The following is a 72089-nucleotide window of genomic DNA, read 5'->3' as shown; positions in this document are numbered from 1 at the left end:
ATTTGCAGTATTTACAAGAATGAATGTTTAATTGGAAATGGACAACTTGAAAACGATCTATACAATTTAAAACTAAAAGACGTTCCAGTGAATTGTATTGACAAACCGGCAACAACAAACAAAAGGAAAATCGATAGTCAAAACCCGGCAAACCTTTGGCACGCTAGACTAGGTCATATTTCCTCAAGGAGGATGAACAAGCTAGTGGAAGAGGGCATGTTTGATATGTCTGATATTAACTCTCTACCTACTTGTGAATCCTGCCTAAAAGGGAAAATGACTAAATCTCCTTTTAAGGGGAAGCCTGAACGTAGTCAAAATCTGTTGGATTTGATCCATACAGATGTTTGTGGTCCATTTAGAGTAGGGACTCAACATGGCCACACCTACTTCATTACCTTTACTGATGATTATTCTAGGTATGGGTATTTATATTTAATGAAATATAAGTCTGAAGCATTTGAAAAGTTCAAAGAATTCAAGGCTGAAGTAGAAAACAAGCTAGGTAAAAGTATTAAAGCACTTCGATCGGATCGAGGTGGAGAATACTTGAGTACCGAGTTTTTGGACTATCTAAAAGAGAATGGGATTCTCTCTCAGTGGACTCCTCCTATGACACCACAGCTTAATGGTGTATCGGAGCGTCGTAATCGAACTTTGTTGGACATGGTTCGATCCATGATGAGCTTCACTGAGCTTCCACCTTCGTTTTGGGGCTATGCGCTTGAAACGGCGGTATTGTTGTTGAATAACGTCCACACTAAAGCAGTGGACAAAACACCATACGAGTTATGGAATGGCAAAGCTCCTAAGTATTCATACTTGAGGATTTGGGGATGTCCTGCTTACGTGAAGCGGACAGTGGGAGATAAGTTGGATAGTCGATCCAGCCTGTGTTATTTTGTGGGGTATCCGAAGAATTCAATCGGATATTATTTCTATTATCCTGCTGAAACAAAGGTGTTTGTTTCGCGGAATGCCACCTTCTTGGAGAAGGAGTTCTTATTGGATAAGAAAGGCGAGATGATGGAACTCGAAGAAGTTCGAGAAGAACCCGAAATACAAAATAACGATCCCACACCTCAGGAACCATTGCTGGACACGCCTGCACCTAGAAGATCCGAGAGGACTTCTAGACCTCCAGTTCGATATGGTCTTCTTCTTGAAGAGGGTCAAGATGAACCCGACATTGGATGTGATCCAAGAAGCTTCAAGGAAGCAATTTCTGATGCGGATTCGAATTTATGGCTTGAAGCTATGCAATCAGAATTGGATTCGATGCATACTAACCAAGTCTGGACTTTAGTGGATCCTCCCGATGGAATTGTTCCAATAGGGTGTAAATTGATCTACAAAAGAAAGCTTGGGCCTGATGGTAAGGTATTGACCTACAAGGCGCGATTGGTGGCGAAAGGTTATACTCAAAGGCAAGGAGTTGACTATGATGAAACCTTTTCACCAGTTGCTATGTTCAAGTCCATAAGAATCCTTATTGCCATAGCTGCATGGTATGACTATGAGATATGGCAAATGGATGTGAAGACTGCTTTTCTTAATGGAGACATTAAGGAAGAAATCTATATGAAGCAGCCTGAGGGGTACACATCCATGGGAAGCGAGCATAAGGTATGCAAGCTTCAGAGATCAATTTATGGTCTAAAACAAGCATCAAGAAGTTGGAACCAGAAATTTGATGAAACAATTAAAGACTTTGGTTTCATCAAGAACCCGGAGGAACCTTGCGTGTACAAGAAAGTAGTTAAGGATGCGGTGACATTCTTAGTACTTTATGTTGATGACATCCTACTCATTGGGAATGATGTAGGGATGTTGCAGTCAACAAAGATATGGTTATCAGGTAGATTTTCGATGAAGGATTTGGGTGAGGCATCCTACATTCTTGGGATACAGATCTATAGGGATAGATCTAAGAGAATGATAGGACTCACTCAATCAACCTACATCGATACCATATTGAAACGGTTTTCAATGGATGGGTCCAAGAGAGGACATCTACCCATGTGTCATGGAGTTTCTCTATCCAAGTCTATGTGTCCCAAGACTGATGCAGAGATAGAGAATATGACACATGTACCATATGCGTCAGCTATAGGTAGTATCATGTATGGGATGATATCTACCAGACCGGATGTAGCATTTGCTCTGAGTGTCACGAGCAGATATCAGTCTAATCCTGGTCAGATGCATTGGAAAGCCGTGAAGGACATTCTTAAGTACTTGCGAAGGACTAAGAATATGTTCATGGTTTATGGAGGACGAGAACTCAAACTGGAAGGCTATACCGACTCTAGCTTCCAAAGTGATGTGGATGACTCGAAGTCAACCTCTGGATTTGTGTTCATGCTCAATGGCGGTGCTGTCTCTTGGAAGAGTTCCAAGCAGGACACCACAGAGGATTCCACCACTGAGGCTGAATACATTGCAGCATCAGCTGCTGCTAAAGAGGCCGTTTGGATGAGGAATTTCGTCCAAGAGTTGGGCGTCATTCCTGAATTTGTTGGTCCAGTCCCGGTGTACTGCGACAACACGGGTGCCGTTGCTCAAGCAAAGGAACCAAGGTCTCATCAAAGATCCAAACACGTACTGAGGAAATACCACTTAATCCGGGAGATTGTGGAAAGAGGAGACATCAGTGTCGAACGAGTGGCCTCTGCAGACAATATCGCTGATCCACTTACTAAGCCTTTGCCAGGACCATTGTTTGACAAACATCGCGAAGCAATGGGTCTACGTAGTATGACTAGTTGGCTATAGGGCAAGTGGGAGATTGTAAGAGTGGGTGCCCAGTGAGCCAACTGTGTGGCTATGGGCTTTGTTGACTCTTTGTATAAACAATCTTTTGTTTAATATTATTTACACTTTTATGGCAATGACTTTATATTACTTCATATTGTTATATTGTGATATACTATTGTTGTTTTGATAAAGACCTTGAATATACTATAGTGTATGTAAGATGTGGTAGAACATGGAGATGTCTATCATGAAATACATCTTATAGTCACTGTATATTCTAAAACCGTTCCTAGTCGATTGAGCCGTCCGATAATAAGGATAAGGATCGCTCGAGTTTGAGACTAGCATTTGCGATGCGGAGTACCACGTTTCATTGGTAGGGAACATGGAGATGTTCGAAGCATGCAAATGGATATTCATAGGATGAATAGTCGAACTACCCTATCCGGACTTTCCAAGTGGTTATCACTTATCGAGTGGATAAAGTCCGCGGTTTTGGTTGTACACCATTAGTCCTTACGACTTGAAACATCATGGAGACTCTATATGCTAGTACTGTGCTTTGACTCGTTTACCGACTCTGAGGGGGTCATCAGGTGTCGAGATTGGGTACAGTTACGACACATATAGGAGTCAATGCATTGTTGTCAAGGATTCACCACATACTTGCGAGTGTGGATATCCTATGCGATCTGAGGAGATATTAGTGTGACAAATCTCTGGCCAGAGTACTTGATGTGATTTAAGAAATGGTTTCTTAGTAGCACATGCGATGTCACTAATTTGATCTTCAAGATGCATTGCATAGTTATCGAATCTTGAGCGACTCTCGATATACCAATGGTTGTTGATTCGATCGGGATATATGGATGAAGGGACCGTACTGTACGCTAACCAAAATCTACTGGTTCTTGTAGGCACTATCAGTGATACCTAGGGAATCATGGGGCGATGTTGCTAGGCGCTTTACCATGATTCGTTGGGCAAGTCGGAAAGTGTTGTTCCGAGTCACAAGGAGTTGTGAGCCCACGACTAGCTGTATCCCTGAACCATTGAGGGTCACACAGTGTAATGGAGTTTTAATCCCCGTTGAGATAGTTAAATTTAAAGAGTTAAATTTAATGAACTAAGGAGTTGGACTTCTTAAATAAGAGTAAGGGAGTAGGATTTCCTAAAATGACATAGGGATGGACATTTTTGGAAACCACTGAATTCGGATTCAGGAAAATTTATTTTGACTTTAAAACGTGCAGAAATGGTTTCTGTGCACATTGGTGAAATCGTTTCATCAATCGGAGTCACGATGAATTTTATATTAATTTCTGAACGAGCGGGCTTTGCTTGTCGGGCCCCAGCTTATGACTAATGGGCCCTAAGGTGTTAGTGGCCTGCATTATAAATAAGTTATTTCAGTACAGAAATTACACACGATAGCTCATAATTTTGAGAAGAAAAAAAAAACGAAACCCTAGCCCCTCTCTCAAGCTTGGCCGTCGCCCCCCTCCCTCTCTGTCTGAGAAATTCCGGTCTGTGATTTTGAATCGCAGTAAGGAATAACGAATCAAATTCGTGTATTCTCTTCGCAGAAAACTTCTGATAGATTTTCTAGTGCAATCTATCAGAGGGATTAAACCTCTGTTCGTGGACCTGATTGAAGGCGTTCATCGGTTCCAGGGAGAGACAACAAGAGCAGAATTGTTCTGTTGGTGTCCATTAATCTCGTTGCGAGATTTGAGGTAAAATTTATTTAATTGTTATTTAAATTTTACACACACGTAATTCAATCGATGAACGGTTGATACCCATACCATGGAAACGTTCCATGAAAAATTTTTAAACTTCCGCTGCACCGGGTATCAATCGTAATTGGTCTGGGAACTCGCCAGTTTTCCAACACATGTTGGTGTAATTACTTCTCTGGAGTTGATTTTGGTTATGCCGAGTACTGATGCTCGGTGTCTGAAGATATGTGTCCCTTGTTCTTTTTTATTGTTTTTAATCATTAGGAACAATGATTATATTAAGTTTGGGGGGGGGGGGGGGGATAAATCAGTGACTGATATTTTTTTTTTTGGTTGATAGTTGGTTGGTGGATAGTTCTTTAGTTGATTATGTGTGCTTCATAGATAAAATTTTTTGTTTGAGTTTATTTGTTGAGTTGAGTTTAAATGAAGTCGAGAAAGAATTGGATGCATGGCCAATGATGAAAAAATTTTGTGTTATAACTGAAGTCCATGACTGTCTACCTATTTGATAAATATTTTTGAAAAAAATTGAACCAAGTGAATGAACAATTTCCTATACTCTGTGATTAATACTTGAATCTGAATTTTGAGACATTCAAACATAGATATGATTGAGGCATTGTTTGGATTTTTTGGGCCTAATTTTTATTGAAAAATTTTATCTTTAGTTGCCCATTTGAGCCTACACGTATATGAGTACTTTGAGGTACGGAAAATCTGAATTTGTTGTGAAAAATCATCGTTTACTGCTGATGATTAGTTTTTCTGCACTGATTGAGATTTTATGAATTAATTGTGGATTGAGACTTGTCTAGAACTAGTTCGAACACTCTTCGAGGCGAAATACGGGCAAAACAGTGATTAGGTATGATTTAGATTTTTTTTGAATTCGTTTGAGCCTTTCCAGCTACCCATAAATTTATGTTATCCCTAGTACCTTGTTTGAGCCTTATTGAAAATCGAATGGCATGCATGTAAACATGTGATAAAGCCCCCATTCGTCATTGTTCAAGGTCCTACTTTTACTACCTGAATAGCATGTACATTATTTCCTACCTTTAAGGGAGTAATTTGAATGCTAAAATGTTTTATGCTCCTAGTTGATATTTGTGAAAAATGGAATGGTGTGGTGGATGAATTGAAGAAAAAAAAAGGATTGAAAAAGAAAGAAAAGAATTGTGAAAGAAGTTGTGAAAAAGTTAAAAAATCATTGAAGTGAAGAAGAAGTGTGAAAATGTGAATGAAAATGAGTTGAAATTAGAGTTTAAGCATTATTTACTCCTTATTTTGAATTCTAATCCTTTATTTGTATCCATGAGTCAGGCCTTACATTATAAGCCGATTAAGTCCTATTGACCGAGTCTCAGTTGCTCAATATACTAGTGGAGAAGAGTTGCGAGAATTTAGCATATGGATTGTTGATTGATGCTTTTAATGATTATGAATTTTGATCGAAACACACACACACACTATTATTCTTTGCATTTACCTATTTGTGAGTGTTTTTTTTATATCCTGTATTTGATCATATGCTACCTTGAAAAGTCCTCATGATCTATGAATGTGTGAATTAAACTTGGATAAGGGTGTTTTGAACGTGAGTTGCGGAGATTGTGAGTTTATGCGGTTATTTGGTTATGATTAAAATTTTCAAGTGTTAGTAGGTTGGATGAGATTGGATTTGATTATTTTGAAATTATTTCTAAGGTCATTGCTCCATAATATTTCTTGACTATTCTTGTTGGTTTGATAGAATGAGTTTTGGAATTTGATTTTGAATAGTTTTGCTCGAGACTAGCAAAAGTCTAAGTTTGGGGGTATTTGATAAGTGTTTTTTTACACTAAATTTATATATGATTTTAATTATTAAATGTTGGTTTCGAGCAGATTTATGTTTGGGTTTTGTTGTTTTTGTGTTCGTAGGAAATTATGGAGATTTGGTGGAAGAAAATAAGAAATAAGAAAATTGTGTGAGAAAAGAGAAAATAAAAGAAAGGAAAAAGTAAAGAAGAAAAGAAAGGAACAGACAAGAACAGTAAAGAAATCGAAATGTGCTTTGTTAATGGGATTCTTGTTGGCTCTTAAAAGAAGCGCTAAAGAGAGAAATTGAAGCGCTATCGCGCTAACTTTTCCTGAAGCGAGAGAGTTTTGACAGAGTTCTATGCGCCCCCGCGTGGATTGTTGGAGCGGGCGCGCATGGCGAGATTTCAGCGGTTTAGAGTTTTTATCGGGAAGGAAACTTTATTATTTTATGGGCTTTTATTTGGGCTTTTATTTGCCATGTATAAAAGAGAATTTGATCGTGAGAAAGAGGAGAGCCGCCACACACAAATCACACGCATAACAGAGATTTGAACGTGGGATTTTTGAGAGATTTCTGGGAAGCTTTAACATGAAGAACAAAGACGGAGATCGATAGTCCGGACACGACGTCGACGAAGGATTTGATTCTTATCTACTTTTTATTTAATTCTGAATTTATGTCTGGATTTTTTAACATGATTTTTTTTATTCAGAATTTTATTATGAACTAATTTTTTATAGTCTAGAGGTCGGATGGAACCTGGTGTAGACACTTTCATGAATTTTTGATTTTATTGAATTGAGTTTCTTCTAGATTAATTATTTTTCTAGAATTGATTGTCTTTTCAATTACCTGATCAATAATTGATTTGTTATATTTACTTGAAATCTGGCACTCGGGAGAGGAGATTTTGAATAGGACCAATAGAAAATACACTGTTAATTATTTATATTGCTCGGGAGAGTATAATTTTAACAGAGCTTTTTAAAGAGAACATAGTTTTGAATTGATCACTGCAAGTAGATTCTTAATAGGGATATTGGAATTGAATTGTAGTTGATATATTTTATTCGGCACTCGGGAGAGGGAATAATACACTTAAGTGTTCTTGGCTATTAATTCATTGAAATTCATGAAGATTAATTAATTAGGATTTATTGTTGTTGAAACCAGGTGAAATATAAACCTCTAGACTATTTTTCTCTGATTGATTTTTATCTGAAAGTTGTGGGCATGCTATCAAAAAATCATCTGCTTATTTTTATTTTTATGCAAATCTCTCAAATATTTATTTTCTAGATAAAGTTTGGACTATTTTAATTACAAGTACTAAATATTTTCAATTTACTCTCTCTGGGATCGATTCTTGATTTTATCACTATATTAAAACTTGACACTCGTACGCTTGCGAGTAATTTTCACAACATCAAACAATTACGGATTTGATATCTAATTTAGCTTTAGATTGTATGAGAAAATTATTTGATAGTCAGCCAATAATTAAACACACAAGCATATCAATCAATTCCAAACAACTCTTGATATTAAAATAAAAATTAAACAATGAAAATAAAAATATCACGAGATAAATAAACTTCAAGGATTCGTCTTCCTCTACCAAGAACTAAAACTTATAAGAAGTAAAGAAGAAATTGAATCTAAGAACAAGGAAGATAAAACCTAGCCGCCAAGACCTATTCTCTACTCTTCAGCCGTCAAAAGATGATTCCAAACTCTGATGTTTTATCTTCTATTTATATGGCTTGAAAAGCCCACGAAATAAATCCCAAAAAGTCAAAAATTTTAATTCCCAAAATTTCCTATTTCTGAGTTTGCGCAACGCCTCGCTCGAGCGGCAAAAAGTCTCCGATCGAGCGAGCAACTTTCTGCCAAATATATTTTTTTTCCGCAGCACAGTCTCGCTCGATCGGTAAAAAATTACGGATCGAGCGAGCAAGTTTCTGTCCAGCGCGCAACGATTTTTAAAAATTCAAAACTGGAGTTCGAGCCGTCGGATCGAGCTAAAATTTAGACAGAAGCTTCAAAACATCTTGAACTTTATTTTGAATGGTGGAGATTGGATTTAAAAATCTCTATCATAAAAAATAAGTTTTTGATCATTGTTTCTCCGTAATTCATTCTTGCGCCTCTTCTCCTACTCCAAATTCTTCCTTTTTATGCGCTTTTCTTCCATCCTTTGCTCCATTTATTCTCTTTACCTTCATAAAATCACATACAATGATTAGGAACTATAAAATGAATTTAATAAATCAAAACGCACCTAATCCTGATAATTTAATCCAAGTAAACATAGAAAAATGTGGACATATCAAACTCCCCCATACTTAAAACATTTACTCGCCCTCGAGCAAGTCGAGCAAAAACAATATGCAAACATAACAAAAATATAAGCAAGGACGAATCATGACATTATAGCCTCCGAATAGTTCCAACATAAAAAAACTAACTTACGAATACTCTTGATTTTCCACAATATACTTCCAGTCAAGTGTGAACGTGTGTGTGTAAGTCATTTTATTCCAGCTACATGAAACTTCAAAATACATAGTTTTAAGACTGTTCGCCGACCTATGACACATCAGTGTGAGTATTACCATCAAGAGCCCCTTCCTCCTAACAATATTTAAACACAACACAACTCTTGTGAGATATAATTACGCACCTCTGGATTTTGCACCCGATTTTTCTTAAGCCCCAATAATTACCCGCAAACTTAGCTATAACTAAGATAGGATTTGAATTTCAACCCCCTCGTCTATAGTCCGGATGGAGCTACAATCTCATTGGATCCGTATACTTAACTATGGAACAGTGAATAGAATTTCAATCACTTTCCAAGCCCGAATGGAATTGTTATTTTAAAATTTTTCAAAATTTTAACCCCATTTAATCCGCATACTTAGTCAAGAACAAGGCGATTAGGATTTCAATCCCTTATTCATAACCCGGATGGAGTTAATTTCATTTTCCCGAAATTTTCATAAAAAATTTTTTACAAGTGCGCCCAAGGTTGTATATGTCATGTCAAAAAAATCATCAAGATTAAAAAATACTATCAGGCTCCACAAGAACCTATTGCCGTGCAATAGTCCAACAGACACAAACATCATCTAATGCATCACTACAATTCACTGGTTAAACATGTGTGCTTTAAAATATTCACTACTCAACCCATAGTTTCTCATATCCAATCAAGAGTAAAAAATTTCATTTTTCCAACTTCATATCATCATCGTCTATCAATCTCCAAATGACTGACTAAGTCCTCTCCCCCATACTTAAAATTTTACATTGTCCCCAATGTAAGTTAAAATAACACTAAAGAAAAACAAATAAGAAACAAATAAAAGAAATGAAATGAAAGAAATGTAAGAGTGGGTGCCCAGTGAGCCAACTGTGTGGCTATGGGCTTTGTTGACTCTTTGTATAAACAATCTTTTGTTTAATATTATTTACACTTTTATGGCAATGACTTTATATTACTTCATATTGTTATATTGTGATATACTATTGTTGTTTTGATAAAGACCTTGAATATACTATAGTGTATGTAAGATGTGGTAGAACATGGAGATGTCTATCATGAAATACATCTTATAGTCACTGTATATTCTAAAACCGTTCCTAGTCGATTGAGCCGTCCGATAATAAGGATAAGGATCGCTCGAGTTTGAGACTAGCATTTGCGATGCGGAGTACCACGTTTCATTGGTAGGGAACATGGAGATGTTCGAAGCATGCAAATGGATATTCATAGGATGAATAGTCGAACTACCCTATCCGGACTTTCCAAGTGGTTATCACTTATCGAGTGGATAAAGTCCGCGGTTTTGGTTGTACACCATTAGTCCTTACGACTTGAAACATCATGGAGACTCTATATGCTAGTGCTGTGCTTTGACTCGTTTACCGACTCTATGGGGGTCATCAGGTGTCGAGATTGGGTACAGTTACGACACATATAGGAGTCAATGCATTGTTGTCAAGGATTCACCACATACTTGCGAGTGTGGATATCCTATGCGATCTGAGGAGATATTAGTGTGACAAATCTCTGGCCAGAGTACTTGATGTGATTTAAGAAATGGTTTCTTAGTAGCACATGCGATGTCACTAATTTGATCTTCAAGATGTATTGCATAGTTATCGAATCTTGAGCGACTCTCGATATACCAATGGTTGTTGATTCGATCGGGATATATGGATGAAGGGACCGTACTGTACGCTAACCAAAATCTACTGGTTCTTGTAGGCACTATCAGTGATACCTAGGGAATCATGGGGCGATGTTGCTAGGCGCTTTACCATGATTCGTTGGGCAAGTCGGAAAGTGTTGTTCCGAGTCACAAGGAGTTGTGAGCCCACGGCTAGCTGTATCCCTGAACCATTGAGGGTCACACAGTGTAATGGAGTTTTAATCCCCGTTGAGATAGTTAAATTTAAAGAGTTAAATTTAATGAACTAAGGAGTTGGACTTCTTAAATAAGAGTAAGGGAGTAGGATTTCCTAAAATGACATAGGGATGGACATTTTTGGAAACCACTGAATTCGGATTCAGGAAAATTTATTTTGACTTTAAAACGTGCAGAAATGGTTTCTGTGCACATTGGTGAAATCGTTTCATCAATCGGAGTCACGATGAATTTTATATTAATTTCTGAACGAGTGGGCTTTGCTTGTCGGGCCCCAGCTTATGACTAATGGGCCCTAAGGTGTTAGTGGCCTGCATTATAAATAAGTTATTTCAGTACAGAAATTACACACAACAGGTCATTATTTTGAGAGAGAAAAATCGAAACCCTAGCCTCTCCTCTAGAATAATCGGCCGAACCCCTGCCTTGCTCTGCCCGAGAAAATTCCGGTCTGTGATTTTGAATCGCAGTAAGGAATAGCGAATCAGATTCGTTTATTCTCTTCGCAGAAAACTTCTGATAGATTTTCTAGTGCAATCTATCAGAGGGATTAAACCTCTGTTCGTGGACCTGATTGAAGGCGTTCATCGGTTCCAGGGAGAGACAACAAGAGCAGAATTGTTCTGTTGGTGTCCATTAATCTCGTTGCGAGATTTGAGGTAAAATTTATTTAATTGTTATTTAAATTTTACACACACACGTAATTCAATCGATGAACGGTTGATACCCATACCATGGAAACGTTCCATGAAAAATTTTTAAACTTCCGCTGCACCGGGTATCAATCGTAATTGGTCTGGGAACTCGCCAGTAATCCAACAGTGGTATCAGAGCCAGGTTGCTCAAATCAATCGATTGAATTAATCAATTGTACAAAATTTTTGAGTCTCGGTTTTTGAAACAAAATAAATATTTTTAATAAAAAAAAAAAATTTTTTTTTTCCGGGGGCGAAACCCGGGCAGCGATTGGATCGCTGCCCGGAGGGGGCAGCGATGGTCGCTGCCCCCAGGGGCGGCGCACGGCGCCGCCCAAAGGGGGCGCACGGCGCCGCCCAGGGCAGCGCTGTGCGCTGCCCAGCGCAGCGCTGGGCGCTGCGCAGGGCAGCGCTCGGCGCCGCCCAGCGGCGGCGCCAGGCGCCGCCAGGGCAGCAAGCGTTGCTGCCCTAAGGGGGCAGCCGGGCTGCCCCGGCCCGCGCCCCGGGTGCGGGCCAACCCGGGAGTGTCCCGGGTGGCCCGCGGGAAAAATTAATATTTTATTAAAAATTAATTTTAATATGTTAAAATTTTATTTTTGGTCCGGTCAAAAATTGTTTTTGATTGGTTCACGAGATTTCGGATCGAATTGTTCGAGTCCGTAAATTTTAAAATTGATTTTGGATAAATTTGAATTTTTGGAAAATTTTAATATTTTATCCGTAAATTGAATTTTGAAATCAATTATTTTGGTACAATTGATGATAAGATATGATCTTATGATATATTGAGTAAAATATGATTTTATTTGTAAAATTGGATTTTATAGATAAAATATGATTTTATTTGATATGGAGATAAAATATGATTTTATATGTGAAATGTGATTTTATATATAAAATATGATTTTATCTTGTTTAAATTTGAATTGCCACAGCATGTTATCCAATAAATTAATTTTGAATTAAATGTTATTGGATAAGGATGATCGATTGCCATGACCAATTTTGTAGGTGTATGTTAGGAATTTACATTTTGTCTTTATTGTTGTTGGTTTTATTAATGGGCCTGGTTTATGGCCCGATATGAATGTCATATGTAATAAAAGTGGGCTTGGTTTATAGCCCGTTCCCACCCCTAAAAATGTATCCCCTACTTGTCATTGTTATTTATTGTAAATACATTAGATTTAGTGGGAGATCAAGATTTGAAGATGGTGGGCCCAGCAGACAATGAAGAACTGAAGAAATGTAAATTGGAAGCATATGTAATAGGATTGCATTTGCATACTGCATATTACCTAGGATTGGACTAAGACCTGTGATTGGCAACCACGGGTCAATTAGAAATGGAATCGATCATCCTATATAATATGTGATATTATGATTGTATGCATGTTTAGACATAAATTGCGTGAATCCGGCAATGCATGCAATAAATTAAATATGATGAGACAAATATTTTTATAAATAAAATCCCTCATTTTAAATATGATTTAAAATTTATATCAAGATAAATAAAGGAAATTTAAATATTGTTTAAATGTTCCTACCTTCCATCAACGGTCAATGTATGTGATGCTACCCGCGGATACGGTCCGGCTCATATTATTGGGGGGGCCCGTCCGTCGGAAAGCTGTACATTGGATCGACAAATGTTGTAAGTTGGGTGGAACTCCCATGGGATCGGCTCATATTATTGGGGGATCCACATGGCGACCGTCCATCACAACTTAATATTGATGGGTCATCTTGACATGTCACTTTAAACGGCGTCATATTATTGGGCCCTTATTGGACATGAGGTAAATACATGGGGGTTGCTTTGGAAGCAATTGGGCTCTACCTTTTGAGAATTATGGTTGGCTGATATTATTCGGGACCATAAGTTTGTCAATTGGACTCCATGTTCTCACTAAGGAAAAGTTTCCCGTTTTCACTAGAGGGTGGTGAAATCGTTAAAATAGTGGGAGTGAGATTCATAAAATTAAATTCGCCTATTTTATGTCTTAGTAAATTGTTAAACAATCATTGATATATGTCTGTTTTTCCTTTTCAGTATTTCATACAATGAATTCGCGAAATCCTTTATTCTCGATCCTCGAACAAAACAAGCTGACTGGCGCCAACTATACGGAATGGTTCCGGAAGTTGAAGATTGTCTTAACTTCGGAGAAAATGCTCTACGTGTTAGAGAAAGCACCTCCGAAGGAAGCACCAGCTGACATAAGTCCGGAGGAATTGGCCAAACTTGATGCATGGTGTGACCATGACATCAAGACCAAATGCTATATGCAAGCCTCGATGTCTGATGAACTCCAGAGGCGATTTGAGGACACGGTGAATGCTGCTGACATTCACACGCAACTCAAGGAACTTTTTGGGGCTCAGTCGAGGGCTGAAAGGTTCTCTACTGTTAAGGAGTTGATGACGTGCCGCATGCGTGAAGGGACTTCGGTCCGTGATCATGGGGTACGAGTGATTTGGCTCATACAGAAGTTAGCGACCCTTGATTTGGTGTTGGAGCATGAACTCAATGTGGACTTGCTGCTTCTATCTCTTCCTTCTTCATTTGATGGATTCGTGATAAATTTTAATATGAACAAGATAGAGGCCACCCTTGAAGAGATGGTCAATATGCTCGTTACATATGAATCCACACTTAAGAAGGATAAGCCAGCTTTCTTGGTGGGCTCCTCATCTTCTGCTAAGAAGGGGCCAAGTATGAAGGGCAAGAAACGTTCTGCCCCACCCAAGAAAGTGGAACCCGAGAAGAAGCAAAAGACAAAGGCTTCAAACAATGGAAAATCCAAGGATGTTTGCCATTACTGCAAGAAGCCGGGTCATTGGAAGCGCAACTGCAAGGAGTATCTTGAGCAGTTGGGAACTGCAAAGGGTATGTTCTATATCGAAATAAACATGTCACTTAATACAACTTCTTGGGTATTGGATACCGGATGTGGATCTCACATTTGCAATGATTTGCAGGTGATGACAAGAAGTCGCAGGCTTAGAATGGGTGAGACCCAGCTGAGGCTCGGGAATGGTTCCAGAGTTGAAGCTACGGCCATTGGAGATGTTTGTTTGATTTTGCAGAATGGTTTTAAATTATTGTTGAGAGATGTTTTATTTGTGCCAGATTTAATTAAAAACATTATTTCTATTTCTATGCTTGATAGAGATGGTTATTCTTGTAATTTTGTGAATGGGATTTGCAATATTTACAAGAATGAATGTTTAATTGGAAATGGACAACTTGAAAACGATCTATACAATTTAAAACTAAAAGACGTTCCAGTAAATTGTATTGACAAACCGGCGACAACAAACAAAAGGAAAATCGATAGTCAAAACCCGGCAAACCTTTGGCACGCTAGACTAGGTCATATTTCCTCAAGGAGGATGAACAAGCTAGTGGGAGAGGGCATGTTTGATATGTCTGATATTAACTCTCTACCTACTTGTGAATCCTGCCTAAAAGGGAAAATGACTAAATCTCCTTTTAAGGGGAAGCCTGAACGTAGTCAAAATCTGTTGGATTTGATCCATACAGATGTTTGTGGTCCATTTAGAGTAGGGACTCAACATGGCCACACCTACTTCATTACCTTTACTGATGATTATTCTAGGTATGGGTATTTATATTTAATGAAATATAAGTCTGAAGCATTTGAAAAGTTCAAAGAATTCAAGGCTGAAGTAGAAAACAAGCTAGGTAAAAGTATTAAAGCACTTCGATCGGATCGAGGTGGAGAATACTTGAGTACCGAGTTTTTGGACTATCTAAAAGAGAATGGGATTCTCTCTCAGTGGACTCCTCCTATGACACCACAGCTTAATGGTGTATCGGAGCGTCGTAATCGAACTTTGTTGGACATGGTTCGATCCATGATGAGCTTCACTGAGCTTCCACCTTCGTTTTGGGGCTATGCGCTTGAAACGGCGGTATTGTTGTTGAATAACGTCCACACTAAAGCAGTGGACAAAACACCATACGAGTTATGGAATGGCAAAGCTCCTAAGTATTCATACTTGAGGATTTGGGGATGTCCTGCTTACGTGAAGCGGACAGTGGGAGATAAGTTGGATAGTCGATCCAGCTTGTGTTATTTTGTAGGGTATCCGAAGAATTCAATCGGATATTATTTCTATTATCCTGCTGAAACAAAGGTGTTTGTTTCTAGGAATGCCACCTTCTTGGAGAAGGAGTTCTTATTGGATAAGAAAGGCGAGATGATGGAACTCGAAGAAGTTCGAGAAGAACCCAAAATACAAAATAACGATCCTACACCTCAGGAACCATTGCTGGACACGCCTGCACCTAGAAGATCCGAAAGGACTTCTAGACCTCCAGTTCGATATGGTCTTCTTCTTGAAGGGGATCAAGATGAACCCGACATTGGATGTGATCCAAGAAACTTCAAGGAAGCAATTTCTGATGCGGATTCGAATTTATGGCTTGAAGCTATGCAGTCAGAATTGGATTCGATGCATACAAACCAAGTTTGGTCTTTAGTAGATCCTCCCAATGGAATTGTTCCGATAGGGTGTAAATGGATCTACAAAAGAAAGCTTGGGCCTGATGGTAAGGTATTGACCTACAAGGCGCGATTGGTGGCTAAAGGTTATACTCAAAGGCAAGGAGTTGACTATGACGAAACCTTTTCACCAGTTGCAATGTTCAAGTCCATAAGAATCCTAATTGCCATAGCTGCATGGTATGACTATGAGATATGGCAGATGGATGTGAAGACTGCTTTTCTTAATGGAGACATTAAAGAAGAAATCTATATGAGGCAGCCTGAGGGGTTCACATCCATGGGAAGCGAGCATAAGGTATGCAAGCTTCAGAGATCAATTTATGGTCTAAAACAAGCATCAAGAAGTTGGAACCAGAAATTTGATGAAACAATAAAAGATTTTGGTTTCATCAAGAACCCGGAGGAACCTTGCGTGTACAAGAAAGTAGTTAAGGATGCGGTAACATTCTTAGTACTTTATGTTGATGACATCCTACTCATTGGGAATGATGTAGGGATGTTGCAGTCAACAAAGATATGGTTATCAGGTAGATTTTCGATGAAGGATTTGGGTGAGGCATCCTACATTCTTGGGATACAGATCTATAGGGATAGATCTAAGAGAATGATAGGACTCACTCAATCAACCTACATCGATACCATATTGAAATGGTTTTCAATGGATGGGTCCAAGAGAGGACATCTACCCATGTGTCATGGAGTTTCTCTATCCAAGTCTATGTGTCCCAAGACTGATGCAGAGATAGAGAATATGACACATGTACCATATGCGTCAGCTATAGGTAGTATCATGTATGGGATGATATCTACCAGACCGGATGTAGCATTTGCTCTGAGTGTCACGAGCAGATATCAGTCTAATCCTGGTCAGATGAATTGGAAAGCCGTGAAGGACATTCTTAAGTACTTGCGAAGGACTAAGAATATGTTCATGGTTTATGGAGGACGAGAACTCAAACTGGAAGGCTATACCGACTCTAGCTTCCAAAGTGATGTGGATGACTCGAAGTCAACCTCTGGATTTGTGTTCATGCTCAATGGCGGTGCTGTCTCTTGGAAGAGTTCCAAGCAGGACACCACAGCGGATTCCACCACTGAGGCTGAATACATTGCAGCATCAGCTGCTGCTAAAGAGGCCGTTTGGATGAGGAATTTCGTCCAAGAGTTGGGCGTCATTCCTGAATTTGTTGGTCCAGTCCCGGTGTACTGCGACAACACGGGTGCCGTTGCTCAAGCAAAGGAACCAAGGTCTCATCAAAGATCCAAACACGTACTGAGGAAATACCACATAATCCTGGAGATTGTGGAAAGAGGAGACATCAGTGTCGAACGAGTGGCCTCTGCAGACAATATCGCTGATCCACTTACTAAGCCTTTGCCAGGACCATTGTTTGACAAACATCGCGAAGCAATGGGTCTACGTAGTATGACTAGTTGGCTATAGGGCAAGTGGGAGATTGTAAGAGTGGGTGCCCAGTGAGCCAACTGTGTGGCTATGGGCTTTGTTGACTCTTTGTATAAACAATCTTTTGTTTAATATTATTTACACTTTTATGGCAATGACTTTATATTACTTCATATTGTTATATTGTGATATACTATTGTTGTTTTGATAAAGACCTTGAATATACTATAGTGTATGTAAGATGTGGTAGAACATGGAGATGTCTATCATGAAATACATCTTATAGTCACTGTATATTCTAAAACCGTTCCTAGTCGATTGAGCCGTCCGATAATAAGGATAAGGATCGCTCGAGTTTGAGACTAGCATTTGCGATGCGGAGTACCACGTTTCATTGGTAGGGAACATGGAGATGTTCGAAGCATGCAAATGGATATTCATAGGATGAATAGTCGAACTACCCTATCCGGACTTTCCAAGTGGTTATCACTTATCGAGTGGATAAAGTCCGCGGTTTTGGTTGTACACCATTAGTCCTTACGACTTGAAACATCATGGAGACTCTATATGCTAGTGCTGTGCTTTGACTCGTTTACCGACTCTATGGGGGTCATCAGGTGTCGAGATTGGGTACAGTTACGACACATATAGGAGTCAATGCATTGTTGTCAAGGATTCACCACATACTTGCGAGTGTGGATATCCTATGCGATCTGAGGAGATATTAGTGTGACAAATCTCTGGCCAGAGTACTTGATGTGATTTAAGAAATGGTTTCTTAGTAGCACATGCGATGTCACTAATTTGATCTTCAAGATGTATTGCATAGTTATCGAATCTTGAGCGACTCTCGATATACCAATGGTTGTTGATTCGATCGGGATATATGGATGAAGGGACCGTACTGTACGCTAACCAAAATCTACTGGTTCTTGTAGGCACTATCAGTGATACCTAGGGAATCATGGGGCGATGTTGCTAGGCGCTTTACCATGATTCGTTGGGCAAGTCGGAAAGTGTTGTTCCGAGTCACAAGGAGTTGTGAGCCCACGGCTAGCTGTATCCCTGAACCATTGAGGGTCACACAGTGTAATGGAGTTTTAATCCCCGTTGAGATAGTTAAATTTAAAGAGTTAAATTTAATGAACTAAGGAGTTGGACTTCTTAAATAAGAGTAAGGGAGTAGGATTTCCTAAAATGACATAGGGATGGACATTTTTGGAAACCACTGAATTCGGATTCAGGAAAATTTATTTTGACTTTAAAACGTGCAGAAATGGTTTCTGTGCACATTGGTGAAATCGTTTCATCAATCGGAGTCACGATGAATTTTATATTAATTTCTGAACGAGTGGGCTTTGCTTGTCGGGCCCCAGCTTATGACTAATGGGCCCTAAGGTGTTAGTGGCCTGCATTATAAATAAGTTATTTCAGTACAGAAATTACACACAACAGGTCATTATTTTGAGAGAGAAAAATCGAAACCCTAGCCTCTCCTCTAGAATAATCGGCCGAACCCCTGCCTTGCTCTGCCCGAGAAAATTCCGGTCTGTGATTTTGAATCGCAGTAAGGAATAGCGAATCAGATTCGTTTATTCTCTTCGCAGAAAACTTCTGATAGATTTTCTAGTGCAATCTATCAGAGGGATTAAACCTCTGTTCGTGGACCTGATTGAAGGCGTTCATCGGTTCCAGGGAGAGACAACAAGAGCAGAATTGTTCTGTTGGTGTCCATTAATCTCGTTGCGAGATTTGAGGTAAAATTTATTTAATTGTTATTTAAATTTTACACACACACGTAATTCAATCGATGAACGGTTGATACCCATACCATGGAAACGTTCCATGAAAAATTTTTAAACTTCCGCTGCACCGGGTATCAATCGTAATTGGTCTGGGAACTCGCCAGTAATCCAACAGGAAACTACTTCCCTTGGGTTGCCTCCCAAGCAGCGCCTGATTTTCAGTCTTCAGCTTGACCCTCAGAAGCACTCCTATAAGAGTGGGTGACGCCCAAAATAAGTGTCATATGACACCACAAATGAGTTTTTGTTCCATGTGCCCTCAAGATTGGTTAGATGTACATAGTTTAAGCACGTCACCTCAACAACACTCCATAGCAACTGGTAAACATGGGAAGAGAACATCTCTGTGGGCTCTCGGAAGCCAAAATATTTTGAAACTGGTACTAATGGATAAGAAGGATCTTGGGGATGTGTATATGATAATACTATCCATGAGCTCAAATCGATAGACTCTTGAATTTTGTCATCCTTACACTTGAGTGGCAACATATTTCCATCTTACCCTATTTTTTCCAGAACATCATCCGACTGAGGTTCTGTAGCAACCCAGATTCTATTTTAAGATAACAATATGTTAAACATGATTAAGGGTTAGTAATTAACCAATTCCAGTGTTCAATCGGACTTCGGAACTAAGAATTGGATTTTCATTATTTGAGCCAGTTCGAACGGTCCGAAGAGGACTTCAGACGATCCAAACTCAGCACCCGGAGGCTCCGAATTAGGGCTTGTTGACTTTGGATTTAAGGCACGTTCGGACGGTCTGAACCAGGATTGGACGGCCCGAACTTCTCCTGGGCCAAGCTGGCAGGATTAATCAGCCATGGTTTTTGACAAGTGTCGGATTTAGGACACTTCGAACAGCCCGAAGTGGCAATCGGACGGTCCGAACTCGATGTGTCTCGCATGCAGGCAGTGAGTTGGATCGGACGACCCGAACCCGAGTTTGGAGGGTCCGAATTTCTCCGGAAATTTTCCTATAAATAGGGCTCATTCGGATTCATTTTGAATTACGAATTCCCGATTTTCCTTCTTCAGTTATATAGTGTGAGATATACACTTGAGGGCCCTATCGGTTATTATAGAGGTTCTGGAATAACCAAGGTGTGGTTATAGTCATCCGGTACTAGGGACTACAAAGGGCTATCTACGGACGAAAGTATGGTTCGGGAATCTATTTAAGTTTTGGGATTACTTATTAACTTAGTTAAGGCTTATAGAACTTGTGTAGTGATACGGTGAACTTTTGAATATAGGCTTGGAACCTAGGATCTTACTAGACTTGAACTAGCCTAGAGGTACGTACACATTGACTGAGATTTCCAGCGAGTATACATGTTTATATGTTGCATTTATTTGGCATTATTATGTGGCATGATGTATGTTTTATCATTTTCTATATTCATATATCATATGCACATACACGTTGAGCCTAATGCCTGATTATAGAGCCGCTAAGCTCTATACTCAATAGTCTGTCACTGAGAGTACCGCGACGGCAGGGACATGTATGTATGACTAATCTGGTGTACTAGACGAGTGTGGTTGCACCCAAAGGTTGATCCGTGCGGTGGCAGAACTCATGTGGAGCCGGTACTGAGCATGACTTTTTAGATGACCCTTTACCAGTCATCATGTTGCATGCATTATATACATATGTTTACTCATGTATATGTACTGGGCGTTAGCGCTCACGTCCTAGTTGTTATCTTGGACACCCTATCCACAGGGCAGGTCGCATGATGGACGGAGCCGGTAGTTCGAGGAAGGACTAGGGAGCCGGAGCTTTTTCAGGATATTTTATACAGCAAGATTTGTTTAGCTGTATAAATGTTTTAGACAGTTTATTTTTAAGCTTTTCGATTTGGTTGTATCGCTACAGTATTAATCCTGGACTTGTTTTGCTAAGCTGATATGTAAATTATGGATTATGTTTCTGCACGTTTTTACTCTGTTAAGTATTTTGCTGTATTAAGTTTAATGCATGCTATTAGTTGCCAGTTAGTAGGTGATCCAATGCAGGGTCACTACATTTTTGGTATCAGAGCATGCATAGATTTTGGGATTAGTACTTGGGATTTAGTCTAGTCTTGAATTTTGCGCGTTTGGGATTTTTAATGTGCAATTCTTTTCTGGATATGGCTGACAAAAGTCATGATAGTGTTGGCCAGGTAGGTGGTCATCATCGTCATCATCACCATCATCAAAAGGATCGACATCGTCCTCATGAAGGTAGACGTCGCTACTTTATTAATAAGTTTATGCAAGTAAGACCAAAGCCTTTATTAGGTGGCGAGAATCCTGAACAAGCAAGAGGTTGGATGTATAAACTTGAGAGTGCTTTTCGAGCTTTCGATTGCACTGAAGAGCAGAAATTGGAAGTTCTAGAATTTGTTCTAGAGGATCGAGCATGCTTATGGTGGGATTCCAAGGCTACTGAGGCACGTACGGAGAAAGGACATGTGACTTGGAGGGATTCTATCAGCAGTTTAAGAAACTGTATTTTCCTCCAGCAGTTTTACAGGCACGATCTATGGAGTTGCTGACTCTGAGGCAAGGATCAATGACTATTGATCAATATCAGCAACGATTTCTTGATATGTTACCTTTCAGTTCTCATATCAATGACAGTGATGCGTCCAAGTATGATATCTTTCTACAAGGCTTGAATCAAGATATCTATTCACAAGTTGTCGTCTGTGATGATCCGACATCTTATGAGACTTTGGTGAACCGTTGCCGTCAAGTGGAGAACAGCAACAGGCGGGCACAGTTGATGATGCCAGGACAGCCTAGTGGATCTATTGGGCCTATGGCTCAATCTGTTGTGCAATCTGGACCTATGTCTTTTTCTACTACTAATACTTAGTCTGGTTCTTGTGGCTCACGAGGTACATGTTGGAAAACGGTGTTCAGATCAATCAGAATTGATACCCGATGCAGCGAAAGTTTAAAAATTTTATATGGAACGATTCCATATCATGGGTATCAAAACTTTACGATTAAATTGTGCGTGTAAAAATTAAATAACAATTAAATTTTTACCTTGAATCTCGAAACGAGATTATGGACACCAACAGATAACTCTGCTCTTGTTGTATATCCCAGGAACTGATGGACGGACAATTCTTCAATCAGGTCCACGAACAGAAGTTTAATCCCTCTGATAGATTGCACTAAAAAATCTATCAGAAGTTTCTACGATGAGAATTAACGAATTTGATCCGTTAAACCAGACTGCAAATTCAAAATTCACAGGCTGGAATTTTTCGAGCAGAGAGGGGAGAGGGGGCGGCGGCCACTAGGTCTCAAAAACCCTAGTGTTCGAAATTATGAGCCTCTATTGTGTAATTTCTGTACTGCAATAACTTATTTATAATATGGGCTGCTAACAGCTTAGGGCCTATTAGTCATAAGTTCAAGCCTGACAAGCAAAGCCCGCATGTTCAAAAATTAATATAAAATTCATCGTGACTCAGATTGATAAACCAATTTCACCAATGTGCACAGAAACCATTTCTGCACCTTTTAAAGTCAAGATAAATTTTCTGAATCCGAATTCAGTGATTTTAAAAAATGCACATCCCTATGTCATTTTAGGAAATCTTACTCTTCTACTCTGATATAAGAAGTCCCACTTCTTTATTCACTAAATTTAACTCTTTAAATTTAATTATCTCAACGGGGATTAAAAATTCATTACTTGTGTGACCCTCAATGGTTCAGGGATACAGCTAGCCGTGGGCTCACAACTCCTTGTGACTCGGAACAACAATTTCCGACTTGCCCATCGAATCATGGTAAGAGCGCCTAGCAACATAGCCCCATGATTCCCTAGGTATCACTGATAGTGCCTGCAAGAACCAATAGATTTTGGTTAGGGTACAGTACGGTCCCTTCATCCATATATCCCGATCGAATCAACAACCATTGGTAAATCGAGAGTCGTTCGAGATTCGATAACTATGCAATACATCTTGAAGATCAAATAGTGACATCGCATGTGCTACTAAGAAACCATTTCTTAAAACACATCATGTACTCTGGCCAGAGATTCGTCACACTAATATCTCCTCAGATTGCATAGGATATCCACACTAGCAAGTATGTGGTGAATCCTTGACAACAAAGCATCGACTCCTATATGTGTCGTAACTATACCCAATCCCGACACCTGATGACCCCAATAGAGTCGGTAAACGAGTCAAAGCACAGTACTAGCATATAGAGTCTCAATGATGTTTCAAGTAGTAAGGACTAATGGTGTACAACCAAAACCGCGGACTTTATCCACTCGATAAGTGATAACCACTTGGAAAGTCCGGATAGGGTAGTTCGATCATTCATCGTATGAATATCCATTTGCATGCTTTGAACATCTCTATGTTCCATACCAATGAAACGTGATACTCGGCATCGCAAATTCTAGTCTCAATCTCGAGCGATCCTTATCCTTATTAACGGACGGCTCAATCGACTAGGAACTGTTTAGAATATACAGTGACTATAAGATGTGTTTCATGATAGCCATCCCCATGTGCCACCACATCTTACATACACTATAATATATTCAAGGTCTTCATCTAAACATCTTATAGTATGTCACAACATAATAATATGATAAAAGATAAAGTAAACGCCATTATAAAAGTGTAAATTATATTAAACAAAAGATTGTTTATACATAGAGTCATAAAAGCCCTTAGCCACAAGTTGGCTCACCGGGCACCCACTCTTTCAATCTCCCACTTGCCCTAAAGCCAACTAGTCATACTACGTAGACCCATTGCTTCGCGATGTTTGTCAAATAATGGTCCTGGCAAGGGCTTAGTAAGTGGATCAGCGATATTGTCTGCAGAGGCCACTCTCTCGACAGTGATGTCTCCTTTTTCCACGATCTCCCGGATGATGTGGTATTTCCTCAGTACGTGTTTGGATCTTTGATGAGACCTTGGTTCCTTTGCCTGAGCAACGGCACCCGTGTTGTCACAGTACACCGGGACTGGACCAACAACTTCAGGAATGACGCCCAACTCTTGGACGAAATTCCTCATCCAAGCGGCCTCTTTAGCAGCAGCTGATGCCTCAATGTATTCTGCCTCAGTGGTGGAATCCATTGTGGTGTCCTGCTTGGAACTCTTCCAAGAGACAGCACCGCCATTGAGCATGAACACAAATCCAGAGGTTGACTTCGAGTCATCCACGTCACTTTGGAAGCTAGAGTCGGTATAGCCTTCCAATTTCAGTTCTCTTCCTCCATATACCATGAACATATTCTTAGTCCTTTGTAAGTACTTAAGAATGTCCTTCACGGCTTTCCAATGCATTTGACCGGGATTAGCTTAATATCTGCTCGTGACACTCAGAGCAAATGCTACATCCGGTCTGGTAGATATCATCCCATACATGATACTACCTATGGCTAACGCATATGGTACATGTGTTATTTTCTCTATCTCTTCATCAGTCTTGGGACACATGGACTTGGATAGAGAAACTCCATGACACATAGGTAGATGTCCTCTCTTGGACCCATCCATTGAAAACCTTTTCAATATGGTTTCGATGTAAGTAGCTTGAGTAAGTCCTATCATTCTCTTAGATCTATCTCTATAGATCTGTATCCCTAGAATATAGGATGCCTCACCCAAATCCTTCATCGAGAATCTACCTGATAACCATATCTTTGTTGACTGCAACATCCCTACATCATTCCCAATGAGTAAGATGTCATCAACATAAAGTACTAAGAATGTCACAACATCCTTAACTACTTTCTTGTACACGCACGGTTCCTCCGGGTTCTTGATGAAACCAAAATCCTTTATTGTTTCATCAAATTTCTGGTTCCAACTTCTTGATGCTTGTTTGAGACCATAGATCGATCTCTGAAGCTTGCATACCTTATGCTCGCTTCCCATGGATGTGTATCCCTCAGGCTGCATCATATAGATCTCTTCCTTAATGTTTCCATTAAGAAATGCAGTCTTCACATCCATTTGCCATATCTCATAGTCATACCAAGCAGCTATGGCAATAAGGATTCTTATGGACTTGAACATTGCAACTGGTGAAAAGGTTTCATCATAGTCAACTCCTTGTCTTTGAGTAAAACCTTTCGCCACCAATCGTGCCTTGTAGGTCAATACCTTACCATCAGGCCCAAGCTTTCTCTTGTAGATCCATTTACACCCTATTGGAACAATTCCATCGGGAGGATCTACTAAAGACCAAACTTGGTTTGTATGCATCGAATCTATTTCCGACTGCATAGCTTCAAGCCATAAATTTGAATCCGCATCAGAAATTGCTTCCTTGAAGTTTCTTGGATCACATCCAACGTCGGGTTCATCTTGATCCCCTTCAAGAAGAAGACCATATCGAATAGGAGGTCTAGAAGTCCTCTCGGATCTTCTAAGTATAGGCGTGTCCTCTGAAGATTCTTGAGGTATGGGATCATTATTTTGTATTTCGGGTTCTTCTCGAATTTCTTCGAGTTCCATCATCTCGCCTTTCTTATCCAATAAGAACTCCTTCTCCAAGAAGGTGACATTCCTTGAAACAAACACTTTTGTTTCAGTAGGATGATAGAAATAATATCCGATTGAATTCTTCGGATACCCTACAAAATAACATAAGGTGGATCGACTATCCAACTTATCTCCCACTGTCTGCTTCACGTAAGCTGGACATCCCCAAATCCTCAAGTACGAATACTTAGGAGCTTTTCCATTCCATAACTCGTATGGTGTTTTGTCCACTGCTTTGGTGTGGACGTTGTTCAACAACAACACCGCCGTTTCAAGCGCGTAGCCCCAAAACGAAGGTGGAAGCTCAGTGAAGCTCATCATGGATCGAACCATGTCCAACAAAGTTCGATTACGACGCTCCGATACACCATTCAGCTGAGGTGTCATAGGAGGAGTCCACTGAGAGAGAATCCCATTCTCTTTCAGATAGTCCAAAAACTCGGTACTTAAGTATTCTCCACCTCGATCCGATCGAAGTGCTTTAATACTTTTACCTTGCTTGTTTTCTACTTCAGCCTTGAATTCTTTGAACCTTTCAAATGCTTCAGACTTATATTTCATTAAATATAAATACCCATACCTAGAATAATCATCTGTAAAGGTAATGAAGTAGGTGTGGCCAAATTGAGTACCAATTCTAAATGGACCACAAACATCTGTATGGATCAAATCCAACAGATTTTGACTACGCTCAGGTTTCCCCTTGAATGGAGATTTAGTCATTTTTTCTTTCAGGCAGGATTCACAAGTAGGTAGAGAGTTAATATCAGACATATCAAACATGCCCTCTCCCACTAGCTTGTTCATCCTCCTTGAGGAAATATGACCTAGCCTAGCATGCCAAAGGTTTGCCGGGTTTTGACTATCGATTTTCCTTTTGTTCGTTGTTACCGGTTTATCAACATAATTTATTGGAACGTCTTTTAATTTTAAGTTATATAGATTGTTTTCAAGTTGTCCATTTCCAATCAAACATTCATTCTTGTAAATATTGCAAATCTCATTCACAAAATTGCAAGAAAAACCATCTCTATCAAGCATAGAAATAGAAATAATGTTTTTAATCAAATCTGGAACAAATAAAACATCTCTCAAAAGTAACTTAAAATCGTTCTGCAATATTAAATAAACGTCTCCCACAGCTTTGGCTTCAACTCTGGAACCATTTCCGAGCCTCAGCTGGGTCTCACCCATTCTAAGCTTGCGACTTCTTGTCATCACCTGCAAATCATTGCAAATGTGAGATCCATATCCGGTATCCAATACCCAAGAAGTAGTATTAAGTGAAACATTTATTTCAATATAAAACATACCCTTCGCAGTTCGCAACTGCTCTAGATATTCCTTGCAGTTACGTTTCCAATGACCGGATTTCTTGCAGTGATGGCAAACATCCTTGGACTTTTCCATGTTTGAAGCCTTTGTCTTGTTCTTCTTCTCGGGTCCGGTTTTCTTGGGTGGGGCAGAACGTTTCTTACCCTTTGTACTTGGCCCCTTCTTAGCAGAAGAAGAGGAGCCTACCAAGAGAACTGGTTTATCCTTCTTTAAAGTGGCTTCATATGTTACAAGCATATTGACCATCTCTTCAAGGGAGGCCTCTATCTTGTTCATATTGAAATTCACCACAAAACCGTCAAACGATGAAGGAAGAGAGAGAAGTAATAAGTCCACATTGAGTTCATGCTCCAACACCAAATCAAGCGTTACCAACTTCTGAATGAGCCAAATCACTCGTACCCCATGATCACGGACCGAAGTCCCTTCACGCATGCGACACGTCATTAGCTCTTTTACAGTAGCGAACCTTTCAGCTCTCGATTGAGCCCCAAAAAGTTCCTTGAGTTGTACGTGAATGTCAGCAGCATTCACGGTATCCTCAAATCGCCTTTGGAGTTCATCAGACATCGAAGCTTGCATATAGCATTTGGCCTTGATATCATGGTCCCACCATTTATCAAGTTTTGCCAACTCTTCCGGACTTATATCAGCTGGTGCTTCCTTCGGAGGAGATTTTTATAACACGTAGAGCATCTTCTCCGAGGTCAAGACAATCTTCAACTTACGGAACCATTCCGTATAGTTTGCGCCAGTCAGTTTATTTTGTTCGAGAATAGAGAATAGTGGATTGCGCGAATTCATCTTAATGAAATACTGAAAAGAAACAGACAATAATCAGTGATTGTTTAATTAATTTACTAAGACATAAAATAGGCGAAATTTATTTTATGAATCTCACTCCCACTATTTTAACGATTTCACTACCCTCTAGTGAAAACGAGAAACTGTTTTCCTTAGTGGGAACATGGAGTCCAATTGACAAACTATGGTCCCGAATAATATCAGCCAACCATAATTTTCAAAAGGTAGAGCCCAATTGCTTCCAAAGCAACCTCCACGTTTTTACCTCATGTCCAATAAGGGCCCAATAATATGACGCCGTTTATTGTGACACGTCAAGATGACCCATCAATATTAAGTTGTGATGGACGGTCGCTATGTGGATCCCCCAATAATATGAGCCGATCCCATGGGAGTTCCACCCAACTTACAACATGTGTCGATCCAATGTACAGCTTTCCGACGAACGGGCCCCCCCAATAATATGAGCCGGACCGTATCCGCGGGTAGCATCTCATACATTGATCGTTGATGGAAGGTAGGAACATTTAAACAATATTTAAATTTACTTTTAATCTTGATATCAATTTTAAATCATATTTAAAATGAGGGATTTTAATTTTGAAAATTTGTCTCATCATTTAAAATTTGTATGCTTGCGGGATTCATACAATTTAGTCTAAACATGCATACAACGATAATATCATATATTATATAGGATGATCGATTCCATTTCTAATCGACCCGTGGTTGCCAATCACGAGTCTAAGTCCAATCCTAGGTAATATGCAAGTATGCAATGCAATCCTATTACATTGTGCTTCCAATTTATATTTCTTCAGTCTTTATTGTCTGCTGGGCACACCTTTGTCTTCAAATCTTCATCTCCCACTAAGTATAATGTATTTACAATAAATAACTATGACAAGTAGGGGATACATTTTAAGGGGTGGGAACGGGCCATAAACCAGGCCCATTTTATTACATATGACAATTCATATTGGGCCATAAACCAAGCCCATTAATAAATCCAACAACAATAAAAACAAATGTAAATTCCTTAACATACACCTACAAAATTGGTCATGACAATCGATCATCCTTATCCAATAATATTTAATTCAAAATTAATTTATTGGATAACATGCAATGACAATTAAATTAAAAAAGATAAAATTATATTCCATATATAAAATCTTATTTTACATACAAAATCATATTTTATCTTTTTATCAAATAAAATCATAATTTACATATAAAATCCAATTTTATGCATAAAATCATATTTTACTCAATATTTCCATAAGATCATATCTTATCATCAATTATACCAAAAATAATTAATTTCATAAAATCTGATTTAACGGATAAAATCTTTAAATTTTCCAAAAATTCAAATTTATCCAAAAATCAATTTTAAAATTTTCGAACTCGAACAATTCGATCCGACGCCTCGTGGACCAATCAAAAACAATTTTCGATCGGACCAAAAATAGAATTTTAACATATTAAAATTTTAATTAAAAAATTAAAAATAAATTTTCCCGGGCCGCCCGGGACGATCCCGGGCAGCGATCCAATCGCTGCCCGTGTTTTTGCCCGTCAAAAAATTTAATTTTAAAATTTGTTTTGTTTCAAAAATCGAGGCTTAAAAATTTTTGTACAATCGATTAATTTAATCGCTTGATCTGAGCAACCTGGCTCTGATACCACTGTTGGAAAACGGTGTTCAGATCAATCAGAATTGATATCCGGTGCAGCGGAAGTTTAAAAATTTTATATGGAACGATTCCATATCATGGGTATCAAAACTTTACGATTAAATTATGCGTGTAAAAATTAAATAACAATTAAATTTTTACCTTGAATCTCGAAACGAGATTATGGACACCAACAGATAACTCTGCTCTTGTTGTATATCCCAGGAACTGATGGACGAACAATTCTTCAATCAGGTCCACGAACAAAAGTTTAATCCCTCTGATAGATTGCACTAGAAAATCTATCAGAAGTTTCTACGATGAGAAGTAACGAATTTGATCCGTTAAACCAGACTGCAAATTCAAAATTCACAGGCTGGAATTTTTCGAGCAGAGAGGGGAGAGGGGGTGGCGGCCACTAGGTCTCAAAAACCCTAGTGTTCGAAATTATGAGCCTCTATTGTGTAATTTCTGTACTGCAATAACTTATTTATAATGTGGGCTGCTAACAGCTTAGGGCTCATTAGTCATAAGTTCAAGCCTGACAAACAAAGCTCGCATGTTCAGAAATTAATATAAAATTCATCGTGACTCAGATTGATAAACCAATTTCACCAATGTGCACAGAAACCATTTCTGCACCTTTTAAAGTCAAGATAAATTTTATAAATCCGAATTCAGTGATTTTCAAAAATTCTCATCCCTATGTCATTTTAGGAAATCTTACTCTTCTACTCTGATATAAGAAGTCCCACTTCTTTATTCACTAAATTTAACTCTTTAAATTTAATTATCTCAACGGGGATTAAAAATCCATTACTTGTGTGACCCTCAATGGTTCAGGGATACAGCTAGCCGTGGGATCACAACTCCTTGTGACTCGGAACAACAATTTCCGACTTGCCCATCGAATCATGGTAAGAGCGCCTAGCAACATCGCCCCATGATTCTCTAGGTATCACTGATAGTGCCTGCAAGAACCAATAGATTTTGGTTAGGGTACAGTACGGTCCCTTCATCCATATATCCCGATCGAATCAACAACCATTGGTAAATCGAGAGTCGTTCGAGATTCGATAACTATGCAATACATCTTGAAGATCAAATAGTGACATCGCATGTGCTACTAAGAAACCATTTCTTAAAACACATCATGTACTCTGGCCAGAGATTCTTCACACTAATATCTCCTCAGATTTCATAGGATATCCACACTAGCAAGTATGTGGTGAATCCTTGACAACAAAGCATCGACTCCTATATGTGTCGTAACTGTACCCAATCCCGACACCTGATGACCCCAATAGAGTCGGTAAACGAGTCAAAGCACAGTACTAGCATATAGAGTCTCAATGATGTTTCAAGTAGTAAGGACTAATGGTGTACAACCAAAACCGCGGACTTTATCCACTCGATAAGTGATAACCACTTGGAAAGTCCGGATAGGGTAGTTCGATCATTCATCGTATGAATATCCATTTGCATGCTTTGAACATCTCTATGTTCCATACCAATGAAATGTGGTACTCGGCATCGCAAATGCTAGTCTCAATCTCGAGCGATCCTTATCCTTATTAACGGACGGCTCAATCGACTAGGAACTGTTTAGAATATACAGTGACTATAAGATGTGTTTCATGATAGCCATCCCCATGTGCCACCACATCTTACATACACTATAATATATTCAAGGTCTTCATCTAAACATCTTATAGTATGTCACAACATAATAATATGGTAAAAGATAAAGTAAACGCCATTATAAAAGTGTAAATTATATTAAACAAAAGATTGTTTATACAAAGAGTCATAAAAGCCCTTAGCCACAAGTTGGCTCACCGGGCACCCACTCTTTCAGTACATTCCATTTTGGGAAGAAGAAGAAGAAGGAGGAGTTTTGCAGTCACTGTGGTGGGAAGAATCCTGCAGCTTCATGTCGGAAGGCTACTGGTGCTTGTTATATTTGTGGTGAGCAGGGACATCTGCGGAGAGATTGTCCTCAGTATATGGGTTTTCTAGTGGATCGGGATCACAAGTTGGATCTCAGGCTTCTACTTTTCCACGTCAATAGCCAGCACAACAGAGTTCTTCTGGTTACCGTCCACAGACTCAAGGGCAGGTATTTTCTCTGTCTTAGGAACAGGCTACTGAGGGAAGCGATCGCATATTGGCAGGTACCTTTTTGTTATGCGGTATTCCTACACTTGTTTTAATTGATACTGGAGCATCGCATTCCTTTATTTCTAGTCGCTTTGTTAAGAGACATAGATTACCATTTGTATCATTAGATATGGATTTAGTTGTATCTACTCCGCTGGAGCAGGAGGTAGTAACTAAGCGTCTAGTGATGGGTTGCCTTCTGGTGTTTGAGGGTCATGTGTTATCGGCTAATCTAATGATTTTAGCGATGGCATATTTTAACTGTATTTTGGGAATATATATGCTGACATTGTATCATGCTAATGTGGATTGTTATTAGCGTCTGGTATAGTTTCATCCTGTTGAGGGTGATAGCTGGTACTTTTATGGTGAGGGTGCACGACCTCCGATGCCACTTGTTTCGGCTCTGAAGGCATGTCATGTCTTAGAGTCAGGGGGGGAGGGATACCTCATTTTTGCAGTTGATATGTCCACGAGTAGTCCGGGTATCGATCAGTTAACAGTTGTTAGCGAATTTCCTGATGTATTCCCTGATGAGATTCCTAGTTTTCCTCCGGTTCGAGAGGTTGAATTTTGTATTGATCTAGTACCAGGAACTACGCCTATATCACGAGCACCTTATCGTCTGCCACCGTCAGAGATGAGGGAATTGAAACAGAATTTGCAGGATCTGCTTGATAAGGGATATATTCGTCCGAGTGTTTCTCCGTGGGGAGCACCTGTGTTGTTTGTCAAGAAGAAGGATGGATCGATGCGATTGTGTATTGATTACAGGCAGCTGAATCGTGTCACAATCAAGAATAAGTATCCTTTGCCACGAATTGATGATCTGTTCGATGAACTTTAGGGTAATTCTGTCTACTCCAAGATAGATCTGAGATCTGGATACCACAAGATGCGGGTACGAAACTCAGATATTTCTACGACTGCCTTTAGGACCAGATACGAGCATTATGAATTTATGGTGATGCCATTAGGTTTGACGAATGTACCGGCAGTCTTTATGATTTGATGAACCAAGTACTTGGAGAATATCTGGATAGATTTGTCATCGTCTTCATTGATTATATTCTTGTCTACTCTCATGACAAGAATGAGCATGCACAACATCTGATGATTGTTTTACAGATGTTACGAGATAAGTAGTTGTATGCGAAATTGAGCAAGTGTGAATTCTTGCTTGATCGGGTAGTATTTCTCGGTCATGTAATTTCTAGTGAAGGAATATATGTTGATCGCAGTAAGATAGAGGTAGTGCTGAACTGGTCTCGTCCGACGACGGTTACTGAGATTCGTAGTTTCTTGGGTCTAGCGGGTTATTACCGTCGGTTCATCGAGAATTTTTCACAGCTGGCCAGGCCTTTGACTCAGCTTACACGGAAAGATTTTGCCTTCATATGGTCCTCAGATTTTGAGGAGTCATTTCACGAGCTGCGTAGACGTCTTACTACTGCACCTGTGCTAGCTCTACCTTCTGGATCAGGAGGTTATGTTGTCTACACTGATGCCTCTGTTCAGGCGTTAGGATGTGTTCTGACACAGCATGGACATGTTATTGTCTATGCTTCTCAACATTTGAAGACACATGAGGTGAATTATCCAGTGCATGATCTTGAGTTAGCCGCCATTGTATTTGCGCTCAAGATTTGGAGACATTATCTTTATGGAGAGAAATTTGAGATATTTACGGATCACAAGAGTTTGAAATATTTATTCACTCAGGAAGAGTTGAATATGCGACAGAGACGTTGGATGGATCTCCTGAAAGATTATGATTGTGAAATCAAGTATCATTCAGGTTCTGCTAATTTTACTGCTGATGTCTTGAGTCGGCAGGTGAGACTTTCTGCACTTTAGACTAGTGAAATATCTCATATGGTTCAAGAGTGTTGTTCACTGAGTTTTACGCTCAAGCATAAGAAAGGAAGAAATGGGATTCGTTTGTATACTATTTTGTCTGAGCCAGCATTGTACTCTCGAATTAGAGACACTCAGATATCTGATGTTAAGACTCAACGTTTGGCACATCTAGCCAATGGAGTTAATACATCTGGATTCCATTATCAGACTGATGATTTATTGTGCTTATCGAATCGAGTGGTTGTACCTGATGTTGCGGAGCTCGGGAATGATATTCTTTCTCAAGCTCACAGGAGTCGATAGTCAATTCATCCTGGAAGCATGAAAATGTATAAGGACTTGCGAACTAGATTCTGGTGGAAAGGGATGAAGCGGAGTGTATATCAGTTTGTTTCTAGATGTTTGGTTTGTCAACAGGTCAAGGTTGAACATCGACGACCAGGTGGATTACTGCAGAATCTTGAGATTCCCAAATGGAAGTAGGAACACGTGACTATGGATTTTGTCACCCACTTGCCTATGACTTCACGTCAGTGTGATGCTATCTGGGTCGTTTTTGAGCGTTTGACGAAATTAGCACACTTTATTCCTTACAACCGAGAATATTATTATGATCGCATGGCACGCTTATATATCCAGGAGATAGTGCGATTGCATGGAATTCCAGTTAGCATAGTCAGTGATAGAGACCTGCGATTTACCTCACATTTCTGGGGTAGTTTTCAGTAGGCATTGGGTACCACTCTGAGTTTGAGAACTGCATATCATCTGAAGACTGATGGGCAGTCAGAGCGCACTATTCGTACTCTAGAGGATATGCTACGTTCTTCTGTCATGAACTTTGGCTTATCTTGGCAGGATCAATTACCTTTGATAGAATTTTCTTATAATAACAGTTATCATCGCAGTATTGATATGGCACCTTTCGAGGCATTGTATGGTCGACGGTGTCGTACTCCGTTATTCTGGGATGAGATAGGAGAACGACAAGTCGAGGGTCCTGCGTTGGTGCAGCAGATTGTAGACAAGGTAGATTTGATCAAGCGGAGGATCAAAGCTGCTCAAGATCGGCAAGCCAGTTATGCTAATATTCACTGCCGGCCACTTCAGTTTGAGCTTGGTGAATATGTGTTTTTGCGAGTATGACCTTTCAGGAAGGTGATGAGATTCGGTGTGAAAGGCAAGTTTTCACCTCGTTTCATTGGGCCTTTCCAGATACTGGAGAAGATTGGAGATTTTTCTTATCGTTTGGCGTTACCGCCATATCTTTCCAGTATACATGATGTTTTCCATGTGTCGTTACTTCGACAGTACATAGCTGATGAATCTCATATTATCCAGCCTACTGATGTACAGCTAGAGTCAGATCTATCGTATGTTGAACGACCACTCCGTATCCTAGATAGGAAGGAGAAAGTTCTTCGGAACAAGACTATACCACTTGTGATGGTACAGTGGCAGCGCCGAGGCATTAAAGAAGCAACTTGGGAAATAGAGAGCCGTATGCGAGCAGAATATCTTGAGTTGTTTGCTTTATACTTTTGATTACCATATAAATATGTAATTACAGTTTTTGTAATAAACATGGTTTGATGTTTCATATTGTTATCTTGATTTGTCTTTAGATTTTATTTCGCGGACAAAATATCTAAAGGTGGGGAGAATGTAGTAACTCAGATTTCATTTTAAGATAATAATATGTTAAATATGATTAAGGGTTAGTAATTAAACAATTCCAGTGTTCAATCGGACTTCAGAACTAAAAATTGGATTGTCATTATTTGAGCCATTTCGGACGGTCCGAAGAGGACTTCGGACGATCCGAACTCAGCACCCGAAGGCTCCGAAGTATGGCTTGTTGACTTCGGAGTTAAGGCATGTTCAGACGGTCCGAATCAGGATCGGACAGCCCGAACTTCTCCTGTGCCAACCAGGCAGGATTACTCAGCCATGGTTTTTGACAAGTGTCAGATTTACGACACTTTGGACGGCCTGAAGTGGTGATCGGACGGTCCGAACTTGACTTGTCTCGCATGCAGGCAGTGAGTTGGATCGGACGACCCGAACCCGAGTTTGGAGGGTCCGAACTTGTACGGAAATTTTCCTTTAAATAGGGCTCATTCGGATTCATTTTGAAATACGAATTCCCGAGTTTCATTCTTCAGTTATATAGTGTGAGATACACACTTGAGGGCCCTATCGGTTATTGTAGAGGTTCTGGAATAACCAAGATGTGGTTATAGTCATCCAGGACTAGCGACTACAAAGGGCTATCTACGGACGAAGGTATGGTCCGAGAATCTATTTAAGTTTTGGGAGTACTTATTAGCTTAGTTGAGGCTTATAGAACTTGTGTAGTGATACGGTGAACTTTTGAATATAGGCTTGGAACCTAGGATCTTACTAGACTTGAACTATCCTAGAGGTACGTACACATTGACTGAGATTGCCAGTGAGTATACATGTTTATATGTTGCATTTATTTGGCATTATTATGTGGCATGATGTATGTTTTACCGTTTTCTATATTCATATATCATGTGCACATACACGTTGAGCCTATACCTTGTTATACCTGATTATAGAGCCGCTCAGCTCTATACTCAATAGTCTGTCACTGAGAGTACCACGACGGCGGGGACATGTATGTCTGACTACTCTGGTGTACTAGACGAGTGTGGTTGCACCCAGAGGTTGATCCGTGCAGTGGCAGCACTCATGTGGCACCGGTACTGAGCATGACTTTTCAGATGACCCTTTACCAGTCATCATGTTGCATGCATTATATACATATGTTTACTCATGTCTATGTACTGGGCGTTAGCGCTCACGTCCTAGTTGTTATCTTGGACACCATATTCCACGGGGCAGGTCGCAGGATGGACGGAGCCGGTAGTTCGAAGCAGGACTAGGGAGCCGGAGCTTTTTCAGGAGATTTTATACAGCAAGATTTTTTTAGCTGTATAAATGTTTTAGACAGTTTATTTTTAAGCTTTTCGATTTGGTTGTATCGCTACAGTATTAAGCCTGGACTTGTTTTGCTAAGCTGATATGTAAATTATGGATTATGTTTCCGCACGTTTTTACTATGTTAAGTATTTTGCTGTATTAAGTTTAATGCATGCTATTAGTTTTCAGTTAGTAGGTGATCCAATGCAGGGTCACTACAGGTTCAATAATAAGAGAAAACTCAAACACCTAAATTTTCAGCATGATTTGATTTGCTCTCTCAATCCTGCTTCTTCGAGTCATCATCATTGAACCAAATTGGGTTGGTCACTGCTTGAGTATCTTGCTTCACTTCATGTTCTTGGTGTTCATGGAGAATTGATCTCTTGATATTCTCTATGTGCTCCACAATGTGGCTTCTAGAATTGATTAGATCTTCTATAGCTGCCTCAGTCGATGCCACAAACTTGCTCATTATATCCTCTAGCGGATGTAAGACAAATTGAGAACAAATTCCCTTCTCCTTTTGAAGCTCGAATGGTTGGTCTGTAAAATCCGGGTATTGAGTATCTTATGGGTATTGGTGGCTCCAAACTTGTGGTGTAAGATCCCAATACCGGTAATAGTCAAATTCTATCATATCATCAAACAGGTGTATCATACTATCATCCTCTTGGCGAAATAGTGGACTACCGGTTGTGAAAGCTCCATCAATTACCATCTTCTTGTCACTGCATCCAAACCATCAAAAAAAAATGTAAGGAGAGAATAGTTAGAAAAATCATGATATCGAAAGATGGTTGCCAAATCTTTGAATCTTTCCCATGCTGCGTAGAATGGCTCTTCGTGTTGCTGGATAAAATTTGTGAATACTTGTCGATTTGACATCTCAAAGTATTGCACCATAAGAATTCTTGCAAAAACCGATTAAAAAAAACGGTGAATAAAATAAAAACAGAACACAAATAAATTAAACGCCTTCCCCGGCAACGGCACCAAAATTTGGTAGCGCTTAGTCGTATCATGCCCAAATTAACCCAACTGAGTTCAACTAAATAAACATGTAGTACCGAGAGTAGAGATCATTCCCACGAGGAAAGCGAAATTTATTGTGTTATTAAAAATAACTAAAAATAAATAAAAGGGGATTTTTGATTTTGAAATTAACTAACTTAAATAAAAAGCAATTTAAAACAAATTTTATTAACTAGCATGCAAGAATTAAAATTATGGAAAATCAATTAATTAACGAGTCTTGGTATCGGTCGACTACACCCTTGAAGTTATTCAATCGATCATCGATTCTCTAAAAATAATTAATTCTCATTGAATATTCATCATTGGAAATTTAATTCCTATCTCATCTTAATTTTAGTTAACTAGATACAAGCGTTCTAAATCAACCCTTACCAATGAATTAACCCAAATACAAGCGATTAAGGTTTAAACCCAAGGTAGCACTCAAACTAGTGAAATTGATGAATTTAAACAATAAAAACACAAGCGGTTGTATTTAATCTAGTCAAAAGATGTTCCTACGAATTAACAAATTCACAAGCGAAAATTATTAATCATAGTTTTTTCACAAATTAGAGGGATTAAACAATTACGGATTTGATATCTAATTTAGCTTTAGATTGTATGAGAAAATTATTAGATAGTCAGCCAATAATTAAACATACAAGAATATCAATCAATTCTAAACAACTCTTGATACTCAAATAAAAATTAAACAATGAAAATCAAAATCTCACGAGATAAATAAACTTCAAGGATTCGTCTTCCTCTACCAAGAACTAAAACTTAAAAGAATTGAAGAAGAAATTGAATATAAGAACAAGGAAGATAAAACCTAGCCGCCAAGACCTATTCTCTACTCTTCAGCCGTCAAAAGATGATTCCAAACTCTGATGTTTTATCTTCTATTTATATGGCTTGAAAATCCCAAAGCCCAAAAAATCAAGGATTTTAATTCCCGAAATTTCCTATTTCTGAGTCTGCGCGATGCCTCGCTCGAGCGGAAAAAATTCTCCGATAGAGCGAGAAAATTTCTGCCAAATATATTTTTTTCCGCAGCACAGGTATCGCTCGATCGGTAAAAAATTACGGATCAAGCAAACGAGTTTTTGTCCAGTGCGCAATGATTTTTAAAAATTCATAACTGGAGTTCTAGCCGTTGGATCGATCTGAAATTTGGACAACAGCTTCAAAACATCTTGAACTTCAGTTTGAATGTTGGAGATCGGATTTAAATATCTCTAGCATCAAAAATAAGTTTTTGGTCATTGCTGCTCCGTAATTCATTCTTGCGGCTCTTCTCCTACTCCAAATTCTTCCTTGATCTGCGCTTTTCTTCCATCATTTGCTCCATTTATTCTCTTTATCTTCATCAAATCACATACAATGATTAGGAACTATAAAATGTATTTAATCAATCAAAACGCACCTAATCCTGACAATTTAATCCAAGTAAACATAGAAAAATGTCGACATATCATTGGTCGTCCGCAAATTCCTAAAAATACATGCACCAATTAGAACTCAATAAATAATAAAAATCAGAACATACTGATAGTATGAAAACCATATACATATTTATGTGTGAATTACAATAATTTAGAGCCTGATACAAATGAGGTTTACTACGTTGAGCCATTAAATCCCATCAAGGCGAAATCGTGTGTGATATAAGTAAATGCCCTTCCGTAAGAATTTTCAGACCTGAAAATAATTAAAGTTTGATATATGTAACTTTTGGAAACTAACTTAAAACCAACAAACATTAAATAAGAAGTAATTTTAAAATATAATGCAAATTTTTCATACTTGCTGACGAAGAGAATTATTTTCAAGATAATTTTTTATTTACCAATTCAACTAAGATAAGAACTCTACATATAAACATATGTCATTTGGAACAAATAACTACAAATAGAATCTTCCAAAACAACACCGCGCGTCATCTATTAGCAACGATATTTTTTAAAAATAATTTTCTGTGAACGGGTTTTTTTTAAATCAAAGACAATGTTTATTGTAAAATTATTGTCAATTAGCTTATTTTTTTGGGTCAAATACATCAATTTTTTTTAAAACATTTTCATTAACACTTTTTAATGTAAAAAAAGAAAACAAAGGCAATTGTTCAGAAGAACCGTTTGGGTATAATCGTGTTTTTTAAGATGGATGACAATATAGGTTGGCAAAAATAGTTTTCTGATCAAAGGTTTTTTTTTAAAAAAATAATTTATTAATATATATCACACATGAATACTTGCATATATTAAGAGAACAATCCGGGATAATTAATGAATACGTCCATAAAGTTTCCTAACTTTTCCAAAAATATATTAACACTTTTTTCGTTCCCAATTACGTCCCTTTTTTAATAAAAAATTTTCCTGATATGTCCTCTAAACTAAAAATTTTCTATAATACCCTTATATTAATATGTTGTATTATAATTTCCCTATGGCTCAAACCTTGGTATCAGAGCCTATGTAATTTTATTCAGACTTTATATTATTCATTAAATCATAATTTTCTTTGTTGAGGAAGAGATTTTCAACAAACCATGGATTCAAACGAGAGTTTGAACCAAAAGGATTTCATTTACATGAAATCCCATAAACAAGTGAATCTATTTAAAATAGATTCTTTACAACAGAAGTTAAAAAGACTTGGGTCTTTTATACGCACTGAAGAGATTAAGAAATATGATTTCTAATTTTCAATTTTTATAAATTACACCAGATTCCTCTAAACTTTCCGGAGATCTTTGAGAAATTCAAAAGACGGTACAATATTACAGCAATCAGCTGTATGAAATACCTCGGCAAATTAAAGAAATCGTTAAGAAACAAGAAGAAATTCTTGGAACTCTAAAGGATCTTCAAACAAAAATCATAAATCTAGAACACACCTCTGGTTCTAAAAAAGGAAATACAGGAGGAAGGTTGCCACTCTCGTTTGGTACCGAACATTTGCTACGTCAGAAAGGTAAAACCAAAATGGTACAAAAACCTTTAACTGATGAAAAAATGATGATTAATCTTATAAAAGCAGTATCAGAGAAAAACACTATATGATGACTACTTTAGAAAGATTAAATCTCGAGGATCTACAAGATCTTGCAGATTCATTTGCGAATCTCAAAGTAGTAGATCTAAAAATGAATTTCCCTGAGGGTGAACAACCCATAGGGAATCCTCCAAGATATTAAAACAGAAAACCACGTAGTGAGTTCCATGTTGGGGAAAATTCACATCTAACAGGAACCAGGTCAAGAAGGAGTAAGATACCACTACATCTAACTCCTTACAGAAAAACTGTTTTAGATCCGATACATCCTTACAGGGTTATGTTAAACCTTGATGTTCTAGATTTCAAAAACAGAGAAGATCTCATAGATGATTGGACATCAACTATGAGAATAGCAGCAGGAACTTTAGATCTCAATAAAGAAGGATTTATTAAACTTCTGAAAATGAGTCTAATGGGATCTGTTAAGATAGCTTGGGAAATGACCATTCCAGAGACTAAAGAATCAATCTTAGCAGGAGAATCTCTAAGCAAAATTGGAGGAAGAATGACCACCCTATTCAAGGCACAATTTATAGGAGTGCATTATTTTAATAATCAAGATACAGAGAAGAAAAGAAGGTATACTCAAGCTCTGTATAGTTTCAAATTGCACGATATTTGTTTAGTTTATGAATACATTATGTTATTCACTAAATACAGATGGAATTCGGGAGTCGAGAAAAATATAGCTATTCAGATATTTTTTGCAAAGATGCCAAGTCCCTGGAGAGAAATGTTGATAAAAGAATACATTCTAGGTAATCCAGATACGTTGGCAAGACGAGCCTCTTTTCTTAAAAGAAAATTAGCAGAATGGTGTCATATGGCAGCATTACAAAAGAACTACAAAAAGATAAGGGGTATTAATAAGAATACTCCTCTATTTTGTAAAGAAAATGATCTCTCTACGGTTATTGGGATTAGATCACAGGGATTTAAGAGGAAGAAATTCAGAAATAATCCCTATAATAAAAGAATGAAAAGTTCTTGGAAACCAAGAACATTTTGGTCCAAACAAAAGGCCAGATCTTATAGATCGGAAAAAAGAAGTGGACCTACAAGAACATCCCCAGCAACAAGCTCATCACAAAGCGGAGGAAGAACACCATCTATAAGAACTTTCAGAAGAAATCATATAAGAGCACGTGAAAGTTTCAAGGAATGCAACTGCTGGACATGTGGAGCAAGAGGACATATATCTACGAACTGTCCAGAAAACGAGAAAAAAGGAGTTAAATTCTTTGAAGCAACACCGGTATGGATGATGCAGTATTCTTTCAAGATCTAGTCCAAGCATATCAATTTGAGGATATCCCCTCAGATGAAAGCATATACAAAGAAGATATATTGTTTAGCCAAGAAGAATCTGATGATGAATCAGAATCAGAATCAGAATAAAGAAGAAGTGTTTCGACACGAAACACATGAGAGTTTGGCTGGGTTTTTAATCAAACCACGATATCTCATAATATGGTCTAAAGGATTATGAGAGAAAATCCAACATTGCAGAAGTACCAAGGATTTTTGGCGGGACAAGTAGAAAGAGTCTAGGAAACCTAGGGCTTAGACAAAAAAGACATCATTTGATTTACAAAGTATCCAGAAGGGAAATGGCAATCTCTATGGAGTTAACGAGTAATCAAATAGAGATGAAGTTAATTCCTTTTGAAGAAGTAAGAGAGGAATTGCAAAAGCTGAAAAGTGAGGTAGCAAGAACGATGTCTTGGATTCATATTGGGGCAATCCAAATAATGATCAAGGCAACCTTTAAAAAGGGAATAGATTCACCCATAGATATCGTAGTATGTGATAAAAGAATGGGGAATATCCAAGATGTTGTTCTGGGTACTATCTCAGGAAATCTATGTGCATGAAAAATTGTAGGAGTTATTTATCCGAGAATAGCCTACAGTTTAGCTGACAGAGACTTTATTCGAGCCTTGACGTTGCATCAAAACTTCAAGGAAGAAAGATTAATGAAGGAAGGTAATAGGCCATATTCTATTACATATCAAATTTCATATGCACTTTATAATACTCACCATTTTGAATTATTCATTAGAAATGAGTTTATTGAAATTCCAGAGATCTTTGGGAAAGTTGCTCAAGCAATATACCCGGAAAGAATCGAGTTTCCTTTAATTCAGGAAACAGACATTCAAATACAAGATAAACCGGTTCTATACAAAGATCTTAAAATAGAACCCCGAAGGTTATCTTTTCAAGGTGACCGAATGACAAGTCGAAGGAGGGAAAAATCTCCTATTCAAGAAATTCCACCAGAAGAAAAAGAGTTTTCTATAATAGGAAAATTTAGATCTCCAGAAGGATGGAAAGAATTCAAAATAGTATTCGAAATTACAAGTAATAGGAACCAATTTTCTCGTAATTCGATTTACTATTTAGAACAGCAGGTAAAAGGAACTTACCAAGGATTAATAAATGTTGGTGAATTGGAAGTTCAAATTTCAGGAATCCTGGGAAAAGAAATGGATCAACTAATTCTTGGCTTAGAATTTTTGGAAGATCATAAACCATGGAAACGTCTTGAAAGAGGAATAGAGTTTATGGCAAAAGAAAAAACTTGGAGAATTCAATACGAATTCTACGAGATGGAAAACCAAGAGAAATTGATAAGGGATAACCCATTAATTAGATTCGAAAACTCTGCTCAAAAACAAAGAAAGAAGCACCTTTTGAAGTTAGTAAATCATGAACATTATTTACTAAGACGCATTGAAGAAATAGAAAAGAGTAACCATACTCTACCTACTAAGGCCTTAGAAATACTAAGGCAAAATAGTCTTAAACGGATTACAGAATTACAAAGCAGTTTACTGAAAATGGCAGGACCATTCAGTAATCCCTTCAAGTAACATGACAACAAGCCCTTTCTCCATATACATTCCAATTGGGATGTTGTACGAACAATATAAAGTTGAATACTTTGCAGCTTATATTGATTCAGGAGCAGGAATTTGTACAACAAAGAAAGGAGTCTTCCCTGAAGGATGTGAAGAAGATTTATCAAAAATTGCTGGACGAGATTTCTCTCGAAGAATTTTAATTCTTTGCAAAAGAATAAAACAAGCATAGATCCTTATAGGAGGCGCAGGTCAGACACCCTGATATAAGGTAAAGACACCATCAATATATTTTTATGATACAGGAGCCGATATCCTGTTGGAAAATAACTTCTTACAAATGTTTAAGAAGTATACCCAAGATAATGAGTTAAGACGACTTATGTTCACTACAATTTGTGATCATAAAATTATCGTCCCAAGACTCAAGATTGTTTTTTATCGACAAATGCCGATAATGTTCCGCAGCCAGCGTGGTGATAAAGGACAACTTTTTTATCCAAAAATGAAAGATCCAAGAAGGTTTGGAAAAACCATGTTGAAAATAAAAACAGAACAAGAACTCCAAACAGAGGATATGGAGCTTCTCAAGGTAACTCTGAAACACAGAGATATAGAGTTAGAAAATAAGGTATCCCTTGAAGATGTCAAAAAGAGGCTCAAAGAAAGTTATAACGAGCATCCTTTGGCATGGTGGGATAAAAATCAACTCAAAGCCAGTCTTACTCTAAAGGAAGGCAAAAAGTTTGAATTCGTTAGATATAAGCCTATCCCAATGAACATAACAGATCAAAGGGATATGATGATGATTATCAAAGAACATTTGGACCTTGGTTTAATCAAAGAAGGAGTTTCACCATATAGCAGCCCAGGTTTTCTGGTCAGAAATCATGGTGAAATAAAAAGAGGGAAACCCAGGTTAGTTATTAACTACCAAGGTATTAATAAGATCCTGGAGTTTGATGGGTACTTCATACCCAGTAGAGAACATCTAATTAGCTTTGTACGAAATACTAGAGTGTTCTCAAAATTTGATTGTAAGTCTGGATTTTACCAGATTCGGATGGAAGAAGGTAGTAAGAAATTCACAGCCTTCTCTACACCACAAGGACATTATATCTGGGAAGTTATGCCTATGGGATTGACTAATGCACCCCAAAAATTTCCAAGAAAGATGGATAATCTTTTTAAAGATTATTTCAACTTCATGTTTGTTTATATTGATGGTATTGTTATAGAATCAAAAAACATAGATGAACATGTTAAATATTTAGAGATTTTCTCTAAAATTTGTAAACAAGAAGGAATGGTTTTATCTGAAAGGAAAGCAGTCATAGAAACAAGGAAAATTGAATTCCTTGGAATTGAGATTGATGAAACTGGAATAATTCTACAACCCCATATTGTGGAAAATGTAAAGAATTTTTCAGATAAACTCAAAGATGTAAAACAACTCCAAAGTTTTCTAGGAGTAGTTAATTTTGCAGGGATGTTCATAAACAATCTGACAATGTACACAAAGGTATTCAGTCCATTGTAAAAAAAGGATGCAAAGTTTATATGGGCTGATGACCATACTAAAGGGGTAAACCAATTAAAGGAGATATGTAAGAATCTCCCAAAAATGGCTATACCCGTGGATGAAGATGATATGGTGTTATTTACGGATGCCAGTGACGAATGGTGGGCAACAGTCCTTATTAAGATCACTCCGGATGGAGAAATACCATGCAGATACTGTAGCGGTCTTTTTTCAGAATCTGAGGCTATCAGATGGCATATCAACGATAAGGAATTTTATGCAGTTAAAAGGCCTTTCGAAAAATGATCATTATTTTTACTTGCTAAAAAATTCACTTTGAAGGTTGATAACACTCAGGTAAAAGCTTTCCTAAGAAATAAGATTGAATCTAAACCTGAGAAAGCTAGGTTATTAAGATGGCAAGCTTTATGTCGAAATTATATTTTTGATATTGTTATTATTAAATCTCATGAAAATATTCTTGGAGATTTCTTAACAGGAGATGGAAGGCAGTGACGTGGATTCCGTCATGAAAATGCAGAGGCATCTCATGGAACACCTTGGGTTGCTTCAAACCGAGTTCAACCAGCTTGTCATAAGTGCTGATATGGCGGGCAGGTTACAACAAGCTGATCGTATCAAAGTATCCAATCGAATCACAGGATGTATGCAAGCTCAAACTCAACTATGGCCTGCTATTCAAGGGCCAATTATGTGTGCCATAGAAAAACCACTGGTTTCTCAGAAACAAGAAATGTTAAAACCATTGGTTTTACAAGAACAAGAAATACAGCCACCGGTTGAAAAACAATATGTTGAGGATTCTAATACTCAAGAAACAAGCGCTAATCTATCATCAGCTTTTGATGATCTAGATAAAGCAACAATTGATGAGGACAACTCATCAAGTCAACCCTCCACCTCAGGGGTAAAAGAGGAAGAGATCAATCTTATGCCCAACACTGACAAGGGCAAATCTAAGATTGATACTAACCCAGCTGTCATTTCTCCATTTCAGGTTTATCAACAAAGATGGGAGAAATTAAGTACAAGAAGTGAAATTAACCCAATCACTTGCAGGGTTGATGTTGCAGGGATATATCCAAGGGTTTGGCTAAAAAACAATGTCAATCATAAGAATGTAAAGCTATGGTATGAATTTGGGGCTTTAGCCTCAGTTTATACAACTTCACCAAGATTTCAGGAAATATCATAGCTACCAAAATGGATTCAGGAAGCAGTCCAAGAAACATGGGCAAATAATGACCATTTGTCCAGAGAAGATGTGCTCGAGTTATACTTCTTTAGTGCAGCTCCAGACCCAACAGTGAAAGGATCACACGAGCCCTTTCATTTCACAAGCTAAGGAGATCTGACATGAATAATCAAAGATTTATCAAGGATCCTATATCTGAAAAAATACCATTGGTGTCCACTTTTGGAGAAAATGAAATGTCAACCAGAAGGGCATGGGGTATTTGGGTTTGTCTCACCGAGATGGATAAGGTCAAGTTTTCGTTCAAATTTTATCAGAATTCTGTGAACGGATCATTCCTGTTAAACACGATGACATAAAAACTACAGCTTTTGTGGAAGAACTCTTCGAAAAGAAGAGGAACTTTTTGTGGAACAACAAGCTGCCGGAGAGTAAATAAACTCGCCGAAAATTTTGTAACATGGCTCATATCGAAAGATGGTCAAAACATATCTGCCCAGAATGTCCAAACTAGAAGGAGCCAGAATTCGAAAAAACCTTCAAACCCCGAACGGATCGAAAAGATTTTTCCGAGACAAGAAAAGGTGGACAGGGACCACCAAAACCGCGTTTTCCTAGGGGCCTAATGCAAAAGCAAAAAATGTCCTGACAACAATAAAGAAGGCATGTGAGGAGAATAAATCCAAAAGAAAAAGTCAAGCATGTGACTCCTCCACTAGTAAAAGATGTCATCGGGCATGTGACTCTCCCACTAGCAAAAGATGTTATCAATAATGGCATAAAGAATTCAAGACAGCTGTAAGTTTCTCGGTGAAACGAGTGGAACTTCAGCTATAAATACAGGCATTTGAGAAAGCTGAAGATATCGATCATTCCCTTCAGTTTTCTTACAAATAAAATCATTGTAATATTTCTCTTTCTACGTTTGTATTAATTTTCTGTAATTTCATGTATTTGAAGAACAAAGCTACTATGAGTAGCTAAACTAGTTATCTCTTCCTCTTCAAATGAGGTTGATTTATGTAATAATATGTTGTTTGAATAAATTTCCAAAGATCTCCCCTATCATGTTATTTTCATTTTAAAAATTAAGCTTTTATTATACGCCTTAAGGTAGGAAACGAAATAAGGTTGTGCTAGCTGCTGCTGAAGGAGTCTGTGTCAGGAACCATCGGTTGCGATCGCGTGGTTCGGTTGTGAGGAGCAACCCGTAAAGCCCGGTGGACATAACCCGGCAACAGTGTGGTCAAAGAGGTAATTTGATTTATTTTACTTACGGAAGCATGATGGACTAAAGCTTATTTTAATAAATTGGGAAATAAAGGGCAGAATAGTTATTATTTAGTTTCAAGGACATGTTCGAGACACTTTTTAATTAATAAGGGATATTTTTAGGATACGAAAAAATAAAAGGGATATAATTGGCTCGATAACAAAATTATAGGGGTATATTTAGGAATTATCCCGAACAATCCCATTAATCGATTAGCTCTTCATCTGCACTTTAACAGCCAAGAAGTGTCATGTGACCTTCGTGAGGTATAACTCATCAACTATAGCCTCGATTTGAACCTTTAATCATGAGTTGTAGGCTGGAATCCTTGGCTTAAAGAGGAAAAGAAAATGAATAGATAATGCAGAAAGTCGAACACAACTTCCATTTAACAAATTAATTACCTTCGAGATGCGTGTGTACCCAGTCGAATTTTCAATCCACAAGGAAAGAGAGAGCAGCTCCAAATCATGACACAATAAATTCACAGAGAAAGAGAGAGATTCAAAGAATTTGAATCTCGAACCCTAAGCTGCCGGAATAAGTGCATCGTAGCATTTGGACAAGATAAACGTGGGAGTAAGAGAAATTGAGGATGGGTTAGTCAAAAGTAGGGGTACAAACATACCGAATCGAGCCGAATAATGATAAAAATTTAAGGATCGAATTTGGCTCGTAATAAGTAATACGAGTTCGAGCTCGATTCAAAGCTCGATAATTTCAAATCTTTTGGCTCGAGCTCGGCTCGAAATAAAGTTCGAGTTTGACTCGAAATATTCGAACCTATTCGTGAACTATTGCTCGGATATTATGATTCGAAATGTTTGAAAATGTTCGAAATGTATATATATTTATTATATAATTATATTATATTAATTAAATATTAAGGCTCGCGAACTATTCGCGAACTATCGAACAAAATAATTTTGGCTCAAACTCGGCTCGAAAAAAAGTTCAAACGTGTTTGAATTCGGTTTGAGTTCGATAAGTTTGAATACAAATCAAATATTTATCGAGTAAACACGAAAAGCTCGTGAACCTGTTCGGTTCGATTGCACCCCTAGGACTCAAAAGTAATGCTAACGTGGGAGTAAGAGAAATTGAGGATGACGGGTTTACAAGTTTAATAAGTCAAAAGTAATGTTTGAATGGGCTTAGCAGGTAACCCCGTTAGTTTTAACTTTTAATATGACGGATGAACCAATTGCAAAAACACGACAAAAGTTGAGGGACTTAATTGGGTCGATGTAAAAACGAAGGACCAAATCAGAAAGAGAACCTAATATGAGGGACCAAATTGAGAATTATCCCATCATATTGTGTTAAGTGTTATGTTGTAAACTTGTTATTCATACAGTTGAGGTACTGCAAACCTCTGTAACCTGTTTTCAGTTGATGACTGAAACCAGTAAAGAACTAGGAGTCTCAGTTGTAGCCAGTGGGGTAAGTCCTTGCTGAGGTGGAGTGTTTTAGTCAAAGTCTTCTAGTGATACCTTTTGGAAACAGAAGGAGTGACGCAGGAGCAGTTGAGTCTCCAAACATCTAAAAACAAATTGTTGTGTCGTTTATTCTCTTTTGTACAAACACACACACATCCAGTAGAGCCACTTGATACAAGTTCAATCTCTTAGTTGACCTTGTTCCGCACAATTCTATATTTGTTAGTTAACTGTTTTGGATATATATATAGAGAAAAGAGAGTTCAGTGACTCACACTACTGAACTCATTAAAGAATCAATAGGCGAATAGTTCAGACAACCAGCAGCAACAACTCACTACTAGAGAAACTGCAATAGGGATCCAATCCAGTAGATACTTGATCCAGTTCAACGGTTTCTTTTCGATCCTGACACACACGGACCTAGATTTTGGTAGTAATAAAAAGACCAATTATCAACTATAGCTAGATCACCGCCTTGAATTTTTTTCAACATTAACAAATATTTATTATTATAAGATCAAGACTCAACACACGTTCCAAATCTCCATTATCTTCAAAGGTAAAAGGAAATGGAGTTCCCGATGGATAAGCAATAGTTAGTTCTTTACGTGGGTTCCATAGCTTTCGAATAGAATCCATAACCGCCTTTTGAGTTTTGATTAAGGGCATCCCCAATGGCAGCCCTTTCCATTGGGGTGTGGGAGGAGTTTTTTCACTTGTAGAAGCAAAGGGTGCTCGTATTCTCAAGAGCGCCGTTTGACCCTTTTTTTTTTAATTTATTGTTTTTTTTATTTTATATATATATATATATATATAAATATATATATATATATACACATGTATATAGGTATGGTAGTATTACTTTTTTTTTTTGTTTTTTTGTATTTTTTATCATTTTAATTATAATCGTTACTTTGAATTTTTTTTTTGTGTTTTTATTTTTAAAATTAAGTAAGACATAATAAAAATACATCATTTATATATATATATATATATATATATATATATATATATAATATTTATAAACTGATAGTTGATATATTTGAATTGAACGTGAGGTTTATAAAAAAGTTTGAATTTTTTGTTATAGTGAAGAGTTGATGAAGTTTTTTGTTTTTGACCTTACAATGATGTGACAGAAATAGAAACGCAAAAAAACTCATATTGAGATTTTTCTATTGTGGTCTGTGCTAACGGGATGGGCCCGCGGACTGCGAGTTAAGATCTTTCCCAAGGAGTGAGATTCCATCCTTGGACCACTAATTTCTCACTAACGGATATCAACTCCCCTTCCTCGGGAGAAATAGAAAAAGAACGCCATTTACTCATTAATGTCTATATATATATATATATATATATATATATATATATATTTCTTTTATGGTGTCCAACACTAAATACTCACTTTATGTCCACCATGTACAAGTCAACTCATCTATTATACCGGTCAACTCAACTATTGTACATGATGGACATGAAGTGAGCATATAGTGTTGGACACCATAAAAGAACTTTATATATATATATATATATATATATATCATTTAAACCCCACACAAACCTTCCAATCAGCTAAATAAGAAGAAGAAAGGAAAACCCCAAGCAGGCAACAAACGAGAAGCTTCACAAAGAAGACTTGACTAATAACAACGTGTTTGGTAAAAACGAATTTCAAAAGGATTCGATAACATTTGAAATTACAAATATCATTTCGGATGTTGGATAAAATAAGATTTTGAAATGTTATTGATATTTGATGGAATTTCATTTAAATCCTTAATAAAATTGGTGTAAATTTATAAGATTTCATAGGATTTGAAGTTCAAAAATTATAATAAAATTTTTAAATATTATATTTATTTAATTACTCATAAATTTCAAGTTTTTTTTTGTAAATTTTACAACATATCATTCATCTAAAAAAATTATTTTTTAAAAAATCCAAACAAACTGTAAGGATACGGAGTAACCTCAAAGAAAGTTCTAGAGTGACCTCTCTGATACGTGACGAATTATTAAATGGCGTTTGATTTATTTGCGAATGATACCAGACATTTGACACGTGTCATATGACACTTAATTGTGACAAAATATATGATAATAAAATGAAAATTAAATAATAATCAACCAATATAGTACATCGGGTCCGGCACTTTGAATGTGCGGCTTCCTGCATTGTCTCCAAGCAAATCACTCCATTGATCTCCGATATTGCCTACGATCTTGTAACCTTGTTTCACCAGCTCCGTCCGCCTCTTCGATTTGTAGGCCACTGCCGACAATCCCTTATCTTCCTCTCCCCTTCAAATTTTGTCACATATATATATAGCATTCAAATTAAATTATAATAATGGGTATATCCATTCCGAATATCCTTCGATGGATGCTTAATAATTGAAAACTATTTTTGTGATTTCAAAAAAAAAATAAAAATCCAACATGATGCCCAATGTTATTTTTATCTATATTATTATATAACAGTTGCATCTCTTATACTAACCTTTTTATAGTGTCAAAATCACATCAAAAATTTTGCTGATTTTACCTCTAAATAAATTTAATAATAATAATTGAGCTAAAAAGAAAATATTTAAGTTGTAGCGATTTACTTGAGAATCAGCTTTTCCCAGCTATGGTAACCAGCTTTGTGGAGATTCGCGACCCTTACTTCTTTGAATCTCGCATTTGTGCCAGATAAGAACACATTCTTGATCCCTAGAGACAACAATTTCTTGTACAAATACCGTATCGATGGTATCGCCGGTGCGGTCCCTTCCGCCACCCATTCGTTAAATTTTGTGTTATTGTACGGTAATGCCCTGAAAAAGTATATATATTTAATTACATAGAAGAAAATGTATGTATATGCTCGATCGCCAACCACCACGTAAATATAATAATGTTGGTCGATCTTCGTCAAGATTTTAATGAGTGATGATCAAAGGATCGATTTTTGATTATACATATAATTTTTTGCGTGTTATTTTTTTTTTTGTTTTTTTTTTTCCCCACATCTTGAAAACATGTGGTATATGATGCATGTGTAAAAAAAATAATATAATAAGTAATAAATTAATCAAGTTGTCTGTCTCATGGGGTACACAGAGAGACTATAATGGAGTATGAATTATTATGCATATATAAAGACAATGTTAGGGTCCTCAAAAAAACAAAAAACAAAAAAGACAATGATCATAGGGGCAATGTTTTTAATATGTTTAATTTCGTAATTCGGAATATTAATAGTAACATTATCCATCTCGAATATATTCATGATATTCATATATATATATAATATAATTACTGTTTTCTCAACATTTCTTGGGAAATTCGACCCTGTACCCTCTGCAGTTTTTTTGGCATGATTGGGTCACATCCAATTTTTATGTGGATTCCTCATGAAAATTGTTGACCCCGCATAATCATAGCCAAGGAAACATTACCCTTATGCAGGAATCAGGATCGACATTCCCACATTTCTTTGTTCTTCCATTATCTAACAACTTTATAAATACAGTAAACCACTTATTAAATTTCATAAAAAAAAAACACAAGGATAGAATGATTTTTTTTTAAAAAAAATAGTCTTTTCGATGATTTTTTTTTTTTGAGAGTGTCTTTTCGATAATTTTAAAACATTATTAATATTAGCTTATATGTATATATATATATTACAAAACAAAAAAAAAAGTAAAATATATAAATAAAGGTGAAATTGATGATGGAAAATGAATTACCCAAACTGAACATCAGCGCGAGCGTAGTAAGGCAAATTAGAGAGGGTAGTCTCGTCGATATCGAAAACCCAAATATCCTTGGCGTCGCCGGTGAGATTGAGGCTGCCAGCATACTCCAAGGCGGCGTTGGCCACCGCCTTGCAGTCGCGGCTGTACTGTTTGCCCAGCATGTAATTACCCACGTAGTTCTCGCACGACTGCGGCACCAGCGTCCAGTTGCGGAGGTTGTTGGTCTCCACCGCCAGCCTCCAGCTAAGGCAGTCCACAAGATGGCCGCCGAATCCAGGCCGTGGGCGTAGGTCGTGAATGGATGCATTGCTGCAGGTTATAACAATAATGGCGAGTACCATCACAAACACCCAAGCTGCTGCAGCCATTTATTATTATTATTAATTAATTACAAAGTGGATGAGTTTTTGGAATGGAAGAAGGGAAAGGTTGTATATATAAATAATGTAGGTACGAAAACACCCTTTGGTGTACAGCAATATTACATAAATAAATTCACATTCTAATTTCTAATTACTCATTCTTTCTCTCACTCTATTTTCGGATGGTGCGGCATGCCATTCACACTCATTATTATTATAGTTATCAGAAAACGAGCCAATCAATGGTGGAGCGAGTCAGTTCACCAAAAACCTATAATTTGGCGGGTCGAGGATGGGCCGATCCACCATCGCGACGGGTTGAAAATTCTTAACTCAACCCAACTCAAGGTGAGTTACGAGTTAGGCGGGTCGGCCGGTGGGTTGGCTCACTACAAATAAAAATCATTATAATTAATTATAAATTTTATTTTATAAATAAATATTAATAGAAACATATTAATAAATTTTTTAATTATTGATTTTATACGTGTAAATTTTATAGAAAGTAATTAATACAAAAAAATTTCACAACTTTCATTAAAAATACATATATCACAATAAATGTAAAAAAAATAATAATTCTCTAGGCCCGTCGCGGGCTGACCCGCCTAGGCCCGTGATCCGCGCGGGTTGGCCCACCTAGGCCCAACTTTAGAAAATTTCAACCCAACCTACTTAAATTGTAAGGCCCGAGATTATTTAATTTTAATTCGAGAATATTTAATTTGAGAATATTTAGAGTTTAGAATTAAATTCTAATATTCTTAAATTATTTAGGATTGAAATTGAATTAAAACGATTGTCCGAGAACTGATTTGCAAATAACAAAGAGTTCAAGGACTAAACTGCAATTGACTTGAATATATCTAATTCTCCACTTTCATTCTATCATTTCTCACATGAATAGCAGCTAAAGAGGGAATAAGATCATAAGAGAAACCCCACGCCATTTTCACTCTTCCAAAGCTTTGATTTCTCGACATCCATCCGTCAGATTTCAGAATCGAACATATATTCGCGATCACCACTCCGAGAGTTACGCTTTGGCGTAAGTTTTCTTAAGTTCTATCATATTTAAATTTTAAAGAGATAATGGAATTCGATTATTATTGGATAGCATGTTATTGAGCTAGCATGTATTACATATTCGAAAACGGATCGGAAAAAGAATGCCATTCGGATTTGTAATGATTTTTGAAGTGAATTTTGAAATTATGAAATTTTGATGTTGTTGAGATTTGATATATTTTAGCTGATATATGATGTTTATGAATGATATTGGATGGTTGAATTGATATCAATATAGTTTTGGTTGCCGGTTTTTAAACGTTATGCCGTCGGTTTACGAATCGTCAAGATTTTCGTATCAGTATTTGACCTGAGATTTGCTTGAGATTAAAAGCTGATATTGTGGCTTGTTATCATTTATTTCAGCTTTGTATTATAGTGTTCCAAGCTCGGGAATTCAGATTTTTTATCCGGGAACAAATTGAACAAGGTTTGAAGTTATTTGGACTTGAAGATTTAGATATGAACTTGAGCAGAATTTTAACAAGAGTCTTGAATAGAGTTTGATATGCCTTTCTTGATATAGATTATCCAGACTCGGAGCATCTACGATTTACTAGAAAAGGTATAAACTGACATGGATCGCTAAGGGATTTAATACTCGAGACGGAGGATTCTTGAGTTTCTCTAAAAATCACATACTTGCTTATTTATGTGTTCTTGAATTAGAACTTGAGTTTGTTGAATTCAATTTTACTTAATGCATATGTGATTCATATTGCATTTATCATGATGTTGAAGTCGGATACGAACTTTGATATCGATTCAGATATGAACTATGAGAAGTGGATATATCCATACCAAGATAGGATACAAATCTTGATGTCGGGATCGGATACGAATCTCGATGATTGATTTAGTTTACAAAACATGCATTGCATTGACATTATATCTTGAGTTGAAATGTTATTGTTATTGCATGTTTATGTCATTTATACTGGGAATCATATTCTCACCGGAGATTATCCGGCTATTGTCTTGTTTTGTATGTGTGCATGGCAATAGGAGGGGCAGAAGCTAGTTAGAGTCGACGTTGGTAGCTCAAGAGAGAGTCTTAGACGTGGTGACTCAGGTTTTTAGCAGAAGTATGTGCCATAGGTTTTGTCAATCATGTTAGAAGAAAAGATCTTGTTTATGTGTGAAGAATAACAACTTATGTAGTCTTGTATATGTTTTACTCATGGAATACTTGTTTAAGTTCAAGTTTTCATGTATTTTAGATGCTGAGATTGATGTTTGAATGCATGTGTTTAGTTGTATCTTGATGAAGATTATATGTCATATTTCATATTTGAACAGCATTTGTAATTCTGATTTTTTCTAGCAGGGCACGGACCCTGTACATGCCTCCGTGCATGGGTCCGTGTGTCCTCTATTTTTGAATGTTTCGGATACTAACAAGGCACGGACCCCGTGCATACCTCCGTTTCAGGGTTCATGTAGTGACCCTGCATGGTATCACCTACTAACTGGCAACTAATAGCATGCATTAAACTTATTACAGCAAAATACTTAACAGAGTAAAACGTGCGGAAACATAATCCATAAATTACATATCAGCTTAGTAATATATCCAGGCTTAATACTGTAGTGATACAACCATATCGAAAAACTTAAAAGTAAACATTATACAGCTATATCGAATCCTGCTGTATAATAAACTCCTCAAAGCTCCTGCTCCCTAGTCCTGCCTTGAACTACCAGCTCCGTCCATCCTGCGACCTGCCCCGTGGAATAGGGTGTCCAAGATAACAACTAGAACGTGAGCGCTAACGCCCAGTACATAAACATGAGTAAACATATATATATATATATATATATATATAATGCATGCAACATGATGACTGGTAAAGGGTCATCTGAAAAGTCATGCTCAGTACCGGCGCCACATGAGTGCTGCCACCGCACGGATCAACCTCTGGGTGCAACCACACTCGTTTAGTACACCAGAGTAGTCAGACATAAATGCCCCCACCGTCGCGGTACTCTCAGTGACAGACTATCGAATATAGAGCTGAGCGGCTCTATAATTAGGTATAACAAGGTATAGGCTCAACATGTATATGCACATGAAATATGAATATGGAAGACGGTAAATCATATATCATGCCATATAATAATGCCAAATAAATGCAACATATAAACATGTATACTCGCTGTCAGTCAATGTGTACGTACCTCTAGGCTAGTTCAAGTATAGTAGGATCCTAGGTTTCAAGCCTATATTCAAAAGTTTATCGTATCACTACACAAGTTCTATAAGCCTTAACTAAGCTAATAAGTACTCCCAAAACTTAAATAAATTCGTGGACCATACCTTCGTCAGTAGATAGCCCTTTCGAGTCGCTAGTCTCAGATGACCATAACCACAACTTGGTTATTCCAGAACCTCTATTATAATCGATAGGGCCCTCAAGTATATATCTCACACTATATAACTGAAGAAAGAAACCCGGGAATTCGTAATTCAAATGAAATCAGACAAGCCCTATATATAGGCAAAATTCCCGGCCAGGATCGGAACTTCCGATTTCGGGATCGGAGCTTCCGATCCAGCTCACTGCGTGCATGCTTGACATGCCAGGATCGGAACTTCCGATCCGATGATCGGAGCTTCCGATCTGCCCTCCGTTCGACACTTGTCAAAACTCGCGGCTGAGTCATCGAGCATTGCTGGCAGCTGGAGATCGGAACTCCGTTCCTGGATCGGAGCTTCCGATCTCTGTGCTTCCGATCGGCTTTCAAAGTGGCTGGGATCGGAGCTTCCGATCTGGGTTCGGAGCTTCCGATCCGGCCCAAAGTCAAAAGCCCGAATTTCCTTCTGAATTCCAATTACACTCTGAAATTGGTTAATTACTAACCCTTAATCATGTTTAACATATTATTATCTTAAAATGGAATCTGGGTTACTACATTCTTCCCATCTTTAGATATTTCATCCGCGAAATAAAATCTAAAGACAAATAACAATATGAAACATCAAACCATGTTTTATTACAACAACTGTAATTACATCTTTACATGGTAATCAAAAGTACAAAGCAAACAACTCAGGATATTCTGATCACATATGGCTCTCGGTTTCCCAGGTTGCTTCTTCAACGCCTCGGCGTTGCCATTGCACCATCACAAGTGGTATAACCTTGTTCCGAAGAACTTTATCCTTCCTGTCTAGGATACGGAGTGGTCGTTCAACAAAAGACAGATCTGACTCTAGCTGAATATCAGTAGACTGAATCACATGAGATTCATCAGCTATATACTGTCGAAGTAACGACACATAAAAAACATTATGTATTCTCGAAAGATTTGGCGGTAACGCCAGACGATATGCAACATCTCCGATCTTTTCCAATATCTGGAAAGGCCCAATGAAACGAGGAGACAACTTGCCTTTCACATCAAATCTCATCACCTTCCTGAAAGGTGGTACTCGCATAAAAACATATTCACCAGGCTCGAACTGAAGTGGCCTGCGGTGAATATTAGCATAACTGGCTTGTCGATCTTGAGCAATTTTGATCCTTCGCTTGATCAAATCTACTTTATCTACAATCTGCTGCACCAACTCAGGACCTTCGACTTGTCGTTTCCCGACTTCATCCCAGAATAACGGAGTACGACACCGTCGACCGTACAATGCCTCGAAAGGTGCCATATCAATACTACGATGATAACTGTTATTGTAGGCAAATTCGATCAAAGGTAACTGATCCTGCCAAGATAAGCCAAAGTCCATAACAGAAGAACGTAGCATATCCTCCAAAGTACGAATCGTCCGTTCTGACTGCCCGTCAGTCTCCGGATGATATGCAGTACTTAAACTCAGAGTGGTACCCAATGCCTGCTGAAAACTTCCCCAGAAACGTGAGGTAAATCGCGGGTCTCTATCACTGACTATGCTCACTGGAATCCCATGCAATCGCACTATCTCCTGGACATATAAGCGTGTCATGCGATCATAAGAATACTCCCGGTTGTAAGGAATGAAATGTGCTGATTTCGTCAGCCGATCAACGACAACCCAGATAGCATCACATTGACGTGATGTCATAGGCAAGTGGGTGACAAAATCCATAGTCACGTGCTCCCACTTCCATTCGGGAATCTCAAGATTTTGCAGTAATCCACCTGGTCGTCGGTGTTCAGCCTTGACCTGTTGACAAACCAAACATCGAGAAACAAATTGATACACACTATGCTTCATTCCCTTCCACCAGAATCAAGTTCGCAAGTCTTTATACATTTTCATGCTTCCAGGATGAACTGATAATCGACTCCTGTGAGCTTGAGAAAGAATATCATTCCTGAGCTCTGCAACATTAGGTACAACCACTCAATTAGATAAGCACAATAATCCATCTGCCTGAAAATGGAATCCAGATGTATTAACCCCATTGGCTAAATGTGCCAAACGCTGAGTCTTAACATCAGATATCTGAGCATCTCTGATCCGAGAATACAATGCTGGCTCAGATAAAATAGTATACAATCGAATCTCATTTCTTCCTTTCTTGTGCTTGAGCGTAAAACTCAAAGAACAACACTCTTGTATCATATGAGATACTTCATTAATTTGAAGTGCAGAAAGTCTCACCTGCCAACTCAAGGCATCAGCAGTAAGATTAGCAGAACCTGGATGATATTTGATTTCACAATCATAATCCTTCAAAAGATCCATCCAGCGTCTCTGTCGCATATTCAACTCTGTCTGAGTGAATAAATACTTCAAACTCTTGTGATCCGTGAATATCTCAAATTTCTCGCCATAAAGATAATGCCTCCAGATCTTGAGTGTAAATACAATGGCAGCTAACTCGAGATCATGTACTGGATAATTATTCTCATGCGTCTTCAACTGTCAAGAAGCATAGGCAATAACATGTCCATGCTGTGTCAAAACACATCCTAACCCCTGACTAGAGGCATCAGTGAAAACAACATATCCTCCTGATGCAGAAGGTAGAGCTAGCACAGGTGCAGTAGTAAGACATCTACGCAGCTCGTGAAATGACTCCTCACAATCCGAAGTCCAAATGAAGGTAACATCTTTCCGAGTAGGCTGAGTCAAAGGCCTGGCCAACTGTGAAAAATTCTCGATGAACCGACGGTAATATCCAGCTAGACCCAAGAAACTACGAATCTCAGCAACCATCATCGGACGAGACCAGTTCAGCACTGCCTCTATCTTACTAGGATCAACAGATATCCCTTCACTAGAAATCACATGACCGAAAAACACTACCCGATCAAGCCAGAATTCACACTTACTCAATTTTGCATACAGCTGCTTATCTCGTAACGTCTGCAAAACAACCCTTAGATGCTATGCATGCTCATCCTTGTCATGAGAATAGACAAGAATGTCAACAATGAAGACGATGACAAATCTATCCAGATATTCTCGAAATACTTGATTCATCAGATTCATAAAGACTGCTGGTGCATTCGTCAAACCAAATGGCATAACCAAAAATTTATAATGCCCGTATCTGGTCCTAAAAGTAGTCGTAGAAATATCTGAGCCCCGTACTCGCATCTGGTGATATACAGATCTCAGATCTATCTTGGAGTAGACAAAAGTACCCTATAATTGATCGAACAGATCATCAATCCGCGGCAAAGGATACTTATTCTTGATGGTGACACGATTCAACTGCCTGTAATCAATACATAATCGCATCTATCCATCTTTCTTTTTGACAAATAAAACAGGTGCTCCCCACGAAGAAACACTCGGACGAATATATCCTTTATCAAGCAGATCCTGTAACTGCTGTTTCAATTCCCTCATCTTTGACGGCGCCAGACAATAAGGTGCTCAGGATATAGGCGTAGTTCCTGGTACTAGATCAATACCAAATTCAACCTCTCGAACCGGAGGAAAACCAGGAATCTCATCAGGGAATACATCAAGAAACTCACTGACTATCGGTAGCTGATCAATACCCGTACTACTCATGGACAAATCAACAGCATAGATGAGGTAGCCCTCCCCACCTGACTCCAAGACATGACATGCCTTCAGAGCCGAAACAAGTGGCATCGGAGGTCGCGCATCCTCACCATAAAAATACCATCTATCACCCTCAGCAGGATGAAACTGTACCAGACGCTGATAAAAATCTACAGTAGCGTGATACAAAGTTAGCATATCTATTCCCAAAATACAGTCAAAATCTGCCATCGCTAATATCATCAAATTAGCCAATAACATATTACCCTCAAACTCTAGAAGGCAACCCATCACTAGATGCTTAGTTACTATCTCCTGATCCAGCGGAGTAGATACCACTAAATCCATATCTAATGATACATAAGGTAATCTATTTCTCTTAACAAAATGACAAGAAATAAAGGAATGCGATGCTCCAGTATCAATTAAAACAAGTGCAGAAATACCACATAACAAAAAGGTACCTGCCAACATGCGATCGCTTCCCTCAGTAGCCTGTTCTTGAGACAGAGCAAATACTTTCCCTTGAGACTGTGGACGGTACCCAGAAGAACTCTGTGGTGCTGGCTGCTGTCGTGGAAAAGTAGAAGCTTGAGATCCAACCTGTGATCCCGATCCACTAGCAGAACCCATGCGCTGAGGACAATCTCTCCGCAGATGTCCCTGCTGACCGCAAATATAACAAGAACCAGTAGCTCTCCGACATGAAGCTGCAGGATGCTTCCCTCCACAATGGCTACAAAACTCCTCCTTCTTATTCTTCTTCCCAAAATGGAACATACCTCGTAAACCGCAAGAACCAGACGAAGTAGTAGGAATAGAAGAAGACATAGGTCCAGATTGCACAACAGATTGAGCTCTAGGCTCAACAGATCCACTAGACTGTCCTTGTAAGAGTGGGTGCCCAGTGAGCCAACTGTGTGGCTATGGGCTTTGATGACTCTTTGTATGAACAATCTTTTGTTTAATATTAGTTACACTTTTATGGCAATGACTTTATATTACTTCATATTGTTATATTGTGATATACTATTGTTGTTTTGATAAAGACCTTGAATATACTATAGTGTATGTAAGATGTGGTAGAACATGGAGATGTCTATCATGAAATACATCTTATAGTCACTGTATGTTCTAAAACCGTTCCTAGTCGATTGAGCCGTCCGATAATAAGGATAAGGATCGCTCGAGTTTGAGACTAGCATTTGCGATGCGGAGTACCACGTTTCATTGGTAGGGAACATGGAGATGTTCGAAGCATGCAAATGGATATTCATAGGATGAATAATCGAACTACCCTATCCGGACTTTCCAAGTGGTTATCACTTATCGAGTGGATTAAGTCCGCGGTTTTGGTTGTACACCATTAGTCCTTACGACTTGAAACATCATGGAGACTCTATATGCTAGTGCTGTGCTTTGACTCGTTTACCGACTCTATGGGGGTCATCAGGTGTCGAGATTGGGTACAGTTACGACACATATAGGAGTCAATGCATTGTTGTCAAGGATTCACCACATACTTGCGAGTGTGGATATCCTATGCGATCTGAGGAGATATTAGTGTGATAAATCTCTGGCCAGAGTACTTGATGTGATTTAAGAAATGGTTTCTTAGTAGCACATGCGATGTCACTAATTTGATCTTCAAGATGTATTGCATAGTTATCGAATCTTGAGCGACTCTCGATATACCAATGGTTGTTGATTCGATCGGGATATATGGATGAAGGGACCGTACTGTACGCTAACCAAAATCTACTGGTTCTTGTAGGCACTATCAGTGATACCTAGGGAATCATGGGGCGATGTTGCTAGGCGCTTTACCATGATTCGTTGGGCAAGTCGGAAAGTGTTGTTCCGAGTCACAAGGAAGTTGTGAGCCCACGGCTAGCTGTATCCCTGAACCATTGAGGGTCACACAGTGTAATGGAGTTTTAATCCCCGTTGAGATAGTTAAATTTAAAGAGTTAAATTTAATGAACTAAGGAGTTGGACTTCTTAAATAAGAGTAAGGGAGTAGGATTTCCTAAAATGACATAGGGATGGACATTTTTGGAAACCACTGAATTCGGATTCAGGAAAATTTATTTTGACTTTAAAATGTGCAGAAATGGTTTCTGTGCACATTGGTGAAATCAGTTCATCAATCGGAGTCACGATGAATTTTATATTAATTTCTGAACGAGCGGGCTTTGCTTGTCGGGCCCTAGCTTATGACTAATGGGCCCTAAGGTGTTAGTGGCCTGCATTATAAATAAGTTATTTCAGTACAGAAATTAAAAACAACAGGTCATAATTTTTGAGACAGAGAAAATTTTCGAACCCTAGCTCTCTCTCTCTGTTCGGCCGACCCCTCCCCCTCTGCCCGAGATTTTCCGGTTTGTGATTTTGAATTGCAGTCTGGAATAGCGAATCAGATTCGTTTATTCTCTTCGCAGAAAACTTCTGATAGATTTTCTAGTGCAATCTATCAGAGGGATTAAACCTCTGTTCGTGGACCTGATTGAAGGAGTTCATCGGTTCCAGGGAGAGACAACAAGAGCAGATAAAATCTGTTGGTGTCCAGTAATCTCGTTGCGAGATTGGAGGTAAAATTTAATTAATTGTTATTTGAATTTTACACACACAATAATTTAATCGTTGAACGGTTGATACCCACACTATGGAATTGTTCCATAACAAAATTTTTAAACTTCCGCTGCACCGGGTATCAATCGTGATTGATCTGGGAACACACCAGTTTTTTTTCCAACAGTGGTATCAGAGCCAGGTTGCTCAGATCAAACGATTAAATTAATCAATTGTACAAAATTTTTGAGTCTCGGTTTTTGAAACAAAATAAATATTTTTAAATAAAAAAAAAAAAAAATTTTCGGGGCAAAACCCGGGCAGCGATTGGATCGCTGCCCGGTGGGGCAGCAATTGTTGCTGCCCCGGGCGGCGCACGGCGCCGCCCAAGGCGGCGACCGTCGCCGCCCAGGGCAGCGCTGTGCGCTGCCCAGCGCAGCGCTGGGCGCTGCGCAGGGCGGCGCTCGGCGCCGCCCAGGGCAGCGCACGGCGCCGCCCAGGGGCGGCGCTAGGCGCTGCCCTAAGGGGGCAGCCGGGCTGCCCCCGGCCCGCGCCGCGGGTGCGGGCCGGCCCGGGAGTGTCCCGGGCGGCCCGCGGGAAAAATTATATTTTTATTTAAAATTAATTTTAATATTTAAAATTTTATTTTTGGTCCGGTCAAAAATTGTTTTTGATTGGTTCACGAGATTTCGGATCGAATTGTTCGAGTCCGTAAATTTTAAAATTGATTTTGGATAAATTTGAATTTTTGGAAAATTTTAATATTTTATCCGTAAATTGAATTTTGAAATCAATTATTTTGGTACAATTGATGATAAGATATGATCTTATGATATATTAAGTAAAATATGATTTTATTTGTAAAATTGGATTTTATAGATAAAATATGATTTTATTTGATATAGAGATAAAATATGATTTTATATGTGAAATGATATTTTATATATAAAATATGATTTTATCTTGTTTAAATTTGAATTGCCACAGCATGTTATCCAATAAATTAATTTTGAATTAAATGTTATTGGATAAGGATGATCGATTGCCATGACCAATTTTGTAGGTGTATGTTAGGAATTTACATTTTGTCTTTATTATTGTTGGTTTTATTAATGGGCCTGGTTTATGGCCCGATATGAATGTCATATGTAATAAAAGTGGGCTTGGTTTATAGCCCGTTCCCACCCCCTAAAAATGTATCCCCTACTTGTCATTGTTATTTATTGTAAATACATTAGATTTAGTGGGAGATCAAGATTTGAAGATGGTGGGCCCAGCAGACAATGAAGACTGAAGAAATGTAAATTGGAAGCATATGTAATAGGATTGCATTTGCATACTGCATATTACCTAGGATTGGACTAAGACCCGTGATTGGCAACCACGGGTCAATTAGAAATGGAATCGATCATCCTATATAATATGTGATATTATGATTGTATGCATGTTTAGACATAAATTGCGTGAATCCGGCAATGCATGCAATAAATTAAATATGATGAGACAAATATTTTTATAAATAAAATCCCTCATTTTAAATATGATTTAAAATTTATATCAAGATAAATAAAGGAAATTTAAATATTGTTTAAATGTTCCTACCTTCCATCAACGGTCAATGTATGTGATGCTACCCGCGGATACGGTCCGACTCATATTATTGGGGGGGCCCGTCCGTCGGAAAGCTGTACATTGGATCGACAAATGTTGTAAGTTGGGTGGAACTCCCATGGGATCGGCTCATATTATTGGGGGATCCACATGGCGACCGTCCATCACAACTTAATATTGATGGGTCATCTTGACATGTCACTTTAAACGGCGTCATATTATTGGGCCCTTATTGGACATGAGGTAAACACATGGGGGTTGCTTTGGAAGCAATTGGGCTCTACCTTTTGAGAATTATGGTTGGCTGATATTATTCGGGACCATAAGTTTGTCAATTGGACTCCATGTTCTCACTAAGGAAAAAGTTTCCCGTTTTCACTAGAGGGTGGTGAAATCGTTAAAATAGTGGGAGTGAGATTCATAAAATTAAATTCGCCTATTTTATGTCTTAGTAAATTGTTAAACAATCATTGATATATGTCTGTTTTTCTTTTCAGTATTTCATATAATGAATTCGCGAAATCCATTATTCTCGATCCTCGAACAAAACAAGTTGACTGGCGCCAACTATACGGAATGGTTCCGGAAGTTGAAGATTGTCTTAACTTCGGAGAAAATGCTCTACGTGTTAGAGAAAGCACCTCCGAAGGAAGCACCAGCTGACATAAGTCCGGAGGAATTGGCCAAACTTGATGCATGGTGTGACCATGACATCAAGACCAAATGCTATATGCAAGCCTCGATGTCTGATGAACTCCAGAGGCGATTTGAGGACACGGTGAATGCTGCTGACATTCACACGCAACTCAAGGAACTTTTTGGGGCTCAGTCGAGGGCTGAAAGGTTCGCTACTGTTAAGGAGTTGATGACGTGCCGCATGCGTGAAGGGACTTCGGTCCGTGATCATGGGGTACGAGTGATTTGGCTCATACAGAAGTTGGCGACCCTAGATTTGGTGTTGGAGCATGAACTCAATGTGGATTTATTGCTTCTGTCTCTTCCTTCTTCATTTGATGGATTTGTGATAAATTTTAATATGAACAAGATAGAGGCCACCCTTGAAGAGATGGTCAATATGCTCGTTACATATGAATCTACACTTAAGAAGGATAAGCCAGCTTTCTTGGTGGGCTCCTCATCTTCTGCTAAGAAGGGGCCAAGTATGAAGGGCAAGAAACGTTCTACCCCACCCAAGAAAGTCGAGCCCGAGAAGAAGCAAAAGACAAAGGCTTCAAACAATGGAAAATCCAAGGATGTTTGCCATTACTGCAAGAAGCCGGGTCATTGGAAGCGCAACTGCAAGGAGTATCTTGAGCAGTTAGGAACTGCAAAGGGTATGTTCTATATCGAAATAAACATGTCACTTAATACAACTTCTTGGGTATTGGATACCGGATGTGGATCTCACATTTGCAATGATTTGCAGGTGATGACAAGAAGTCGCAGGCTTAGAATGGGTGAGACCCAGCTGAGGCTCGGGAATGGTTCCAGAGTTGAAGCTACGGCCATTGGAGATGTTTGTTTGATTTTGCAGAATGGTTTTAAATTATTGTTGAGAGATGTTTTATTTGTGCCAGATTTAATTAAAAACATTATTTCTATTTCTATGCTTGATAGAGATGGTTATTCTTGTAATTTTGTGAATGGGATTTGCAATATTTACAAGAATGAATGTTTAATTGGAAATGGACAACTTGAAAACGATCTATACAATTTAAAACTAAAAGACGTTCCAGTGAATTGTATTGACAAACCGGCGACAACAAACAAAAGGAAAATCGATAGTCAAAACCCGGCAAACCTTTGGCACGCTAGACTAGGTCATATTTCCTCAAGGAGGATGAACAAGCTAGTGGGAGAGGGCATGTTTGATATGTCTGATATTAACTCTTTACCTACTTGTGAATCCTGCCTAAAAGGAAAAATGACTAAATCTCCTTTTAAGGGGAAACCTGAGCGTAGTCAGAATCTGTTGGATTTGATCCATACAGATGTTTGTGGTCCATTTAGAGTAGGGACTCAACATGGCCACACCTACTTCATTACCTTTACTGATGATTATTCAAGGTATGGGTATTTATATTTAATGAAATATAAGTCTGAAGCATTTGAAAAGTTCAAAGAATTCAAGGCTGAAGTAGAAAACAAGCTAGGTAAAAGTATTAAAGCACTTCGATCGGATCGAGGTGGAGAATACTTGAGTACCGAGTTTTTGGACTATCTAAAAGAGAATGGGATTCTCTCTCAGTGGACTCCTCCTATGACACCACAGCTTAATGGTGTGTCGGAGCGTCGTAATCGAACCTTGTTGGACATGGTTCGATCCATGATGAGCTTCACTGAGCTTCCACCTTCGTTTTGGGGCTATGCGCTTGAAACGGCGGTACTGTTGTTGAACAACGTCCACACTAAAGCAGTGGACAAGACACCATACGAGTTATGGAATGGCAAAGCTCCTAAGTATTCGTACTTAAGGATTTGGGGATGTCCTGCTTACGTCAAGCAGACAGTGGGAGACAAGTTGGATAGTCGATCCAGCTTATGTTATTTTGTGGGGTATCCGAAGAACTCAATCGGATATTATTTCTATTATCCTGCTGAAACAAAGGTGTTTGTTTCACGGAATGCCACCTTCTTGGAGAAGGAATTCTTATTGGATAAGAAAGGCGAGATGATGGAACTCGAAGAAGTTCGAGAAGAACCCCAAATACAAAATAACGATCCTACACCTCAGGAACCATTGCTGGACACGCCTGCACCTAGAAGATCCGAAAGGACTTCTAGACCTCCAGTTCGATATGGTCTTCTTCTTGAAGGGGATCAAGATGAACCCGACATTGGATGTGATCCAAGAAACTTCAAGGAAGCAATTTCTGATGCGGATTCGAATTTATGGCTTGAAGCTATGCAGTCAGAATTGGATTCGATGCATACAAACCAAGTTTGGTCTTTAGTAGATCCTCCCGATGGAATTGTTCCGATAGGGTGTAAATGGATCTACAAAAGAAAGCTTGGGCCTGATGGTAAGGTATTGACCTACAAGGCGCGATTGGTGGCTAAAGGTTATACTCAAAGGCAAGGAGTTGACTATGACGAAATTTTTTCACCAGTTGCAATGTTCAAGTCCATAAGAATCCTAATTGCCATAGCTGCATGGTATGACTATGAGATATGGCAGATGGATGTGAAGACTGCTTTTCTTAATGGAGACATTAAGGAAGTAATCTATATGAGGCAGCCTGAGGGGTTCACATCCATGGGAAGCGAGCATAAGGTATGCAAGCTTCAGAGATCAATTTATGGTCTAAAACAAGCATCAAGAAGTTGGAACCAGAAATTTGATGAAACAATAAAAGATTTTGGTTTCATCAAGAACCCGGAGGAACCTTGCGTGTACAAGAAAGTAGTTAAGGATGCGGTGACATTCTTAGTACTTTATGTTGATGACATCCTACTCATTGGGAATGATGTAGGGATGTTGCAGTCAACAAAGATATGGTTATCAGGTAGATTTTCGATGAAGGATTTGGGAGAGGCATCCTACATTCTTGGGATACAGATCTATAGAGATAGGTCTAAGAGAATGATAGGACTCACTCAATCAACCTACATCGATACCATATTGAAACGGTTTTCAATGGATGGGTCCAAAAGAGGACATCTACCCATGTGTCATGGAGTTTCTCTATCCAAGTCTATGTGTCCCAAGACTGATGAAGAGATAGAGAATATGACACATGTACCATATGCGTCAGCTATAGGTAGTATCATGTATGGGATGATATCTACCAGACCGGATGTAGCATTTGCTCTGAGTGTCACGAGCAGATATCAGTCTAATCCTGGTCAAATGCATTGGAAAGCCGTGAAGGACATTCTTAAGTACTTGCGAAGGACTAAGAATATGTTCATGGTTTATGGAGGACGAGAACTCAAATTGGAAGGCTATACCGACTCTAGCTTCCAAAGTGATGTGGATGACTCGAAGTCAACCTCTGGATTTGTGTTCATGCTCAATGGCGGTGCTGTCTCTTGGAAGAGTTCCAAGCAGGACACCACAGCGGATTCCACCACTGAGGCTGAATACATTGCAGCATCAGCTGCTGCTAAAGAGGCCGTTTGGATGAGGAATTTCGTCCAAGAGTTGGGCGTCATTCCTGAATTTGTTGGTCCAGTCCCGGTGTACTGCGACAACACGGGTGCCGTTGCTCAAGCAAAGGAACCAAGGTCTCATCAAAGATCCAAACACGTACTGAGGAAATACCACATAATCCGGGAGATTGTGGAAAGAGGAGACATCATTGTCGAACGAGTGGCCTCTGCAGACAATATCGCTGATCCGCTTACTAAGCCCTTGCCAGGACCATTGTTTGACAAACATCGCGAAGCAATGGGTCTACGTAGTATGACTAGTTGGCTATAGGGCAAGTGGGAGATTGTAAGAGTGGGTGCCCAGTGAGCCAACTGTGTGGCTATGGGCTTTGATGACTCTTTGTATGAACAATCTTTTGTTTAATATTAGTTACACTTTTATGGCAATGACTTTATATTACTTCATATTGTTATATTGTGATATACTATTGTTGTTTTGATAAAGACCTTGAATATACTATAGTGTATGTAAGATGTGGTAGAACATGGAGATGTCTATCATGAAATACATCTTATAGTCACTGTATGTTCTAAAACCGTTCCTAGTCGATTGAGCCGTCCGATAATAAGGATAAGGATCGCTCGAGTTTGAGACTAGCATTTGCGATGCGGAGTACCACGTTTCATTGGTAGGGAACATGGAGATGTTCGAAGCATGCAAATGGATATTCATAGGATGAATAATCGAACTACCCTATCCAGACTTTCCAAGTGGTTATCACTTATCGAGTGGATTAAGTCCGCGGTTTTGGTTGTACACCATTAGTCCTTACGACTTGAAACATCATGGAGACTCTATATGCTAGTGCTGTGCTTTGACTCGTTTACCGACTCTATGGGGGTCATCAGGTGTCGAGATTGGGTACAGTTACGACACATATAGGAGTCAATGCATTGTTGTCAAGGATTCACCACATACTTGCGAGTGTGGATATCCTATGCGATCTGAGGAGATATTAGTGTGATAAATCTCTGGCCAGAGTACTTGATGTGATTTAAGAAATGGTTTCTTAGTAGCACATGCGATGTCACTAATTTGATCTTCAAGATGTATTGCATAGTTATCGAATCTTGAGCGACTCTCGATATACCAATGGTTGTTGATTCGATCGGGATATATGGATGAAGGGACCGTACTGTACGCTAACCAAAATCTACTGGTTCTTGTAGGCACTATCAGTGATACCTAGGGAATCATGGGGCGATGTTGCTAGGCGCTTTACCATGATTCGTTGGGCAAGTCGGAAAGTGTTGTTCCGAGTCACAAGGAAGTTGTGAGCCCACGGCTAGCTGTATCCCTGAACCATTGAGGGTCACACAGTGTAATGGAGTTTTAATCCCCGTTGAGATAGTTAAATTTAAAGAGTTAAATTTAATGAACTAAGGAGTTGGACTTCTTAAATAAGAGTAAGGGAGTAGGATTTCCTAAAATGACATAGGGATGGACATTTTTGGAAACCACTGAATTCGGATTCAGGAAAATTTATTTTGACTTTAAAATGTGCAGAAATGGTTTCTGTGCACATTGGTGAAATCAGTTCATCAATCGGAGTCACGATGAATTTTATATTAATTTCTGAACGAGCGGGCTTTGCTTGTCGGGCCCCAGCTTATGACTAATGGGCCCTAAGGTGTTAGTGGCCTGCATTATAAATAAGTTATTTCAGTACAGAAATTAAAAACAACAGGTCATAATTTTTGAGACAGAGAAAATTTTCGAACCCTAGCTCTCTCTCTCTGTTCGGCCGAACCCTCCCCCTCTGCCCGAGATTTTCCGGTCTGTGATTTTGAATTGCAGTCTGGAATAGCGAATCAGATTCGTTTATTCTCTTCGCAGAAAACTTCTGATAGATTTTCTAGTGCAATCTATCAGAGGGATTAAACCTCTGTTCGTGGACCTGATTGAAGGAGTTCATCGGTTCCAGGGAGAGAAAACAAGAGCAGATAAAATCTGTTGGTGTCCAGTAATCTCGTTGCGAGATTGGAGGTAAAATTTAATTAATTGTTATTTGAATTTTACACACACAATAATTTAATCGTTGAACGGTTGATACCCACACTATGGAATTGTTCCATAACAAAATTTTTAAACTTCCGCTGCACCGGGTATCAATCGTGATTGATCTGACCGCCAGTTTTTTCCAACAGTCCTGGCATCATCAACTGTGCCCGCCTGTTGCTGGTCTCCACAAGACGGCAACGGTTCACCAAAGTCTCATAAGATGTCGGATCATCACAAACGACAACTTGTGAGTAGATATCTTGGTTTAAGCCTTGCAGAAAGATATCATACTTGGACGCATCATTGCTACTGATATAAGGACTGAAAGGTAGCAGATCAAGAAATCGTTGCTGATATTGATCAATAGTCATTGATCCTTGCCTCAGAGTCAGCAACTCCATAGATCGTGCCTGACGAACAGCTGGAGGAAAATACAGTTTCTGAAACTGCTGATAAAAATCTCCCCAAGTCACCAGTCCTCTCTCAGTACGGTCCTGAGCAGCTTTGGCATCCCACCAAAAACGTGCTCGATCCTCTAGAACAAATTCTAGAACTTCCAATTTTTGATCCTCAGTGCAATCGAAAGCACGAAAAGTACTCTCGAGTTTAGACATCCAACTTCTTGCTTGCTCAGGATTCTCGCCTCCCACCAAAGGTTTCGGTCCTACTTGCATGAATTTATTGATAGAGTAGCGATGTTTACCCTCATGATGACGATGTTGATCAATATGATGGTGGTGGTGACGATGATGATGACCACCTCCCTGGCCAACACTACCGTGACTCTCGTCAGCCATATCCTGAAATGAATTGCACATTAAAATCCCAAATGCACAAAAATTACTCAAGTCTAAACTAAATCCCAAGTACTAATCCCAAAATCTAAGCATGCTCTCATACCAAAAATGTAGTGACCCTGCATGGTATCACCTACTAACTGGCAACTAATAGCATGCATTAAACTTAATACAGCAAAATACTTAACAGAGTAAAACGTGCGGAAACATAATTCATAAATTACATATCAGCTTAGTAATATATCCAGGCTTAATACTGTAGTGATACAACCATATCTAAAAACTTAAAAGTAAACATTATACAGCTATATCAAATCCTGCTGTATAATAAACTCCTCAAAGCTCCTGCTCCCTAGTCCTGCCTTGAACTACCAGCTCCGTCCATCCTGCGACCTGCCCCGTGGAATAGGGTGTCCAAGATAACAACTAGGACGTGAGCGCTAACGCTCAGTACATAAACATGAGTAAACATATATATATAATGCATGCAACATGATGACTGGTAAAGGGTCATCTGAAAAGTCATGCTCAGTACCGGCGCCACATGAGTGCTGCCATCGCACGGATCAACCTCTGGGTGCAACCACACTCGTCTAGTATACCAGAGTAGTCAGACATAAATGCCCCCCGCCATCGCGGTACTCTCAGTGACAGACTATCGAATATAGAGCTGAGCGGCTCTATAATCAGGTATAACAAGGTATAGGCTCAACATGTATATGCACATGAAATATGAATATGGAAGACGGTAAATCATATATCATGCCATATAATAATGCCAAATAAATGCAACATATAAACATGTATACTCGTTGGTAATCTCAGTCAATGTGTACGTACCTCTAGGCTAGTTCAAGTATAGTAGGGTCATAGGTTTCAAGCCTATATTCAAAAGTTCATCGTATCACTACACAAGTTCTATAAG

The 72089-nt window shown here is 38.5% G+C and overlaps 1 protein-coding gene across 1 annotated transcript; it reads right to left on the bottom strand.

Moving 5' to 3' along the window:
* Window positions 1-50883: 50883 nt before the first annotated feature.
* Window positions 50884-53058, bottom strand: LOC140884613 (acid phosphatase 1-like). Its single transcript, XM_073291412.1, has 3 exons — window positions 52637-53058; window positions 51509-51718; window positions 50884-51200 (listed from the first exon to the last, which is right to left on the bottom strand). The coding sequence occupies exons 1-3, from the start codon at window positions 53011-53013 to the stop codon at window positions 51023-51025; spliced, it is 765 nt and encodes a 254-aa protein (XP_073147513.1). The 5' UTR covers window positions 53014-53058; the 3' UTR covers window positions 50884-51022.
* Between the last annotated feature and the right edge of the window lie 19031 nt (window positions 53059-72089).

This window comes from Henckelia pumila, chromosome 2 (genome assembly GCF_033568475.1).
Source record: "Henckelia pumila isolate YLH828 chromosome 2, ASM3356847v2, whole genome shotgun sequence".
Taxonomy (NCBI): domain Eukaryota; kingdom Viridiplantae; phylum Streptophyta; class Magnoliopsida; order Lamiales; family Gesneriaceae; genus Henckelia; species Henckelia pumila.
Note: the sequence above shows the minus strand (reverse complement) of the source record. Positions and strands in the feature narration are given on the sequence as shown.

Excerpts from the sequence above, each read along its gene's own strand:
- LOC140884613 (XM_073291412.1), bottom strand. The coding sequence starts at position 53,013 with ATGGCTGCAGCAGCTTGGGTGTTTGTGATGGTACTCGCCATTATTGTT. Across the intron at positions 51,719-52,636 it reads CGCGCTGATGTTCAGTTTGG|GGCATTACCGTACAATAACA; the intron begins GTAATTCATTTT and ends ATACTTTTTCAG. Across the intron at positions 51,201-51,508 it reads TGGGAAAAGCTGATTCTCAA|GGGAGAGGAAGATAAGGGAT; the intron begins GTAAATCGCTAC and ends CAAAATTTGAAG.